Source organism: Lampris incognitus, chromosome 4 (assembly GCF_029633865.1).
Source record: "Lampris incognitus isolate fLamInc1 chromosome 4, fLamInc1.hap2, whole genome shotgun sequence".
Taxonomy (NCBI): domain Eukaryota; kingdom Metazoa; phylum Chordata; class Actinopteri; order Lampriformes; family Lampridae; genus Lampris; species Lampris incognitus.
Window position 1 is genome coordinate 21,951,260 of NC_079214.1, and position 60,690 is coordinate 22,011,949.

The 60,690-nt window shown below is 42.8% G+C and overlaps 3 protein-coding genes across 4 annotated transcripts; 2 read left to right on the forward strand and 1 right to left on the reverse strand.

Moving 5' to 3' along the window:
* Positions 1-490: 490 nt before the first annotated feature.
* arl14ep (ADP-ribosylation factor-like 14 effector protein) lies at positions 491-25,085 on the forward strand. Of its 2 annotated transcripts, none has more exons than XM_056278915.1 (6): positions 491-655; positions 2,104-2,299; positions 2,424-2,561; positions 22,572-22,618; positions 23,239-23,462; positions 23,957-25,085. In XM_056278915.1, the coding sequence occupies exons 1-6, from the start codon at positions 585-587 to the stop codon at positions 23,992-23,994; spliced, it is 714 nt and encodes a 237-aa protein (XP_056134890.1). In that variant the 5' UTR covers positions 491-584; the 3' UTR covers positions 23,995-25,085. The 2 variants fall into 2 exon arrangements, with proteins under 2 accessions (XP_056134890.1, XP_056134891.1); XM_056278916.1 differs by having other exon boundaries at positions 23,960-25,085.
* A 7,573-nt stretch (positions 25,086-32,658) lies between these two features.
* On the reverse strand, positions 32,659-33,402 carry LOC130111642 (gonadotropin subunit beta-1-like). Its single transcript, XM_056278886.1, has 2 exons — positions 33,217-33,402; positions 32,659-32,862 (listed from the first exon to the last, which is right to left on the reverse strand). Exons 1-2 carry the CDS (start codon positions 33,373-33,375, stop codon positions 32,659-32,661), a joined length of 363 nt encoding a protein of 120 aa, XP_056134861.1. The 5' UTR covers positions 33,376-33,402.
* Positions 33,403-41,598: 8,196 nt separating this feature from the next.
* kcna4 (potassium voltage-gated channel, shaker-related subfamily, member 4) lies at positions 41,599-43,644 on the forward strand. The gene has a single exon (XM_056278520.1). The coding sequence runs from the start codon at positions 41,599-41,601 to the stop codon at positions 43,642-43,644; it is 2,046 nt and encodes a 681-aa protein (XP_056134495.1).
* The last annotated feature ends 17,046 nt before the right edge of the window (positions 43,645-60,690 follow it).

Here is a 60,690-nt window from a genome sequence, read left to right on the forward strand (position 1 = left end):
TATAACTGTTAAATTGAGAGATGATATATAATCTTTACAGTAAAAATGTCATTTCTCTCTCACAAATAACACCAACTAATTGAAATATGTAAATTTTCTAAATGAATTCTATTATTCTATCAAGACATAAATATAATACACATACTAATACAAATATTAATATTAGATCTGAATGAGTCTGGAATATATATCAAGATGAAGTTCTGTAGCTGTTTTCTTGGTGCAAAAGGCAATCGAGTCTCTTAAACGTGTGTTTTTCGTTTAAAACATTTTTATAAGTTAGATTTATATGCACATGACATACAGCTCCTCCTCACTCGGTGGAATTTTATATGTTTGAGTTTGTGGAAATTTTTGATTTAAGAAAATACAACAAAAATTAAGCAATAAGCAAATAGAAATAAAATGCGATCTTGCCTGCCGCTAGAGGTCACTCGTGTTAGTGGTAAAACCGGAAACGGTGGTGTTGAATAAATTCGCCGAGAAAGAAGCCAGACGAACAACAAGAAGGAAAACGTTGTCTCTGCATGTTTTTCCAAAAAAGATTATCCGAAAAGTTGTTTAAAGGCTAAATCAAAGACATCATGCCGGTCATATGTGCCGCAACGGGGTGCACCAACAAATTTATCAAAGGGTCGGACATAAGATTTTACCGGTATGTTAAGACGATCCTTAATCTGCGTTTTAATCACATGCATCCTATTTCTCCTTAATGCTCACGGTACAGCACACGTATCTTTATTAGTGTTAAGTTAATTGAAAGACATTTGATTTGGAATGACTTTTGTATTGCAGTTGCCCCTGCACTTTTACGTGCAGCACAGTGATGATGATGATGATGACGATGATGATTTATTTCGAACATGTAAATAATACAGATAAGCCATTGCCAGTAATCTGAAGTGATCAACAAATCCACACATCAAACTCAGCGAACAAATGTCCGTATGCATCAGATTATTTGTTACATGTTCGAAAAGGAGTAGGAGGAAGTATATATATTTTTTCCTGCCCCTTCTCACCTACTCTTAAATTAATTCAGCTACAATGCATTTCAAACTCAATTCACACTGTACGGTATAAATTCAAATTTTATGCAAGTTGTGCTGCACAATCCAAACTCAACCACTGTGAACAATAAGAGGGGGGGGGGCACACCAAAAACGCATGAGAGAAAGAAGAAAAAAGAAAGAAAAACGCATCCTAATGTCATGTACCAAGAATAAACGGATCTCATTGCTACAATGCTGATCTAGCAAGGAAAACATACTTGAGGAATTGCAAAACGAAGTCATTTTTACTTGATAGAAAGGACAGTACAATCAGACAAGTCTTAATATGTTCTACTGAAAAAATGGTCACAAACCAATACTTGTCTGAGTTTACTGTCTAAAATGAACCAATGTACTACTTTATGTTTCTTTTTATTTGCTTATTTTAAACAATTGATTTATTACCATTCCCTTTTTTAAGTCTAATTTACCATTGTTAATTGTTGACAGTTTATTTGCCTCCATGGTTGATTGGGGGTAGAGAATAATGTTTTAAGTCCTTATTCTGTCATTTCAAAAGACTGCTACTTGTATGTGCACTTATTCCATATGGAAGGCTGATAGTGAAAAATACAGTAATGCTCAGTCAGATAGAGAACAGTGATGAGCCTGACTTGTGTATGCATGGTTGAAATCATACAGCTGGTCTTGCTTTAAAATCAGTGGGCACCTCATTTCATCTGAAATTTAATTTCACCTCATATCTGAAGGTTGTTGTGTTGTAGTCTTGTTATTCTCAGGGGTGGCTAACCATGTGCCATGGAGAGCCCTGTGTATGCAGGTTTTCATTCCAGTCGGACTCCACACCAGGTGATTTCACTGATACATTCTTCCTCTTTGGTTGAAGTGTTGCTAATCAGTGAAATCACCCGGTGTGGAGTCGGGTTTGAACGAAAACCTGCATACACATGGCTCTCCATGGCAAATGGTTAGCCACCGCTGTTCTGTGTTAAGTACACTGAGAGCCACGAAACTGGAGTCAAATTCCATATATGTGCAAACCTACATGGCCAGTAAAATTGATTCTGATTCTGATTTCCCTTTATGGCAGGTTCCCTATCAGCAAACCGCAACTTGCCAACCAGTGGGTGCATAGTCTAGGCCTGAAAAATTTCATCCCAACCACCAACACCTGCCTCTGCTCAGAGCATTTCAGGCCGGACTGCTTCAGGGACTACAATGGCAAACAGTTTCTTAGAGAGGATGCGGTGCCTACTATTTTTGCCAGTGCGCAGGACTCATCAAAGGTTTGGGCTCCTACATCATGTAAAGACATGGATCATTATAATGTGTTTTTCTACCTCTCAACATAAGCAAGCGGGCCTGTTTTACATTTATGTTAAACTTATTGAAGAGTTGTCTATGAAACAGTTGCAGATTGAGCTCCGGAAAAGGGGAGTGATACCCAAGGATATGAATCCTGCAAACCGGTTTGGAACACAAGCAGAAAAAGATAGGGCAAAGGAGGCCGCTGCCAGTCAACGCAAGGACAAAAAAGGGATGATCAGGGTGAGTTGTAATGCCATCGCTGTTGCTTTTACATTATAGGAGACATTGGCACTACCCCAGACACTGTAAAAGGTGAATGAGGAAGAGCTTGTCCTTTAGCCGCTAACCTCTATTGTCATATAGTTTAGAAATTGCTTCACTTTTACTGCAGTGAGAGCTTGGAAAGAAATATTCACTGTCATAGCCTTTGTCCAAACAAAAAGAGTGTAAATATTAATGCAATGTGTATTTATGCATGCTCAATAATCCAGGTAAGAAAATCAGGGGACGCCCCGGTGGCTCACCTGGTAGAGCGTGTACCACATAAGGCTGAGTCCTTACTGCAGTGGCCTAGGTTCGAATCTGTCCTGGGCCCTTCGCAGCATGTCATCCTCTCTCTCTCTGTTGCCTTTTCTGTCTCTCTCTAATATCACTATCAAAGAAAGGTAGAAAATGCCAAAAAATAATCTTTAAAGAAAATCAGAATAAGCGGTTGGTATGAGTACATCTGACCATCCCATGACCTTAGAGTACATCTGTCACCATCTTACAATGCTGTGATTGCAAATATTCCCAAATCCTCTTTGAATAGTACACACAGGCATTGAAACTTTGGTCACCCATCCAAAGGAGTTGAATCAAGTGCAACTGGACTTGGTATATATCAGTGAAGACGTTTCGCCTCTCATCCAAGAGGCTTCCTCAGTTCGTGCCTTTCTGACTAGACCAAGCTAGTCTGACTCGCTGGTGAGCCATAGATATGAGTGGCTCTTTTGTGTACCTATATTTGACCGCGCCCGTCGCCATCGGAGCTATTGATTTGCATTTGTCCTTTCATCTCTACCCAGGAGACTCAAGAAGCCTAGCCTCCAAGAACAACAGTCGGTCACTAACTGCTCCAACGACTCTCATGACCACTGAATAATGAAGTCGAAACTAACACCCCAACGACCGTCGCTGCTAAACAAATGCAAATCAGTAGCTCCGATGGCGACGGGCGCGGCTGGACATCGGAGCACAGGAGAGCCACGCATATCAATAGCTCCGATAACGACGGGCGCGGCCAAATATAGGTACACAAAAGAGCCACTCATATCTATGGCTCTGTTAGCGACGGGCGTTGGTAAACATCGGGACACAAAGAGCCATGGACATCTATAGCTCTGACAACGACTCCCAAGAGGATAAATTCTGAGTCTCATCACCAGCCAGTCAGACTAGCTTGGTCTAGTCAGAAAAGCACGAACTGAGGAAGCCTCTTGGATGAGAGGCGAAACGTCTTCACGGATATATACCAAGTCCAGTTGCACTTGATTCAACTCCTTTGGATAACCATGACCTGGATGAATGAGACATTCACAGACATTTTGGTCACCCATATTTCCATATGAAATTGATCGTTGGTTTCGGTCATTATACCACTGTATTGTTTATAAGGGTGGGGATACCTGCAGTCAGTTGAGACTGAAGAGGTCACTTAGATGAGTGATGAAATATTTCTCTCAATAAATATTGTGTCCAGATGAACTAATTCAACATTCTTTGATTAATGCAATGTATTGTTATAAATCTCAAAAACTTATATACTCTGGAGTAGTACTTCACATATGTTATTCGTCCGTCGCAGCGACGAGGACCATCTAGTCATCCTGTGATGGATGACTGATGACTTGCGCAGTGATTAAAGTGAGGAAGAGTTGCGCATCATCAACCCCACTCTCTCGTCTGAGACCACCTACTACCAGTGGCAAGACTAGCGAGACGACTGGCAGTGGAGATGGATGCAGATTTTTCCTCAGGGTTTCTTCCCGAAGGCTTTCCCATAGACGAGTATACCCGCAAGGCAGCGGAGGTTTTAAATCAGAGTTTGCCTTCTCCTAGATGAGCTGCCCGACAGGCTAACGAGCTTCATCTACCTGGGTTTGAGATCAGAGTTGTCCTTCTCCTAGATTGCCTGCCAACCAAGGCTGATGAGTCCAATCAGCCCACCTGGTTATACCGCCAGGAACCCAGTCGCCCCCGCAGCAGACCTTGTGAAAACAGGAGGTACCACGAGAAGGTGCTGCTGCGGACACATTTGCGTAGGAGCGGCCATATGCTAAGGTCCTGATGGACCCGCGGCGATCACTACACCAGCAAGCGAGAGGCCACTGCATCGCTTCACATTCCTTTTGGCAAGTAGGACATCTAGCCCAATACTCGCCACCTCCCAATATATACCACTTTACATATAGGGGGCAGTACTATAGGCAGAGGCATGGTTGTGCTACGGGTTCCCCAGTTTCACCTAAAATGGCCAAATTGTATGTGGAGGAAGTGGAAAAGAGGGCTGTGATGTCTTATCTAGGGACACCACCTAGCCATTGGTTCAGATTTGTGGACGACACCTCGGTTAAAATTAAATCTCAGGATGTACCACATTTCACCGACCACATGAACTCTGTGGACAACCACATCAAGTTCACCAGAGAGGATGTGAAAAATGACAGGTTAGCCTTCTTAGACTGTGAAATTGCAATTGGTGATGGGGGACATTTGATTGTTGATGTTTACCATAAACCAACACACACTGATCAGTACTTAAGGTTTGACTCTCATCATCCATCGTTGCCGGCAGCCATACCAACATTTACCCTGGCTCTACCTAATGTAGGAAGCTAAGCAGGTATGGGTTTGGCTAGTACTTGAATGGGAGACCTGGGAAAACGTGAGTTGCTGCCCGAAGTGGTGTTGGTGGGCCAGTAGGGGGCAGTCTTCCCTTCGGTCCTAATAACAACAACAAATATCAAATCCCAATACCCCAGGGCAGTGACGGGGACACTGCTGTAGGAGATGCCATCCTTCGGAGGAGACGTTAAACCCAGGTCCTGACTCACTGTGGTCATTAAAGGTCCTATGGGACTTATCGCAAAGAGTAGGGGGTTCCATGGAGTCCTGGCAAAATTCTCAACCTGGATCTCTCCATCTGGCCACCTAATCATCCCCCCATGTAATTGGCTCAGTGATTCCTCCCTCTCAACCTCAAGCTGATGTGTGGTGAGCGGAATGGCTGCTGTGCATCACCCAGGTGGGTGCTACACATTGGTGGTGGTTGATGTGAGTTACTGCTTCAATGTAAAGCACTTTGGGTGTCTAGAAAAGCGGTATATAAATGGAATGATTATTATTATCATTATCCATTGGAGCACAAACAAGGAGTCGTCAGGACGCTGTACCACCGAGCTGACAACATCCCCACCGACACAGTGACCAGGGAAGGGGAGAAATTCCACATTAAACAGGCTCTGGGTGGTTATCCTAACTGGGCGTTTGTCAAAGCCAGGAAGACGCCCAAACAGTGCACCAGCTGATCAAAGGGAGAAGAAGGACAACCGCTGTCTACACATAAACCAGTGGTGATTACAGTGCTGTGATTGCAACTATTCCCCAATCCTCTGAATAGTACACATTGCCTTTGAAATCTAGTTAATGGTCACGCCTATATGCATATGAAACTGATCGTTGGTTTCGGTCATTAAGCCACTGTATTGTTTACAAGGGTGGGGATACTTGCACTCACTTAGATATGAAGCATTTCTGTCAATAAACGTTGTATCCAGATGAACTGATTCAACTTTCTATGATTTTCTTACTGGATTATTGAGCATGCATAAATACATCTACTCTGGAGTTTTGGTATGATTTTGTAGTTGCAAGATGTTGCTTGCTGGTATCAAAATAACAATGTAACCTCAGGTCAGTTGCAGTCTCATGTGAGAAGAGGTGTTTCCAGATTTGAGAGTCTGTATACAACACTAACAGAGGTACCTGGCATTGCCCGGGGAAAATGTTGTCACCAAAACAACCAACACGATCTGATCTTTACAATATAATGGATGATGGGATATAGGATAATTAATTATGTGATACATGTGATGAAGGAATGTCAAATTAATGAATCTTATTAATGAAAATTATCAAATGTCATAATTTTCAATCCATTCATCAAGCTTCCACTCATCTTTCTTTTAGAAACATTTTCTGCACTACCAGTTCTGGAGGCAACTATATACAACTGGCCATGTGAGAAACATGGAGCAGATAGATTTACTCCAATCCTTTTAAAAGTCTGTCCTTGGGTTTTGTTGATGGTCATTGCAACACATGGCTTGCAGGGGAACTAAAGTCTGCGAAACCGGAAGGGCAGCTTGGAGTTGGAGGGAATAAGGGGTATCCTTGGTAAGAGGATGACTTCTCCTTAGTACAGCCTACATGAGATGTTGGCTTCAATAACATTGACATGTAAGCAAATTACAATGCAGCAAGTGCCATTACTGCTCTTCGGAGGCTCCCATGTTTTGCAAAATCATGATCGGCACACCATCCTTCAGTTTGAGGATATGAGGGAGTATGCCTGATAGCTCAGTAGAGTTGAGTAGTTCAACAAGGTATGTAACTGCTTCATCAACACAAATGGTACTATCTACAGACTTGTAAAGTCTTTCACTTCCAGGGAACTCTCCCATGGACCAGTTTTTAGCTGATTGACAGTGGTGTTCAGCGGGGAGAGAATGGCACGCTCATTCCATTTGTGACTATGGAAGGGTAGACCTCAGCTGTAAGCTCCTCTAGAGTTGAAACAGCCTTGCCAAGTTCAGGAGGAATTATGATGGTATCTGGTTCATCTGCATGTGGAATCCTTCCATCACCAATATCCAGGAGAAGGTTAGAAAAGTGGCGAGCCCCTTCATCGCCAGACAGGTGAGCTCGCATGTTGGTAGTGAGATGCATGACCGTAACATGGCGCCAAAGATGGGATGTCTCTGAATGTTCTCATTCATCCAGGTCATAGTTATCCAAAGGATTGAATCAAGTGCAACTGGATGGACTTGGTTATATATCCGTGAAGACGTTTCGCCTCTCATCCAAGAAGCCATTGGAATGCTTCCCATTGGTTCTGAGGTCCCTTTGATGTCCTGCGGTGTGTGATCAAGAGCTTCATAAGCTGACTTATGAGTCATCGGGGCCTCATCCACAATGGTGATTGCAGCATCCTTTATGACCTTGGCTAGCGCTGTTCCTCGCTTTATGCCACAGGTTGACTGCTCTTTGAGATGCATATCCAATGGGATTTTGAAGGTGCTGTGCGTTATTCTTCCACCCTCGAGCAGTGTTGCACCTATTCCACTCAATGCAGTTGCAAGAGCGATCTTGCCTCGAGAGCGAATCTTTTTAAGAATTTTGTTGACGACGAAGCTTTTGCCCGTGCCCCCTGGTGCGTCTAGAAATATGATTTTCTTGCTCCTGCAGCGATTTTCGATGCTTGGACAGGGCTCCAAGATTGTCTTGCTGTTACAGCAGCACACACTCTTCGTCTCTCCTGTGAACTTGTGAGCTGAGCAGTGCTGACAGAGTTCATTCATTCAAACGATGCTGGCATAGGTTGTTGGCTCAGATGGATCATACATGAACGCCAATGTATGGATACTTCCTCTCTCGCGTCGACGGACCAGCGTTCGTTGCTGCTGACGCTGCCGAGACATTGCAAGGATTCTTGCCGACCGCTCCTCTTCACATTCCACTGCAGGTGTCTGAGTCACCTGACGTCGTACCGCCTGAAGTCTGGTATTTCGTTCTTCTTCGGGCTCAATTGAACGACCCTGACTGGCATGAAGACGCATTGCCTCAAGTCTTGCATCTCGCACATCATCCGTCTCCTGCTGTCTTCTTACTCGTGCTCGCTTCGCAGCAGGAATTTTCCAACTCATGGATGGATTTCTTCTCTTTCTTGGCATCTAAAAGAAAAGATTAGTTCTGATCAGAATTTTAATAGCATTTGTTGCTTTTCATAAGCAATATCATGTTACCATGCATAACTTAAGAAAGGGGCTCAGAAGAAACTGCAGCCTAACATTTGTCATTACTGATGTCGGAAACTTGAATATTAAACATTAGAATCAAATTAAACTTACAGTTTTTATTATTCGTATTACTTTTCTACTCTTTTGCTGATTTCTTTTTCTTTCCCTTCTTGGTTGAGTCAGTCGTGATTGAAGATATGATGATGTTTAGAACGCTAACATGTACCGAAGGCTATGAGGAAAATAATTTCAGTTTGATTAATATGACCTAATAAAAGGTGGCAACAAAAGATTGTCACGTGCTTTGTGATAAGTAAGTTAAGAGTGCTCACCACTGTCACTCTTGCAACCACGAATCCAGGGTGACAATGTGCAGTAATAACGCTGGCATCGAGGCTGAACATTTTTGATTGATATGACGTAACAACGTATGGCATCAAATATCCAAAAGATACCACATGTTGCCACAAAATAAACTCAATTTCGCAAATAAATCAAATTTTTTACTTGGTTTTTGAAATATTTTTCGAAATTTGCAATCCTTTGAAAGTGCTGATTCTAAAGATACCTTTGTTTGAGTTCTACAATGAGTATTTCTGGAGTTTAAGCGAACATACAAACATACACTCTTGCTTTATATATATATATAGATAGAGATAAAAGAAAGTCGAGTAAACCAATCTTATTAACAAAAATGATCAAATGTAATAATTTTCAATCTATTCATCAAGCTTCTTTGCCAATGTGTGTATTAGTCGCCGCAAATCCGCCGCCGTCGCCGCAAATCCGCCGCCGTCGCCGCAAATCAACACAAAATAAAAATTTTGCAAATGAAATTTCTTACTTGGTGTTTGAAAAAAATTTTTTTGAACTGTGCAATCCTTGGAAAGTGCTGATTCTAAAGATACCTTTCTTTTTGTTCTACAATTAGTATTTCTGGAGTTTTAAGCGAACATACAAACATACACTCTTGCTTTAGATTTATAAAAAGACTAGCAGAGGTACCCGGCGTTGCCCGGGGAAAATGCTGTCACCAAAACAACCAACACGATCTGACCTTTATGATATAATTGATGATAAAATATATGTAACCCGGTAATAAAGGAGTATTAGTGTAGAATGTAAAGATATTAATTTAAATCCTTATAAACTCGAACACCACGACTCAAGTCCCTGTTTCTGTTATATTGACATTTATGCTACTGTCGCTTTAAGAATGGGATATGTATCGCTGATGGTATCACGCTGTCAGGAGGTGAACAATGTTCGTTGTGGCTACGTTTTTTTGGACCATGCAGAGCAGAGAAGACTAACCATTGCAGACCAGATGATGGCGAAGGTTTTGTGTCCGCCATAAGCTCTTTCAACCTTTGAGGTTAGTTAAAACCGTTTACAAATGTGAATCAAACGATAAGAGTTTTGTTTTGTTCATTTATATAACTGAGTTGCATATGTATGTTTGTGAATAAGAACAAGAGTTAGCTAATTGATTTCGCTGTCGTAGACTTCAAGACAATATGCTAATGCTAATGCTAATGAAACACTAATAGAGATTGTTTTATTTTTATATTTTCTCATTGTATTTTCATTTGTGAATATGAAGAATGGTGTATAATACTGTTTGTTTTCCTCCATAGAAGCTGCCACTGCAGTATTTATTGTATTTGTATTTATACAAGTATTTTTTGTATTTCGAGCTGCATTTAACTGAAGAGATTGTTCCCTCCAAAAAAACCCTCTCACAGCCATAGAGCTAAAGTGGGATGTTGTGAACCCCTTACCTTTTATCTATCCATATTTTTACTATCGGAATAAAGACCCTAAAATTATATTTGAATGTCCTGTGTGTAATTCCCCCGGCTTCAAATTTTGGTACCAGGAGTGGGGTCCCTATTCTGATAGTTTTGAAAAATTTTGTGAATGCAGCTTAAAATAAAAAAAATACGGTAGTGGTGAAGAGTGGCCCAGCTGTCCCCTTGAAATAGATGATGCAGTGCCTGGTGTGGCATAGAAGACCGGGAATCCAGAATTTGGAGATGATGTCACCACAGTCCCTCCTTCAGGTCTACCCTGCTGCCCTGTCTCTATCCTTTGTCAAAGTGTATAAGACTAGACTGGACTTTGAAGAAAAAAAAAAGGAAAATGTCAACAGTGAATAAGGAACACTCCTCAGGGAGTGAAAGTGAGGCAGAAGAACTTGATGTACAGGCACAGATTAGAGAACTGATTCAAAAACAGGAAACTAACGAATGCAGTTGCCTCAATGAATGATGCACCCACTAGAACCTATGTTGATGTTCCCAGAGAACATCACATTTTGCCATTTAGTGATGATTTTGATGAGAATGGGAGATCTGTTAATGAGTTTATCGAAGAGGTTGAATGTGTTTTACATGCAAGAACTCAATCTGCCCCTGAACAGTTTGATTTTGTCATGTCCCTCCTGAAAGGGTGATCCTTAAAAGGAGGTGTGTTTGAGAAATGATGCTAGAACTGATCATATAAGTGACCTCTTTAACTATCTCAAGGAAGCTTTTGGGGACAAACGTTGTGCTTCTCAGTTACTGCAGAGCTTTTATAGCTGTAAACAGAGGGAAGGTGAGAACATACGTGACTTTTCACATGCTTTGTCACAAGGCCTAACCTTAGTGCAGAAACCAAGTCCCGGTTCTGTGGCTAATGGAAAAGTGATACTCGGGGATCAGTTTGTTGAGGGAGTCAGAGCATTCATTGAAACGAGAACTCCTCAAATATGTCAGAACTCACCCAAATGCTAATATGATAGAAGTGCGTGAGGAAGCTTACTTGTGGACTATGGAGGAGTCAGGAGAAAATGTAAAGGTGACTGAAAGTAAAATCATGGGCTGTAGTCATTTGACTACTGATGTGCAATGTACAACAGTTACAACTAGTGAGAAGACAGTCTCTCTAGAGGATGTGATGGAAATCATTGCAGAGCAAGGGAAAGCCATCCGTAAATTAACCCAGACAGTACAGGATTTGGCTATGCAGACCAAGGGCACTGGTGTGTTTTCCGATAGCAAATCTAGAGCTCAGCCTAAATTCACAGATGATGGTAAGCCGATATGTTTCAAGTGCCAGACTGCAGGACATATTGCTAAGAATTGCAGACAGAAGCGTCACAATGCTTCTACAGACCTTGCCTTCACAGATGCTCAGGGTAACGAGACCCCCCCCCCCCCGGTTATAAAGAGTCGGGCAATTTGGGGGCAGATAGACAACTCACAGAAAAGACAACCAACCTGAGAACAGGTGATAGAGCGTGCAATAGGAAAATGCCCAGTAAAATCGCTTAATATCGGTGGTACTACAGCACATTGTTTAGTGGATACTGGTAGCAATGTAAGCACCATTACTGAAAAGTTCTTTCAGAATCACTAGAGGGAAGGATATGCATTCCACCTCCAGTTGGCTTCGAATAACTGCTGCAAATGGACTAGAGATACCTTATCTAGGTTACCTTGAATTGGAAGTTGAAGCAATGGGTATGAAAATCCCAGATTGTGACTTTTTGGTTGTGAAGGACTCTTAAGAGCTTCCAGGTGACAGAACCCTGTATCATTGTTATGAATGTCATTCGCAGGTGTTGGCAATTAGTGCAATCTGAATTTGATACTACACTGGGTGGTACATTTGATTCATAATGGAGAACTGTGTTTCGGCAAATGCCGATATGCGATGTTGATAAGAAAGCCATTGCTAGAAGAGATAAGGTACACATACCTGCATCATCCGTAGCCACTGTTGTGGTAAAGGGACCCTTAAGAGGGCTGAGAAAGATGCTCAACTGCTGGTAGAACCTGAGAACACACCGCTCCCTCAAGGTCTGGTGGTCATTCCAACGCTGGTGAGTGGTCAGCATCAAACCGTCCCGGTCCAAGTTGTCAATTTCTCACAAGAGGATGTGTGGCTCTGCCCGAGAACCCGGCTGGGTATTGTATCGCGAGTTGAGAGTGTTGACAGTGAACAGACCTGTGAAGTAAATTTTCAGCGCATCTCTGCTGATGTTGGGCAGGTCACAGTGGAGAGAAATGATTCTGATGCTCAGAGTAGAGTGCAGTCAGTTATTGACAAGCTTGAAATTGGTGGCACAGTTGAAGAGAGAAATAAACTATGTGAGTTACTAGCTAAGTACATAGATGTTTTCATTGATGATGATAATGATCTTGGCTATACCGATCAAGTTAAGCATGAAATTAAGCTGGTTGATGAGGAACCAGTTGCACAACCGTACCGTCGCATTCCAGCGACACAGTACAGAGAGGCCCAACAGCACATTTCAAAGCTATTCAGGAAAGGTGTCATTCAGGATAGTAACAGTTCTTATGCTTCTCCTGTGGTGATTGTGCGAAAGGCTGATGGCACTATACGTCTATGTGAGACTATAGAACGCTAAATCAGAAGACAAAGATGCGTCCGCACTACCCCGCATCGATGAGAGCTTCGATGCTTTACAAGGTGCGAAGTGTTTCTCAACCATTGATCTTGCCAGTGGGTACCACCAGGTGGCAGTAGATTAACGTGACAGGCATAAGACAGCATTTGCAACGCCTTTTGGTCTCTGAGTATCTTCGCATGCCCATGGGTGTTTGCAATGGATCTGCAATGTTTCAACGGTTAATGCAGGCAACAATGAGTGACCTGGTCTTTCAGATTATGCTAGCGTATTTGGACGACATACTAGTGTAGTCGCAGAGCTTCCAGGAACACTTAGAGAGGCTAGAAACTGAGAAAATGCCTTAAAGAGACAGGCCTGACGGTGAAGTTGGGAAATGTCATCTCCTTCAAAAAGAAGTCAAGTTCCTGGGGCATAAAATCTCCGCAGACGGTATAGCTACAGATCCTGGAAAAGTAGCAGCTGTAAAACAATGGCCAGCCCCTGCTACATTGAAGGAACTTAGATCATTCCTTGGGTTTTGTAGTTATTATAGGAGATATGTTGAGGTTTTTTTTCAAAGATTGCTGGTCCACTTCATGACGTCGTGAATTTGTGTCTAAAAGCTGGCAGCTCAACTCAAGTCAACCAAATGCTTTGGGCATTATGGAACGCAGAATGTCAAATGCTTTTGACAGCTTGAAAGAAAAACTTACCAGTGCATCCATACTTGGTTATGCTGATTTTACCCGTCGATTCATATTAGAGACCAATGTGAGTAGTCATAGCTTAGGAGCAGTCCTATATCAGCAACAGGCTGACAGAAAAAGGGTAACTGCATATGCTAGTCGGAGGCTGAGAAATACAGAAAAGAATGACAAGAACTGTAGTAGCATGAAGCTCGAACTACTGTCACTCAAATGGGCAATAGTAGAGAAATTCCATGGATATCTGCTTGGTTCAAAATTCATGGTAGTGACTGACAACAACCCCCTATGTCATCTCAAAAGTGCAAAACTAGGGGCCATAGAGCAAAGGTGGGTAGTGCAGTTGGCTGCATTTGATTTTGAAGTTCAGTATCGTCCAGGGCGGCGCAACGTAGCAGCTAATGCCCTCTCACGGCAGTCGTTAGCAGGGGAGCCTAACACTAAGGGGAAGATGCCGAGTTTGATGACTGTTACTATTTGTAAGATGACATGCAGAGGAACTACATACACAGTTCGACTTGTTGAGGGAGCGCCTGTTACGAGAGTGAACAGGGTAGACATTAGGCCATGTGTAAATCCAACACTCCCTAGCACTTTGCCTACAAAGAAGGTTACCAGACCAATCTGTGAGCCTATTCGGTCTGAAGGTTCAGAATCAGAGAGGTCAGATGGAGAATATGATGATGGAATTGTGATTGAAGAGGTTTCTTTTAGGGTAAAGAGTTATCCAGAAAGTGATCCCCTACCTGTTCTTGACCCTCAGTCTATTGAGTCAGTAATGCCTGATGTAGAGCCCAGTGTTATGGAGACTGACTTTGGACCTTGAACTGGGACAATCAGTAACTGTTGATTTAGAGCCTGTACCAGACCGTTCTCTTCGCAGGAGTAAAAGAATCAATGCTGGTGTGCATACAAATCAGCATCATGAGCCAAAATCAGCTTTAGAGTCTCTGTCCCTAAGATCAGCTGTTGTATCTCAGATCCTAGCGAATTTTGGTTCAGTGTTCTTTAGAGAAGCTTTGAAAGAGGTGAAGAGTACTTATGCAGTCACCGAGGATGTTGATAGTTAAGCAGGGGAGAGTGTAACCCGGTGGTAACGGAGTATTAGTGTAGAATGTAAAGAAATTCATTTAAATCCTTATGAACTCGGAAACCATGATTCAAGTCCCCATTTCTGTATTGACGTTTATGCTACTGTCGCTTTAAGAGTGGGACACGTATCGCTGACGATATCACGCTGTCAGGAAGTGAACAATGTTCGTTGTGGCCATTTTGTTTTGGGCCACGCAGAACCACAGAATAGAGATCAGAGAAGACGAACAATGACCAGATGATGGCGAGGGTTTGGTGTAAGATCTTTCAACCGGCGAGGTTTGTTAAAACCGTTTACAAATGTCAGTCAAACGATAACAGTTTTGTTTTGCTAATTTGTATAACTTTGAGTTGCATATGTATGTTTGTGCACAAGAATAAGAATTAGCTAATTGATTTTGCTGTTGCTGACTTCAAGACAATATGCGAATGCTAATACAACAGTGGAATAGAGATTGTTTTGTTTATATTTTCTCATTGTATTTTCATTTGTGAATACGAAGAGTGGTGTATAATACTGTTTGTGTTCATCCATAGAAGCTGCCACTGTTTATTGTATTTGTGTTTATACAAGTTTCTTTTTTTGTATTTCGAGCTGCATTTAACTGAAGCGATTGTTCCCTCCAAAAAAAAAAACAAAAAAAACCCTCACACCCACAGAGCTAAAGTGGGATATTGTGAAGCCTCTTACCTTTTCTCTCTCTGTATTTTTACTATCGGAATAAAGACCCTAAAATTACATTTGAATGTCCCGTGTGTAATTCCCCCGGCTTCTTATAGGATCATTTATGATATGATCCATGTGATAAACTAATGTCGAATAAATGAATCTTATCAACAAAAACTATCAAATGTCATAATTTTCAATCCATTCATCAAGCTTCTTTGCCAATGTGTATGTATATTAATCGCTCAGTGCTCAAGCGCGTCAGGGTAGACCACGTTGCGTGTCTTACTATTTGGCGCTAGGATAGAAAGCTTTTCTGCACTACCAGTCTAGAGGCAGCTACAAACAACTGGCTGTGTGAGAAACATGGAGCGGAAAGATTTAGTCCAATCGTTATAAAAGTCTGTGTTGGTTTATGGTAAACATCAACAATCAAATGTCCCCCATCATCAATTGCAATTTCACAGTGTAAGAAGCATAACTTGTCATTTTACAAACCCACCAAATTGTGCTCCAGTATTTCAATTTCTTTTCTTTTTTAAGTTGCATGTGGTCCATCTGAAGGTCACGGGTTTTTTTGTGTTTTTTTTGCTTGCGCCGCCAGATGGAACATTTTTAAAGCCGCTTAGGCTAGGTTCAGTCATAATGACATAGTAGTATGTATGAGAAATAGGGGAGATGTTTTGTTTGTGGACACAATACTCCATCGCCACTCGGCACTATGAGACGGAGAGGGACTGCTGTAAGGGGACAGAAGAAGAACAAGCAGCGCGAGCAAAATAAACTCAATTTCGCAAATAAATCACATTTTTCGCTTGGTTTTTGAAATATTTTTCGAACTGTGCAATCCTTGGAAAGTGCTGATTCTAAAGATACGTTTATTTTTGTTCTACAATGAGTATTTCTGGAGTTTTAACCCACCATACAAACATACACGCTTGCTTTATATATATGATAGAAGATGGTGGAAGATTTGCAATTCATATTAAGGGAAGGCCAATGTCCCCCTCTAGTGTCAAAAGGCAGTAACACAAATTATCAATGGTATTGTAACAACTGTAGCAGCCTTTGTGGGGTAGTATTGCAAGTTTTTGTACCGTTGTAGCAGGGATGCTGAAGAGGAGCGTTCTATTTCCTTGTTTATTTATTCAGCACAATACAGTTGCACATCATCCATACCTGGTGCTTGGCTCAAAGGTTCCTTTTATGGGATGAAATAAGAATCTTTTATATATAAAGCAGGCGTGTATGTTTGTACGTTTACTTAAAACTCCAGAAATACTCACTGTAGAACACAAAGAAAGGTATCTTTAGAATCAGCACTTTCCAAGGATTGGACAGTTAGAAAAATATTTCAAAAACCAAGTAAAAAATTTGATGTATTTGCGAAATCGAATTTATTTTGCTCGCGCTGCTTGTTCTTCTTCTGTCCCCTTACAGCACTCCCTGTCCGCCATCCATCGTCTCACAGTGCCACCGAGTGGCGATGGAGTGTAGTGTCCACAAACAAAACATCTCTCCCATTACTCATGGAAATACTACTGTCTCATTGTTACTGAACTTAGCCTAAGCGGCTTTAAACATTTTCCATCTGGAGAAGCAAGGAAAAAAAAGTGGCCTCCAAATGGACCACATACAACTTAAAAAAAAAAGAAAGAAATTGAAATACTGGAGCACAATTTCGTAGGTTTGTAAAATGACAGGTTAGGCTTCTTCCAATGAAATTGCAATTGGTGATGGGGGACATTTGACTGTTGATGTTTACCATAGACCGACACAGACTTTTATAACGATTTGGAGTAAATCTTTCGGCTCCATGTTTCTCACACGGCCAGTTGTATGTAGCTGCCTCCAGAGCTGGTAGTGCAGAAAAGCTTTCTGTCCTAGCGCCAAATAGTAAGACACGCAACGTGGTTTACCCTGAGGCGCTTGAGCATTGAGCGATTAATACACACTTGATAATTTTCGTTAATAAGAGTCGTTTATTTGACATACGTTTACCACATGTATCATATCATAAATTATCCTATATTTCAATCATTGCTTATATCGTAAAGATCCGATCGTGTTGGTTGTTTTGATGACAACATTTTCCCTGGGCAATGCCGTGTAAGGTATCTTTAGAATCAGCACTTTCCAAGGATTGCACAGTTCAAAAATATTTAAAAACCAAGTATTTGATTTGCGAAATTGAGTTTATTTTGTGGCAACATGTGGTGTCTTGGATATTAGATGCCATACGTGGTTAACATCATATCAAACAAAGCAATTTTTCAGCCTCGGTGCCAGGGTTATTACTGCACATCATCACCCTGGATTCGAGGTTGCAAGAGGGAGAGTGGTGAGCACTCTTAACTTACTTATCCACAAAGCACGTGACAATTTTTTATTGCCACCTTTTATCACGTCATATTCATCAAACTGAAATTTTTTTCCTCATAACCTTCGCATTCTAAACGTCATATCTTCGATCACGATTGACTCAACCAAGAAGGGATAGAAAAAGAAATCAGCGAAAGAGTAGAAAAGTAATAAGAATAATAAAAACAGTTAGTTTGATGAGATTTTCAATATGTTTAATATTCAAGTTTCCGACATCAGTAATGACAAATGTTAGGCTGCAGTTTCTTCTGAGCCCCTTTCTTAAGTTATGCATGGTAACATGATATTCCTTACGAAAAGCAACAAATGCTATTAAAATTCTGCTCAAAACTAATCTTTTCTTTTAGATGCCAAGAAAGAGAAGAAATCCATCCATAAGTCGGAAAACTCCTGCTGCGATGCGAGCACGAGTAAGAAGACAGCAGGAGACGGATGATGTGCGAGATGCAAGACTTGAGGCAATGCGTCTTCATGCCAGTCAGGGTCGTTCAATTGAGCCCGAAGAAGAACGAAATACCAGACTTCAGGCGGTACGACGTCAGGTGACTCAGACACCTGCAGTGGAATGTGAAGAGGCGCGGTCGGCAAGACTCCTTGCAATGTCTCGGCAGCGTCAGCAGCAACGAACGCTGGTCCGTCGATGCGAGAGAGGAAATGTCCGGGTGATTCTCTGAGACGGGTGCCTTTTGGCTCTCACCATTTTTGAAAAAAATTACCTCAGATAATTACATCATTGATCACTACATCTGATAGTAGACTAGTTAAATCTCTGAGAAAATATATTTTCCCACCTCAGGCAAAAAAATGCTAATCGTTATTAGGCATTTCTTTCTCACTAATAGTCATTTTGAGTTCAACCCCATCACAGACAACTTGGACCCTGTGTGAATATGATTTTAAAAGATATTCAAGTAAATTCTTGCAGAACCTTAATAATGAGATGTCCCTTGTTTAAAACCACTTATTCTGAGTATAATGTTATTTGTAAATACGCCGATTTTTGACTGCTAAAGCAGGTAATTAGGGCTTTATCTAAGATTGGCCTTCATATTTTATCAAAAATATGCATTAATGTTAGAATTTGATTAGATTTTCATATTATTTCTTATTATCCAGTAAATTGTATACATAGTTCAACAACCATTATCCTCATATTTGTTATTATCATCAAAATATGAATAAAAACTCATCAAATAACAGGGTTGAACTCAGTGTGACAGGGTTGAAAATGATAACGGTGGAAGGGACGATCAATATTTCACTACGGTATGGATTTATTTACCTGTGAAATTAATAATAGTAAATAAAATTCGGTAACACTTTAGTATGGGGAACATGGTCACCATTAATTAGGTGCTTATTAGCATGCAAATTAGCAACATATTGGCTCTTAATTGGTCATTATTACGTACTCATTAATGCCTTATTCTGCATGGCCTTATTATACAACCAGTAAGCCATTAACTATGAGTTGTCCCTCTATAACCTCGGAATTATTGCTTATTAGTAGTACCATCTCAATATGCTTCGCTTAGTATGGACTTTATAAGCTGGTAGTACCACAAGAAGAGTTATTCTCCCTTACTAACACTTAATGAATATGGTCTGTTCTTACATAACAAAACACAAAACTACAAGTGTTAATAGTGTTAAATTACTCTAAATTAAGTTTTTGTTACTTAGAATATGTTCCCAATACTAAAGTGTTACATAAAGTTCAAATGGAATTTTATTAAATTTGACAGAAGACAACAGTCAGATTTTTCCACTGTCATGAAAACACATGAAACAAACAAAATATTTTATTAAGTATTTAACATTCAACATTAAATCAAAAACATCGAGCATACATTAATCAAAGACGTCAGTGAAATGAATCTGTATATGGTCAACAGTAAAAAAAATGTACAGCATAGGTAGTGTGAAAAAAACTTCTTTGCTGGAATCTCATTTTGATTAAAACTAGCATTCAGTACACTCTAAAAACTGAACTGAACTCTAAAAGTGTGACTGCAAAATGTTAATTCATACATCCTATCAACAAGCAAACATACATTACAGACATCAATGAAATGGATCTGTCTATATGGTCAGCAGTAAAAATAAAATCCCTTGTGAAATGTACAGCCCAGGCTAGTGTGGAAAAAACGACCTTGCTGGAATCTCATTTTTTATTATAGCTGGTATTCAGTCCACTCTAAAAAGTGAACTGAACTCTAAACACGTGACTGTAAAATGTTGATTTATACATCCTTTATTCAGAAAGTCTGGCCCACTCTTCTTTCTGAATTTCCATATGACGTGATGTCACAGGCTTGGGGGTGGGATGAGCTCAAGCACATCATCAACTAGATCCCATTGCACATCCTCACGACTTGGCCAAAAGAACCTGTGGAGTCCGACACGGTGCATGCATTTAACTTGAACATGTGTTTCATCCACAGCAAGGAATATTCCTGGATACAAGTCTTTATCATATGTGAGCTCACACCACTGCCCTAGCACCTCTGGGTCTTCCCAATGGATTTGTGTCTGCTTTCGTGACACAGCAACTGGCGCCTTCTTGATGAAGCTGAAATGCTGTGTGTTCCAACACTCACAGGTTAACTGCTTCTGGGTTGAGCACATACAGCTGACATTCTGAGATCTGTATGTGCTCCTTTCATCTCTCCTAGAGCAAGAGTTACCACTTGATGGATTCTCATGGTTGATGGGACTGCTGGTAGGTTTGATGGCATCCTCTCAAGTGCCTGCCCAACAGTTTCACCATCAACAAAGAACAACTTGATTGATGTGTTGGTCTCCAATAGGGCCTTGAAGAGCTCATGTGCATCTTGGATGTCCTGGCCATGGCTTATTAGCATGTCGGCAGTCCTCTTCAAGGCTGCTCCAACACCATCTGGTACTCCCTTACCATGGCTGGCCTCAAAAAAATTCCAAGTTGCTGCCTTGATGCCTCTTTTCTCCAGCTCAGTGCTAAAAAGGAAAAAAATGGCCCTTCTGCTTCTATTAGGTACAAGGACCATCACTAAAAAAGTGTATCACCGAAACCTCCGGGTATGTCACCTGCACATAATCCAGTACAGGGTTCAGATGCTCCCCTACAGCTGCTGGGCTTTTGTGCTTTGATGGGGATATTGTGCTGAAGCAGGTTGGTTCTTGGCTACCACCTACATAAAAAAAACTTCTATATGTAGTGTCGCCTGCTGATGAGATGATCCAAAGTGCACTGCTTGGATTTCAGAACTCTACTTGCAGGTGAAGTTCTCCGAAAAATCATTGTGAATTAAGCGTTCATCAATGCCCAAGCTCTCCCTCAGCTCAGTAAGCAAACTGTTGTCTAATATTGAAGAGATGCTTCTTGAACTTGGTCATGTGTGTGTGGAACTGCTCAGCAAGTTTTTTTTCTTTTTCCCTGCTTCAGTGTCCCTTTTCCACCTCTCACACTCACTCTTGAGATATTTTTCCCTTCTCTCTGTCTGCATCCCTTCTTGCCCTGTACATTCTTTGCCTCTGCTGCTGTTTTTGCCATTGTAATGTCTGAAAATATTGGAACATAAGAGCGCATTAACAATTATTTCACATCAAAGTCTACAATTGAGTCATCTACTAAGAAGTGTCACATCAAACATTCAGCCCTGTCACAACGAGTCAACCCTGTTACAATAAAAAAAAAATTTGACGGGGTTGAAGTTTTTAGCTAATAGTAGCCATAATTCCATATTTAGCTAAAAAAATTAGCACCACGTGGCATTAAGGACATCAAAAAACTGTAATATTTTACAACACTACTGTTAATTTTTTTATAAAAAATTGTTTACTATCGTTAATTCATACAACAGAGTTGAACTGTTGAGCCGGACAATCTCAGTTTGACCATAAATCAATGAAATATTGGTAAGAAAAGACACTGAGACTTTCCTTTGCAGCACCTTCTCCAAAAGACTTGTATGATGTCACTTCCGGAATGTTGATGTCACAGGGACTGAGCCATTATTTTTATAGGAGGTAAATGGTATAGCGTGACGGGGTTGAAAACAAACTGGGGATGTGTATAAATATTTGAATTTCATAGGTAATTCATATATTTTTTCAGAAAAATTATATTTTTAGTTAAAATAGACAAATGATTGTATTAGCAGCAAAATGTTGGTTTTAATTGCATTTTTTATTGGTTTTTAATTGTAATGATGGTCAGTGAGGACATGCAAACATATTTGTCATCTACTATTAGACAGCCCATTATTCAAAAATAAAATAAAAAAATATATATGTTTTTTTACATTATAACACCTAGTTCTATTAATTGACGTCTTAAAATATCTTTTGTGGTTTCCTTTAATTGAAAATCTTTGAAGTAAGTCTGGGGGACTTAAAGGGCACCCGATTAAGAGAATCACCCATCCATACATAGGCGTTCGTGTATGATCCATCTGATCCAACAACCTATGCTATCGACAAGCCCTCAAAACCTGCCCTGCTTGCCACAAGGATCTAAAATCAGGATTTTATGACCCGTCAAAACCCTAGCTTATCGTTCCATTTAAAGCACAGAGTGGAAAGAGCTTTAGTTTAGGCAAGTCAGCAGAGTAAAAACATACCATTATGAGATTGGATTGAATTAAAATGCTCATAATTTTGACAAATCATTCAAGTTGCATCTTGTAAAACCAACTATAACAGCATCAGTAGTTGTGTTTTGATATTTAGACACTGACCAAGATTGTTCAACGTTGTGCTGTGAATATATAGAGCATTACCCGGTATCCATTGCAAAAAACATGTGTAACTTTGTACAGTGGCCTCTGTGTTTGGTTTGGAATGCAACCACATTCGAATCTCTAAAGTAAATGATTTCTTCACACTTAGTCAGGAGGAGGTACTTCTGCAGCCTTCTACTTAGCTAATCTATTTTGCCACAAAATACATCATTTTCTTTTTCCTTAGGGTGGGCGAGGAGGGGCGCGTGGTGGCAAAAGTATGACCAGTGACAGGTGAGACACTAACATAACTCTTGAAGCACTGGATTTGCATTGATGATATGCTGATGCAGATCCAAATTTGGATAGATGTTTCATTGTAAAATGACAATCCAAACCCCATCTTGGACTGGGAGCCCTATCTTAGACTTTTAATCGTAAAATTAAATGTAAAACCTCACATTAATCTTTGAGGTCCTTTTTGATCGGGACCAAGGCCCACTGTTTATCCCAAGAGCTATACAGATGTCATTTCCTGGTTTTCCTGTGCGTTCACAGTCATCAATCATAAAAGTTGCAAAGTCAGACATCATTGGTTCATATTCATTAAGTTATTACTGTTTTAAGTCAAGTCAAGTCAATTTTATTTGTATAGCCCAATATTACAAATTTGCCTCAGGGGGCTTTACAGCAACACAACATCCTGTCCTTAGACCCTTGTATTGGACATTTTACAATATCAAATTCTTATGAATGTCTTACAGTAACTGATTGCATTATTGAAAAAGTAGTACATTGATTAAAATAAAAGAAAGCGCTCAATGTAATTTCTTTTACAAAAGAAAGTTACATTTTTGAAATAGTGAACATGAGATCCTTTTTAGCAATGTCAATTTCTGATTTCAATAATGCAGACAGTCTTTTGGGGCCAAGAGCAAAGTTTACGACAGCAAGGGCCAGCTGCTCTCCAATGGCAAGGACATGTGCGACTGCCTGGATATAGATTGTATGGGCTGCTTCTACCCATGCCCAGAATGCGGCTCGCGCAAGTGTGGAGTTGAGTGCCGCTGTGACCGGAAGTGGCTTTACGAGCAAGTGGAAGTGGAGGGCGGCGAGATCATCCGCAATAAATATGCTGGTTAGTTAAATTAGTTATATCAGTGAACAATTTGTAGACTTTTATTAATATCAGGAAGCATCTGGGAACCACAGCTTGCTCCCTCCCTGACCCCAAGTATTTTCTGCAAGGCTGTAGGACCCTTACTTGTTCAACTGTGTTGTTTCTCCAAGGATATTTGATTTTGGAAATTTATTGGCCACGTAAAAGGTTTGAAAGTTCATGTTGCATCCTTTTTGTTTTTATTTTCTCCAAAGTGCCTACAGTTCTGTTGCATTTTTTTTATTACATGCCCACTGAATAGACTGTCGTTACTATCAAGTTTAGAATTTGAAAATAATTTTGATTAACGCTCTGTGGTTCTGATAGTGATGCATAAATCACATTTTGCTGTGCTGGTTCTCTTAACATTTTGTTCATATTGAGCTATTTCCAGATTAAGTTCAAACAATGTTCTGATGTGTTCTTCACAAATGTTTCTTTTATTCTGTTTTTTTTTTATTGTTTTTTCTCAGCAGAAGTAGGGACAAGTCACTCTTGGATTCACCAATAAACCTCATGTCTTGAAGTCCAAGTTTCAATTCAGTTGCAGTGTCCTGTAGTCTGGTCAAATGCAGTTCTTGAGCAAGGTCTGGTAAGAAAGTGTAATTTTCTCTTGAGTCAAATTGAAATAATTACAGTCCGAACAAGAAACTCGGGGAGAGTTGTAAGATCACATACTCTACTAAAGGCCTTCAGTACATCCATCCTTGTTTTAGTACCATATTGACTGTGTCAGTAATAACCACGAAGGATCAGGCTTTACAATCCAGACACGAGTGTTGAGTTCAGGATGGTGTGTGTTTTAATCCATTAGGAATTCATTTCACGTTGTTTGTTCTCATAAATGTTTTTTTTTTAATGATCCACATTGTTTATACCGAATACAACTTATTGAATATGATCAAAACAATCTAAAGTCAACCCTCCCACTTTCTACTTTAGCTGTTGGAAAACTGTGCAGCTTTATTTTCATCCAGCAGGGTAGCTAGCTGTTACCTTGCGAGGCAGCTGGATTCACAAGAGGTGTATGGTTACGTGTAACAAACCATCTGGTGCATCAGGTTAAGCTAGCTGTGCACTGCAAGGCCTTTTTTCTAATAAAAGCAAAGTTGCAGGTAATTGCTGAGGCTGAAATGTGTTTAAAACATGGGAAATACAAACAGATATAAAACAGGAACTGCTAAAATATTAATTTGGCTCCTATACTGTTTAAGTATTGCATTGTGCTTGCTATGGCAAGTATATATTGCCAGAGGTTACAAACTTATATGATCCTGTAAGTACACCATTGTCAGAGTTATTAATTTTGAGAGGAAATAATGACTTTGGAAAGAGCATGGCACAAATGAAATAAACGGAACATTCAGCTATGATAAAACTGAATTTTTCTCCCACTTGTAAACTGATAAATATATATGTTTTTCTTAAAAAGTTACTGGAGAATTCACTTTTCATCCAAAGTCTATGTGTAGCTGGGGTTCACAAAACACATACCATACATAAACATCCATGGATATGACCAGAGAGCGAATCCATTACTTGATTATTGTGGCGACTGGCGATGAATTATTCACTGGTTGGGTTACTTGTTTTAACACCCGAATGTGGCATCAGCTTAAACTGATAGGGAGGATCAGGATAGTTGAATATTCCACTGGCGTTTCCTGACCAAATGTCTTTAAAAACATAAAAAACAATGGACTGTAAGGTAAAATCTATTGTCATATCCTGTGTTCTGGGAATAGATAACTCAAGGTGGAGTACATCATACCATGACACAAAGCCATCAACAACATGGCCATGTCAGTTTTGCCCCCCACAACCATGAGAACAGTGAATGACAATCATTTGTACACTTGGTTAATTCAATTCAATTCAATTCAATTTATTATCATTAAAAAAATGTGTAGGCACATGTTAAAAATGAAATAAGGGCAGTGGCTTCACCAAACAGTGCAAGACAGACAGACAAACACAGTACAAGATATACACAGATGAAGACCAAAGCTAAAAATAAGTTAAAAAAAAGAACATGAGTACAAAATATTTAAAAATATCCACAGACATTCAGTGGGTAGCCAGGTTCAGGTGGGCAACAGATTGGGGATATCTGTTTAAAAATCAGCACTGTCAGTCATCAGTGCTAAAACAACATAGCTCTCAGGAGTGGTGGTGGGTAAAGGCAGCCACTGACTTGAACACACTGAGATCCATCAGTAAAATTAGCTTAAAATGTGACTGGAGCTTCTTCACAAGCACATGGGACTACAAAGTGTGAAAAGTTGATACTAAGTCTATGAACAGGATCCTTGAAGAGTCTTCTGTCACTCTCAATGTTGATATATCTCAATGTCGTCCTTGCCCAATAGTACAGTATGCACACTGTTATGCATCCAAAGCTTCATCAGCATAGTCCAGAATACATGTCTTTATTGGCATCAAATGTTTTCATTGTAAGGGAAATGAATTATATTGTTTACAGAAACATACTTTTGTTTTTGTTTTTGTTTTGCTGACAAAGTTAGCAAGAATATGAAGCCTCTTGAATGGCCTCAACTTCCAAAAAATTTCCTGCATAACTCAACTGCCTCATTTAGTCTACTCTGGTAATGCCTTACAAAGCAAATGAGGAGGATCCAAGCCCATACCTCCAGGAGCTTCATTAGATGGTAAAACCTGGTATGGCAGTGTAACCCTTGCCCCCTCAAAACACAATTAGAGTACTTTGATTATTACTCCAGTCCAAGTCACATTTATTTGGATGGCTCTAAATCACAAATAAGTATAAGAGGGCTTTATTAATCACAATTACATTCTGTGCAATGTCCGACTCCCCCCATCCTTAGAACCTCGTCTGGAAAAAAATGGTAGAACATTCAGGAAGATCATCAAAGGAGGTATCCCTCTTCCAGGATGGACAGATGTAACAGTTTTAAAATTGCCAGTCATCAAGACACTTGAAGATTACACAAATTTTTTATTTTGATTCGATAAAATATTTTGTTGAGTCATTTAACTGCTGTATTTAGAGAATCACACCACATTTTTTTTCTTTTTTGCCACAAAAATGGGTACTCGGAATAGTTTATTATTGGCTTCTTTTCCTCCCATATCACTCTTGAGTTAAATAGCTCATCTTCTGTAAATTACAGGCGCTGTAATAAAATGTATTTGTTGTTTTGCGGCTCTCCCTTTCTTTCCCTCAGCCATAAAGATGTGGCATTTCGTGGGGAAACAACCAGAAATGTCATCATTAATGTCTTTAAAAGAAGAAATCAACTAGTTACCAGAGGGTTTTTGCAGTATTTAAGATCCTTTCCTACAGAGTCTTTACTATTGTGGCCAAGAGCAGCTGTAGCATAATATGATGTTTATTGCCTTTCATATCTAAATATTGGTCGGTTGGGTGTGGTTTAGATGGTAAATGGATTACATTTGTATTGCACCTTTTTTACCCAAAGTACTCTACAATTAATGCCTCACATATTTACCCACGCATACACTGATGGCGGTGTGAACAACGCAAGGTAACAGCCAGCTCATTTGGAGTAGTTGCGGGTTAGATATCTTCCCGAGGGACATCTTGACACTTTTGCTGGGAAGAGTCGAGAATCAAATGAGCAACCCTCCAGTTACCAAAAGACCTGCTCTACCTCCTGAGCTATTGCCACCCCAGACCTGCTGATTTAAAAGCAGCAATCATCATCAAGAGACACATATTTACAATTAGCTGGCGTGTGTGTGTGTATACCGATCAGCTAAAACATTAAAACCACTGACAGGTAGGTGAATAACATTGATTATCTCGTTACAATGGCACCTGTCAAGGGGTGGGATATATTAGGCAGCAAATGAACAGTAAAGTCTTGGTTGATGTGTTGGAAGCAGGAAAAATGGGCAAGCGTAAGGATCTGGATTGATGACTTTGACAAGCGCCAAATTGAGATGGCTAGACGACTGGGTCAGAGCATCTCCAAAACGGCAGGTCTTGTGGGGTGTTCCCGGTATGCAGTGGTCAGTACCTATCAAAAGGGGACCAAGGAAGGACAACCGATTAACTGGCAACAGGGTCATGGGTGCCCAAGGCTCATTGCTGCATGTGTGAAGGGAAGACTAGCCTGTCTGGTCTGATCCCACAAAAGAACTACTGTAGCTTAAATTGCTGAAAAAGTTAGTGCTGGCTATGATAAGACAGGTGTCAGAACACAGTGCATCACAACTTGCTGTGTATGGGGCTGCGTAGCCACAGATAGGTCAGAGTGCCCATGATGACCCCTGTCCACTGTTGAAAGTGCCTACAATGGGCACATGAGTGTCAGAATTAGACCATGAAGCAGAGGAAGAAGGTGGCCTGGTCTGATGAATCCCGTTTTCTTGTACGTCATGTGGATAACCGGGCATATGTGCATCATTTACTTGAAGAGATGGCACCAGGATGTACTGTGGGAAGATGACAAGCCGGCGGAGGCAGTGTGATGTTCTGGGCAATGTTCTGCTGGGAAACCTTGGGTCCTGGCATTCATGTGGATGTTACCTTGACACATATGACCTACCTAAACATCGTTGTAGAGCAGGTACACCCCTTCATGGCAATGGTATTCCCTGATGGCAGTGGTCTCCTTCAGCAGGATAATGTGCCCTGCCACCCTGCAAAAATTGGTCAGGAATGGTTTGAGGAACATGAAAAAGAGTTCAAGGTGTTGCCTTAGCCTCCAAACTACCCAGATCTCATTCTGATCGAGCATCTGTGTGATGTGCTAGAAAAACAAGTCCAATCCATGGCGACTCCACCTTGCAACTTACAGGACTTTAAGTATTTGCTGCTAACGTCTTGGTGCCAGAAACCAGAGGACACCTTCAGAGGTCTTGTGGAGTCCATGCTTTGATGGGTCAGAGCTGTTTTGGTGGCCCGAGAGTGACCTACACAATATTAGGCAGGTGGTTTTAATCTTTTGGCTGATCAGTGTATATGGGTGACAAAGGAAAAACCAACCACTGTCTTAGTAAGTTGTTGGACCATCACAAGCCCAAAGAACAGCTTCAGTGTTCCTTGTCATAGATTCTACAAGTCTCTGAACTCTACTGAAAGATGGAGCACCATTTTTCCAAAAGATATTTCCTCATTTAGTGTTTTGATGATGATGGTGGAGAGCACTGTCTAAAACGTTGGTCCAAAATCTCCCATAGGTGTTCAGTGGGGTGAGATCTGGTGACTGCGAAAGCCATTGCATATGATTTACATCATTTTCATCCTCATCAAACCATTCAGTGACCCCTCATGCCCTGTGGATGGGGGCATTGTCATCCTGGAAGAGACCACTCCCATCAGGATAGAAATGTTTCATCATAGGATAAAGGTGATCACTCAGTATAACTTTGTATTGATTTGCAGTGACCCTTCTCTCTAAGGGGACAAGGGGACGCAAACATAACTGAGCCCCCAGACCCCCTCACTGTAGCATTCAGCATTCAGGTTTTTCCTTTGACACCTGTCTGTATATGTAAGGAGATCCTTTGAACTACTGGACACTTGGTATTTCAGGATTTTAAGAGGCTATTTAAGAGGCCTTTGAAAAGAAGAATATGTATAGACTGTGTTAGTACCCTAATGTGGAGCAGGAGCCATGTGTTTGAGGGTAAGGCATACATGTGGTTTACTCGTTGTTTTCCCATGTGGGAATTTTAGGTGCTTGTTATCGACGTGATATTAATGTATCTCCCTGGCCATTAGCAGGTGCCTCAGGCAAGTCTGTACATCTGCAGAATACTAACATGTTAATCTGATAATCTGACTGGCATCAGCAGAAAGACTACCTACTTGTATGCTCATTTCGAACTGGTTTCAAATAGCATTTTCACTGGGTGTTAGTCTAGCGGACCACTCTATTCCTCATGTTTCTCTGCAAAAATACCCATTACCTCTGTCACAACAGCAGTCAAAGGCCTCAGGATAACAACAATGATGTTTTGCTGACCAAAAGAGTGCATTGATACATATTTCACATTCTTGAGGTTTACTACATATTTGACGTTTGTATCAGAGCAGTAAACACTCCATTTTGGTTTAAAGTTCATAGAAATTAAATCCGTAAGTCAAGTAAGTCAAGCAGAAGCAATGTATGTGGTCTGTCTCCAGTTTCTGCAACTAGAGGCTACATGATGTACAAGGCACTTCTCAACATGTTTTATCACCATTTACATCGCACACATTTGTTGAGCAGGAAAAACAGACAATTTCAGATTGTGTCTGCTTAGAGGTACTATACGATTTTAGAAAACAGAGTTACGGCAGGATTACAATGGGAATTAAATTTACATTCATACTTGTACTTTTTTTGCAGGATTTTTTTCCTGTACTTCTTCCTACAATATTTCAGTACGTTAATTAAACCCAGAGAACAGTGTAACAATATGACATTGGGTGTAATGATTTATGTTTGAAAATTGACCACTGAATCATTTTAATTCACAATATATATATATATATATATATATATATATATATATATATATATATATATATATATATATATAAAAACATACACACACACACACACACTGAACAAAAATATAAACGCAACACTTGTTTTCCTCCAATTTTTCACGAGTTGAAATCAAAGATCTAAGACTTTTTCTATGTACACAAAAGGCCTATTTCTCTCAAATTTTGTTCACAAATTTGTTTAAATCTGTGTTAGTGAGCATTTCTTGTTTGCTGAGATGATCCATCCACCTGACAGGTGTGGCATATCAAGATGCTGCTTAGACAGTATGATTATTGCACAGGTGTGCCTTAGGCTGGTCACAATAAAAGGCCACTCTAAAATGTGCAGTTTTATCACACAGCACAGTGCCACAGATGTCGCAAGTTTTGAGGGAGCATGCAGTTGGAATGCTGACTGCAGGAATGTCCACCAGAGCTGTTGCCCGTGAATTTAATGTTCATTTCTCTACCATAAGCCGTCTCCAAAGTCGTTTCCGAGAACTTGGCAGTACACCCAGCTGGCCTCATAACCGCAGACCATGTGTAATTACGCCAGCCCAGGACCTCCACATCCAGCAGCTTCACCTGCAAGATCGTCTGAGACCAGCCACCCAGACCGCTGATGCAACAATTGGTTTGCATAACCAAAGAATTTCTGCACAAACTGTCCTGACTGCAGTTCTTCGTCGTAACCGACTTGAGTGGGCAAATGCTCGCCTTCGATGGCGTCTGGCACTTTGGAGAAGGGTTCTCTTCATAGATGAAACCCGGTTTTCACTATACCGGGCAGATGGCAGGCAGCGTGTATGGCGTCATGTGGGTGAGCGGTTTGCTGATGTCACGTTGTGAATAGAGTGGCCCATGCTGGCAGTGGGGTTATGGTATGGGCAGGTATATGCTACGGACAACGAACACATGTGCATTTTATTGATGGCATTTTGAATGCACAGAGATACCGTGACGAGAACCTGAGGCCCATTGTTGTGCCATTCATCCACCACCTCATATTGCAGTATGATCATGCATGGCCCCATGTTGCAAGGATCTGTACACAATTCCTGGAAGCTGAAAACATCCCAGTTCTTGCATGGCCTGCATACTCACCGGACAGGTGACCCATTGAGCATGTTTGGGATGCTCTGGATCGGTGTATACGACAGCATGTTCCAGTTCCTGTCAATAGCCAGCAACTTCAGACAGCCATTGAAGAGGAGTGGAACAACATTCCACAGGCCACAATCAACAACCTGATCAACTCTATGCGAAGGAGATGTGTTGCACTGCATGAGTATATCTGTGAAATCCATAGTTCAGTGCCTAATAAATGTCTCTTTTCAAGATAAAACTACACATTTTAGAGTGGCCTTTTATTGTGACCAGCCTAAGGCACACCTGTACAATAATCATGCTGTCTAAGCAGCATCTTGATATGCCACCTGTCAGGTGGATGAATTATCTCGACAAAGGAGAAATGCTCGTTAACACAGATTTGAACAAAATATGAGAGAAATGGGCCTTTTGTGTACATAGAAAAAGTCTTAGATCTTTGATTTCAGCTCATGAAAAATTGGAGTGAAAACAAAAGTGTTGCGTTTATATGTTTGTTCAGTGTGTGTGTGTATATATATATATGTATGTATGTGAAAAAGCTACTGCAAATTTAGGATCATATATTGCAGAGGGATATTTGGATAAAGACCCTGTCTTTTTAGTGCTAGCTCCCACGCAGTGAGGAGATTGGCTTTATTTTTTATGGCCTGGCTGGGGAACCTCACATTCTCAAGATGGAGATTTTTAATCACATGGTTATTGAATTGTGGGGATCAGTTGACTTGCTCAGGAAAGCTGACCAAAAGGTCAACTGTTGGTGGAACATTTAATCCTTCGGCCTTCAGTCAGAGATCCTACCGTTGTTCACCTACCTGTGTACAGTATGCAGACATTTCCTTGTGCAATGGCTTTTCCACTGTGCTTACAAATTAGTTCAAGCATTTCGAAATGTACAACTATTACTAATAAGACAACAGTTTGTGAAGTGAGGCAATGCCCCCCCCAATTGTTTGTGGCCAATTACCTCACTCTTCCGCTCCACCCCCTCTGCTAATCCGCGCAGGGCTGGCTGCAGACTACCACATGCCTCCTCCGATACATGTGGACTCGCCAGCCGCTTCTTCTCACCTAACAGTGAGGAGTTTTGCCAGAGGGACGTAGCGCGTGGAAAGATCACGCTATCCCCCCCCCCCCCCCCGAACAGGCGCCCCGACCGACCAGAGGAGACACTAGTGCAGCAACCAGGACATATACCCACATCCAGCTTCCCACCTATAGGCACGGCCAATTGTGTCTGTAGGGACACCTGACCAAGCTGGAGGTAACACAGGGATTCGACCGAAGATCCCCGTGTTGGTAGGCAACGGATTAGACCGCTACGCTACCCGGACGCCCCGAGTCAGTGCTTCTTGATTTCAAGATGGTAATGCTGTTGTGCAAAACTTAAGCTGTTTTCACACAACTTGATTGACTTTATCAAGTAATAAAGGAACAAGTGTCACAAGAAGGGTTACTCAAATTATTCATGTCAAGAAAAAATAAAACAAAACTGATTTCCAATAACCATTTATTTCAATACAAAATATGTTACTGACAAGAAGGTGCTAGCTTTAGGTTAGATGAAGAGGTTAATGGGGTTTTTTAGTAGGGCAGGCAACTTGGGTCGTCGCTGTGAAAATGCTCACAGTAAGTGTTCGTTGTTTCACATGTGGTGCACATGCAGTTTCTGGCTACAGGGTAGGTGACACCTACTGGGCAGTCTTCGATTTGTGTCACCTCATACGACCATTCCCCATTGCAGATGGCTTGTCTGGGCCAGTCATCTTGGCGTAGGTAGACAGGGTCCTGCCATTAACACAAGCAGATAAGATTATGTGTTTAGAAGTCTGGTTTACATTACTCTGGCATTGTTTGCAACACACCCTAAGCCAAAGGAAAATTCACCAAACCAAAATACAGTCAATAATACCATTTCTGAATACCAACATTATTAATGTTACCCATAAGCACTTAACATTTATGTCACGGTTAACGAATAGAGTTGTGCAACACTAATTCAAGCATATTGGCTTACACAGAACAAATGTGAAGGCCTGCCCACGTCTCACTAATTTCTCAAGCAAAAATACAGTGGGTAGTGGATTTAAAGGATCCAGAGAATACGCCCACAGCCACATGGCTACCTCCACTGTCCATTACCTCTTGGAAGCACTGGCCTGCACATGCGGTGGTGGTGATGGTCTTGTTTTTGCCACAGCTCTCCACAACGATGCTGATGTCAGTTGGATGACAGCCGAAGCTGCAGCCCTGCCTCGCCCCCACCAGTGCCAGCATTGCTGCCACGACAACCAGCTGCATCTTCAGCTGAGTGCAATACACAAGCCTACCACAAGAGTAGATCAACCCACACATCAGATTGTACCTGAGTGACGGAGCCACAGCAAATTAAGGCGGTTACCAATTTAATATGAAGAAAAAAAAAACACTTATCAACAGGCATTCTCTGGTACTGTTTATGATTAAACATATTGATAACAGCCTGTGGGTTGATGGTGGGATCTATAAGGAGGCACCCTCAGTTTGATTATAATGCTCCCTTGATTTCCAAAATACCCGAGATACTTCTATTCCAAGAAATACTGACTGTGATTCTCATTAACGTGGGACCTCATTTTGATTGGTAGTCAATAAATCCCATCATCTGAGGGTGTCATAATGAATACAGAAAATGTATTTGACTACAGATTTTCAATAGAATAGGGTTACTGACTCGAGCAAATCCAAAAACACACACTTTGAAATCCCAGCACAGCGAAGTCTAACATACCTCAACCTTAATCTCCTTTCAGTAATATGAACCTCATTGGTTCTTTGGATTCCATCCACAAACCGAATGTGTTCAGTGTCACTGATGGGACTATGCACACACAGATTTTGCATGTAGCATAGATTATCCGCAGGGACTAAAACAACTCGCTACTTGTTAGTCTAGTGAAATGCAGGTGAAAATGATAAAATTCAATCTCTGACAATCGCTCGGATTAAATCGTTACGCAATCTGAACATCTCTTAGGTAAACTGTTTTGTATCCTAACTCAACGCGAGTGTTAAATTTCGTATCGTGTTAGCCACACGTTAGAAGATATCTGAAGACTGTGGAGGCAAAACCCATTGACAGTAAGATTTAATGTGATGACAGATAAAGTGAAGGAGGAAGGAAAAAAATAATTCACACAATTCCAGTGCCTCTTTCCATCAAAGCCGGTCTTTGAAAGATCAAAATCACCCCAGTTTTTCTGAAGTCTACCTCATTAAAAAAAAGTGCAGCAATTAAAAATTCCAGTTTCTCCATCTCATGTCTGTAAAGTTGCCAGAATAGGTAATATAGGAATCTCACACACATTTAAGAATGGCTGCATCTAGTTTAACAAGTTCTGAAGTATGTGTTATACAATTTGAGGCTTTGCACTTTTATGCCCAGGGTTCCTACACAAATATACACGGCTGATTAGCCACAGCAAAATACCACAATACAAGAAATACTTCCATATCACTACAATTCACTATCTTCTTTGTCTGACTGACAATTTCAATATGCCATCTATCATCTGTTGCCCTTGAGGGGTAACTAGACAGTCTGTTAAACTCAGTTCAAATCAATTTCATAACTTTAGATATCACTCATAAAATGTCTGTATGTTATCAAGACCATCAAAATTGCAGAGCAGAAAATGTTTTCCCCGTAATTTAAAGATAAGCGTATTCGTAGACAGTAACATCAGACAACACACCTGTAGAGCTCTGTAGCTTTGGATTTCACCTGCAAGTGCTCTTCTGTTACTCTCAAAGTATCTAAGATGGTTGACACACTGAAACGACCAGCCTCACGGTAACTTAAATAGGTCGGCTCACAAATCTCTTAATCTCTCTGGCCTCGATGCGGTGCTGTTGTTTTTCTACCTGTTTGGATGCACCGTGCACACAGTACTCTCCTCTTTCCCAAACAGATAGGGGAAAGCCCGTGACTCAAGGTCTCTCCTCCCACACGCAAAGATGAGCAGATCCATATCTTTCAAACACCTGGATTAGAAAATATGAGCGAGAGTCTTAGGGACACCAGACAAAATCTATCTACTCCCACGGGAAGATGGAAAACTCATATTTCACCTCCGTGCACGAAGCTGACGATGGTGCAGCTGCAGGCCTCAAAGCCTTTATATCATTAGTAGCTTCAAACAAGTACCTCCATCACACACTATGGATATATATAAGCTCGTGTGTGGGTTTTGACCTGCGTGTCACGACCAGGTTCCTTGGTTCATTTTTCTATGTATCTATTTGTTGAGTGCACAGGTTTGCTAACCCACATCCTTACGTGTAGCATCTGTGAAACGACCAAACTAAACAGCATAACCAATTACTGCTCACTTAAAACGTTCTTCATCTTTCTCTCTATTGGCGTTGTCTTGAAACGTGGTTGGTCTCTTTGACTCGAGTGTGACTCGAGAGATTTTTGTTGTTGTTGTATTTTCACCACTTTCTGCCGAGCCAACACTGCTCTCTCTACCTGTTAGATATACATCCAATGGAGAACGGGTAGAAGTATGTTTACAGAATGGGCTTTTGCAAGCTTTGGTTCAAAACGTTAGATGAGATTGGGTGGAATTTTTCCTCGCATCATTATCAACAGAGTAACAACTCTTTTCTCTCCCACATTACTGGAACACAACCAAAGAAGGTTGAACCAGGTCATCTGGATACAACGTTTATTGACAGATACGTTTCATCACTCATCTAAGTGATGAAACGTGGTCTGTCATAAACATTGTATCCAGATGAACTGATTGAACCTTCTTTGATTCTCTTACCTGGATTGTTGAGCATGCATCAAGACATTACTGAAACATGCAATTTCAGTATCATAAAAGTAACATCTGCTTTGTTAATAGCATGGCACCTCTAATGAACCTGTCTCCATACGATCTAAAAATCCAACCTACATCATATAACTCCTCTGCGGATGTGTTTTTACAGACAGGAACAATTAAAACAAACAAGCAAAGGGAGAAAGAATACTTAAATGTGTAACGTCTTTGAATTGCAAATGAGCTTCACCTTGCTGCATACACTAAAGTTAGCACTGCACCATAAGCTGCACGTTCTGCAGTGACATTACAATGCAAGCACTTGGGGGGGGGGGGGGATAAAAAGCCATGGTTCACTCGACTGCTGCCTCTGTCTGCCCTTGCAGCTGCCAGGGACACCTATCTCCTGGCATCCTGCTTGACTGACACACCTGCCGTGCAAACCTGCACAGATTTTTATGGTGTCTCATCCTCGGCCTGTTAACGATTTACTTTCTTAATGGAGCTTGCCGCTGAAATACATCATCCTTGGCTCTTATTTTGCCCTTAATGAACGGCATGTTTCACTGATTAATCTTCTACTTAAAGAAGAATACGTCATTAGTCATTTTCTAAGAAACGTGCCTAACGGCCGGCAGTTCCTCCTCAGGTGAAACCATCCGCAATGAGAATTGACCCATGAAGTGTTTCATTGAAAAGCGAAATAAGCGGTTGCACCTGTTTGAGTAATAAAAAACATCTAATTTATTCTACACCTGAAGGGCGAGCTGGACTTTAGAAGCGATGGTGAGTGAAGATTTAGGATTGCTATCTTGAGATTCTGAGCAAAAATATATGTTTCCATGCATTGTTTGGTGATTCAGACCATACCAGTGAGCCAAAACAAAAGGGAATGCTTTGTACTGGCTGCTTATCTGTGGTATCTACTGAGAACCAATTGGATGTGAAGGATGGGGGGGGGGGGGTTTCTGGTTCATAAATCTTCCTCCTACTACGAAACAGAGCTCCTCTAGGTGTAAGAGCTCCAAAACGCTTTATGTGAACCCACAAATAAAACAGCTCGGGCTAGTGCATCTCGGAGACAGCACAAATTAGAGCCTCGGGTCACTAACTTTTAGCTTTGGTGGACAGTTGTGTTGAAGTATTTCCTATCTTTTATCAGCACACCATTAATACTGCCCCTAGAGAATCTACTATACGCCATTAAGAAAGTCAGGCCCACTCAGTCACACTTCAGTCACTCCCTTCTGCATTGGCTCGTCATAGATCCTGAGCTCCTGTTGGTGGCTTAGTCCTCACACCAAACACTCACCACTGTACACTTACATTACATGTACTCATTACTTTAATCCAAAACAACTCAGAGGAGGATCAAAAATCAGCAAATAACTCTCAGTGCTACCAACAAGTCTCATAAATAGCAGAAATGATATAGGAGAAATAATTGTAGTAATAGATGAAATATTAATTACTTCATAATATAGTAATAGTAATAGTGGTGACAGTTGAAATATTGATTATATCATAGCTAAGAATGCATGTTATGTTAAGTGCATTTGGTGTAGGTGTGCCGTCACACGAGACCCTGAGCAATCCTCACCTCCAACCAATCCCACCCCTCCAAAAAAAAATCAATTAAAAAAAATTAATTTCTCATCTAAACACATCTCATAGCAACCAAGTGCTCCTTAAAATGACTATGGGTCTTAATAAAACAGCACTATCTATCTATCTATCTATCTATCTATCTATCTATCTATCTATCTATCTATCTATCTATCTATCTATCTATCTATCTATCTATCTATCTATCTATCTATCTATCTATCTATCTATCTATCTATCTATCTGGCTCTGTCTATCTAGCCACCCATCTATTTATCTCTGTCTGTCTATATTTCTGTCTGTCTGTCTGTCTGTCTGTCTGTCTGTCTGTCTATCTATCTATCTATCTATCTATCTATCTATCTATCTATCTATCTATCTATCTATCTATCTATCTATCTATCTATCTATCTATCTATCTATCTACATTTCTGTCAGTCTGTCTGTCTGTCTGAAAAAGCATGGGAACTTTTAAAATGAGAAGTGAGATCAGCCCAGATCCCCTAGCTGTACCTAATACGTCATTTGGAGGGCTTAGAATCACATTGCCAGGCCATGAGAAGAATCAATACAGCGAGTTATAAAAAAACAAACTTTATTTTTAATTCTTGTCTCAGCTTGTCATAGATGATGATTGGAACATATTATGACCTACATGCAAACCTGCAAGCATAAGCACCACAAAAATGTGCAGCAACTCAACTGAGACATTGCAACGAGACATTCGTCAGTGTTACAGACACTTGCGTAAAGACGCAGCAGTGTATATTCACCGCCCTGCACCTAAACTTCGGTGACTACTGCCAGCACAGCCTCGCTCCCTTGTCCACTCTATCACCCCTTATTATTACTGACCTCGCAACTCCCCCTGCTGCTGACAGTCGCTCGCTCGCTATGTACATAAAATGCTCGGAGGGGTGGGAGGAGATGGCGGTAGTGTGTGTGTGTGTGTGTGTGTGTGTGTGTGTGTGTGTGTGTGTGTGTGTGTGTGTGTGTGTGTGTGTGTGTGTGTGTGTGTGTGTGTGTGTGAGAGAGAGAGAGAGAGAAGTCTGATTTGGAGCTATAAAATCACTAATGTTTGCTTTGCGTGATTACTTCACAAGTATATTTGACCTCACAACCTTTCAGATCCCCAGAATGCTCGACTTCCCATTTTCTTATCAGATCACTTCAATCAAGTGGGACATAGATAATGACAAGCAGGACCGGTCCGTGGCGTACAGTCCACCCAAGCAGCCACTTAGGGCCAGTCACATGCAGTCACATGGCACTGGGACACAGGGGGGAGGAGGGGGCAAATCAAATTCTACTTGGAGCCCCCCAAAAAGGCCTGGGCTGGCCCTGATGTCTTCTGATTTCTGTGTCCCAAGCAGCCAGGCCAGTGGTCTTGATAATATTAAACAAGGACTGCTGGAATAGGCTCCGACATCCCCGCGACCCTGAGAGCAGGATAGGCGGTTAAGAGAATGGATGGATGAAAATGATGATTATTGTGGTTCAAGAAGTTTCACATTTCAGACTTAGTGCCCCATATGCACGCGCGCGCGCGTAACCAACAAATCAAATGCTCCATAAAATGTCCAAGCCTTAAAATCAGCAGTACAAACAGGTCGAACCACTGAACGTCAGATGTTGCTGGGTAAAGGCTGGCCGTGTTTATGTTTTGGCTCGTGGTGATTCCTGTATACATGATTAGAACGAACCAACAAATACACGCGCGCGCATGCACCCACATAGACACACAACAGGAAGGGTAGAGTTATCTATGGAACTTGTTAACGACTCGTAAGCTCTTCCTTTCACGACAAAAAGGAGGAGGGAACGAAACGGTGACTGAAAAGCCTCGGGGTTGTACCCCTCCCAGACCAGCGGCAGATGCACGTTTGTACAAGTCCCTACAGTCTCCCGAGCTCAGGTGAACAGTTGTCCAGAGGGCACTACGGACGGATGCGCCCATATACCCTTCCTCCTCCAGTAAGGAGGTGGGTGGGGTGGGGGTGGTATATAGCGACATGGGGGACGATCGAATCGAAGTTGTACATCGTGAAGGGCAGAGGCGACAACACTTGCACGCTTTGCTCGGGAGGAGTGTGCGAGGCTGCAGCGCGGCGCGCGTCCACTGGGGGATGATCGAGCACCGCCTTGCGCTGCGGTAACGTGCTCGGCTTGGTCTCGCCAGGGCTCCTCATCACGCACGACGGGAGCGATACAGCGGTAGGTAGCGGGTGGCGGCGGCCAGATGTGCGATGCTCACCCTCAACCGGGAGGCTATTTCACATCGGGAGGATAAACTTTTAGCGATCCTCGCATGTTTTTTGGGCGGCTGGGCGGAGCTGTTTGATACCTACAGGCTGCACACTGCACACCTGCTTTGCTGTTGCCGCCAGTGCCGGACTCGGTGCAGCGGTGCATCTATTTTGTCTTTTTCTTTTTCTCTTTTCTTTGCAGTTAAAACAGGGTTCAAGTGGTGACGGATCCTGTTGAATTGAAGGGGGAGACAAATGTCGAGACGCAGCCAAAGTGTCACCCCCCCACCCACACCCCCCGGGTGCGTCAGAGGACGGATGTATTAGTTGATATGCTCGCTCGCTGGTTGCCCACGACGAGGGATTTTAATATCCCCCAAAACAACAACGGGAATTTGGGTGAAGCCAAGAATTGCATCCTCACCCCACCTCCAGCAGCACAGTTCTGCTGGGGGGGTTGATTAATGTTCGTTCGGCCCTGCTCGGATGTAAGTAAAATGCCAACATGAAGGGTGGTTATTGTAGGGGAAGAGCATTCAAAAAATGTTGTGCGTAATGTCTGTCCTGTCTGTGTCTGTCATCTTGCATGCCTTTCATCAGTTGTTGCCTATTAGTTACCATGATGTTCATTTGAAATGATTGATATTGGTTTATTATTGTTGTTGTTGTTATTGTTTAATTTCATCGTGTGCGCTTATAATAGAAGAGATGCGCAGTAGCCTAAGTGGACTATGCCGTCGCCAAAACAACGGGCATCAATATGATCACACACCATTTTATTCTAACCGAAGTGCCGTTTTCTCCTCTCTGTCTCCTCTCTTCTTCTTTTTTGCCCCCCCCCCCTCCAGTTTCTTGAAAACATCGGAGGGATAAAGTCATTAAGATTCACTGAAGGTGCCGTTTCCTCGTCACCTAAAATGGCAACCAGGAGTGACCACCTAGAATCAGAACACGCATTTGAGCGCGGGCTTTGGCGGTGGAGAAATTAACCCCACCTGATGGAGGAAGCCGGGGTGGTGTTCCAGTGAAGCTTCATCCACCTGGCGCTTTACAAGACCGGGCCAAATACAGGACGCTTGTAAATTCGATACGCCGAGGGCGTCTGCGTAATAATCCGCCTGCTCATCCAGCGGGAGTCACGGTGATAATGTCATAGAGCACCGGAGGGCCCGGTTCATAAATGCGGAGAAATTCCGCGTCTCCTATCATGTAACCACCAACATGGACTACACTCACCCAGGACCTGATTGAGATGTAGTTACTGGGACATTCCCCCCCCCCCTTTTTTTGGGGGGCCTCTCCCCAATAACGGCTGACTGCCCAAATCTGTTAATGCTCCACACCTTCCCGGTGCGCTCCGAGCCGCAAGTCTCCCCACCACCACTCCTCCTCCTCCTCCCCCCTCCCCCCTTGCTTGGCATCCACCACCACCACCAGCAACACCAACACCACCGCTCCCCCCCACCACCACCCCTCCTCCTCCCCCGCCCCCTTGCTTGGCATCCACCACCAGCAACACCAACACCACCGCTTCCCCACCACCACCACCGCCACCACCCCTCCTCCTCCTCCCCCGCCCCCCTTGCTTGGCATCCACCACCAGCAACACCAACACCGCCGCTCCCCGACTACCACCCCTCCTCCTCCCCCGCCCCCCTTGCTTGGCATTGGCATCCACCAACACCACCACCACCACCACTTCCTCACCACCCCACCTCCTCCTCCCCCACTCCCCTTGCTTTGCATCCACCAACACCACCACCACCACCCCTCCTCCTCCTCGTCCCCTGCCCCCCCCTGCTTTGCATCCACTACCACCACAAGCACCACAACCCCTAACAGGATTTTAACGCCCGTTGATCAAAATGGAGTTCGCCATGGTGGGCGCGGACGGCGGCTGCAACAGTCACCCACCTTACGGATATGCCCAGGCTCGCGCACGCGAGAGGGAGCGCGGGAGGGAGCGACAAGCCGCGCAGACGCGAGCAGCCGCGGCCGCCGAGGCGGTGGAGGGCGGGGCGTCGGCCGCGACGAGCGCCCATCTCCTTAGCAACCACCAGCAGCATCAGTGTCGCGCCGCCTCCGCGTCCAACGCCAGCAGCAGTAGTGGCGGCGGTAGCGGCGGCGGCGTTGCGTCGCGTCCCTCCTGCTCCTCCTCCTCCGCCGCCGCCTCCTCCTCCTCCTCCTCGCAACCGCCACAGCAGAACCAGCACGACACCGAGCAGCGAGTTCTCAGAGGGCGGAAAAAGCAACGCGGCGTCGGACGCTGGAGACGGAGCCGGCCGACTCTCGGCGGGGACCTGCGCCACTCGGAGTTGGCGCTGCTTGGATCCGAGGAAGATATCATGATAGAGGAAGAGGAGGCTGAGGGCGCCGAGGAGGAGGAGGAGGAGGGCGACGACGACGACGGGGGAAGCAAGAGATCGACTTTTCTGTGTAACATGGATGATGAGGAAGAGAGTGTCTCACTCACAGACAGACGTCCCCAGTCGGGGTATGACAATGTTTACAGTGAGTATGGGTGCTGCGAAAGAGTTGTCATCAACGTGTCCGGTCTGAAGTTTGAGACTCAGCTGAAGACTTTAACCCAGTTCCCGGACACTCTCTTGGGAGACCCCGACAAACGAATCAGGTACTTCGACCCGCTAAGGAACGAATATTTTTTTGACAGGAACCGACCAAGCTTCGACGCCATTCTTTATTATTATCAGTCCGGGGGGCGCTTGAAAAGACCCGTCAACGTACCCTTTGACATATTCTCCGAAGAGGTAAAGTTCTATGAACTTGGGGAGGAGGCGATACTGAAGTTTCGGGAAGATGAGGGCTTTGTCAAAGAGGAGGAAAAACCCCTACCGGAGGACGAGTTCAAACGCCAAATTTGGCTGCTTTTTGAATACCCGGAGAGCTCCAGTCCTGCGAGGGGAATAGCGGTGGTGTCCGTGTTGGTTATAGTCATATCCATCGTCATTTTCTGCTTGGAAACGCTGCCAGAGTTCAGGGATGAAAAAGAATACTTACAGCCACGACACAACTCGACCCAACCTGACCATGGATTTACCCCTTTCAACGACCCCTTTTTCATTGTGGAAACGGTATGCATCATTTGGTTCTCTTTCGAGATTATAGTGCGCTTCTTCGCAAGTCCGAGCAAAGCTGCTTTCTTTAAAAACATTATGAACTCAATAGACATTGTATCCATTTTGCCTTATTTCATAACTCTTGGCACAGACCTCGCCCAGCACCAGGGCAACGGGCAGCAGGCAATGAGCTTTGCGATCCTGAGAATCATCCGCCTCGTCAGGGTCTTTCGCATATTCAAACTGTCGAGGCACTCCAAAGGACTGCAAATCCTCGGCCATACCCTCCGCGCCAGCATGAGGGAACTGGCGCTCCTCATATTCTTCCTGGTCATCGGCGTCATTCTGTTCTCAAGCGCGGTGTACTTCGCGGAGGCAGACGAGCCCACCTCTCAATTCACGAGCATTCCTGACGCTTTCTGGTGGGCTGTGGTCACCATGACTACGGTGGGATATGGAGACATGAAACCGATAACTGTCGGCGGGAAGATAGTGGGGTCGCTCTGTGCCATTGCAGGTGTGCTAACCATTGCCCTCCCAGTGCCGGTGATCGTGTCCAACTTCAATTACTTTTACCACCGAGAGACCGATAATGAAGACCAAGCGCCGGTTGTTGAAAGCATGCCCCCGGGCTGCCCCTATTTCCCGGACTTTCTCAAGAAATTCAAAGGCTCTCCGTCCGGCTCCTCGCTCGGCGACAAGGCGGAGTATATGGAGATGGAAGAGGGGGTGACGGAGTCGCTCTGTGGGTTAGACAAGAGCCCCAGTAAGGGGAATGGCACAGACATTAGCAGGAAAAACAGTAACTCGAAATCGGTTCAGACTGATGTGTGATCATAGAGATGAGTTTTTATCGACAACAGTACGCCCTAACAATATGCCCAACAGCAGGTGGCCAGTCTAACACAAACATTACGCACACGTCAGATCGCGCGCGCTGCGCCCGCCCGTCCACGCGCGCGCGCGCGCCCGCCCACACAACACGGAATATAGTAATTGGTGGCGAGTTAAATTGTAAAACTCCTATTCCTGGTTGAATTTAAGGAGAGAAATCCCCCATATCAGCCAAACGACACTTACTCCCAATGTTTGCCTGATGGGTTGATCAATTTGATTGGCCCATGCAGGCCTCAAAATCCAACATGAAATCGAAAATACAGAGAGGACAGGCTAATGCATTCGCACTTTATGAGTTTCATTTGTCAATAATAGAAAGAAAGGATGATCGTTTTGCTGTTATGCAATAAAGTCAAATTTGTTTGCACTAATGTAAAATTTGCTCGGGTCTGGCAGACTTGGACGATTTATCGTGAGAGACAGATACTGTAGGCCATGGAAATGGCAATGATTTAGTCATGGCAACATGACTCCTACCACTTAGCTTAAAATGTTAATTTATGGTCGTTTTCAAAGGCAGTCAGTGAGAGCCTAGTATTAACGTGCTGTCAATTAAAAATGGGCTCGAGGAAATGTATAAAAGATTAGATTATTTTCCAACATCCACACACTACACGATTAAACTAGTGTTCACTAGGTCAGCAAGTAAACCAAGTCTACAAGTAATTCTATTACTGACACGACATTATCTACCACAACAGGCCAAATGATGCCTTGTGTTGACCAACCATGAAAGCTAAACACAGGAATCATGCCAGTTACATTGGTTTGAGAAATGACTTGCCATGCCAGTTTCCATGGACAGACGTCGGGCGAAAACGGTTTCCCCCAAAATAATTTAACCATCACCTCAAAATGACAATATCCCTTTATTATATGGACGCCGATGGAAAGCAAAATGACTGTCATGGACGCTCCTTGGGGGTTTGCAAACAACTTTTACTTTTCATGTCCACTGTTCTTGGTGCACAAAATTCCTCTAACGAGAGGACTTTGATGATCTCCGAGGTCTCCGAGGATCTTCAGGATGCGAATGTCTTCCAAGGTATGTGCTACATACGTGCCACTTAGAATAAACTCCTCTGAGATTGTGCTGAGGGGGCTAGGAGGTGTTTTACGCTGTCGAAAACGGTAGCTGAAATATTAAATGTGTCTGCAAGACATTAAAAATGACTTGCAGGCTATGATATATTTCTATAAGGTTCATATGCATACTCTTCAATCTGTATTCCCATTCCTGTTGTAGGCCTTGTGAAGCAGAGGATAGTGCTTGAATACACTTGCGTAAAATGGATTTACGTTGGTGCATTGCATGGCACATATTCCCATGTGATCATTATGAGAGTATTTCCAGGATGCGTTCAAAAGGACTATCTAAATCATACATGCTGGTAAGAAAATATAAAAGCCATAACAATATTGCAAATTCACTCTTGATTACAAGTCATTATCATTCGTTGAGCTCACCATGTGCAGAATAAGTTTCAAAGCTTTTGGGAAGTTTTTCCATTGAGGATGTTGTGGCTCATCAATATTCTACCTCAGCATCTCGCAAATGTGTGCTATTCACAAAGCCAGGTTCATCGGCAGCAGCTCTTAGGTATGAGCTTTGAAAAATAACGTTGCTATACTGTCATTTCCCATTGTTCTTGAAGCTGTTATGAATGGCATTTGGCATTGTTTTCTAGGCCAGACTAGGCTGTATTCACATCATAAAATATTCTGTTTTGATTTAGGGTTGCCATGTTGTTTCAGTTTTTTTTTTCTGTTCAGTCATATTATTGCCAGTTTGCTAACCCTGCACAGCACATGCATCATTTCTATTTCCTGTTAATGGAAGCCTGCAGTAACTTACTAACATTTCAGTGCATTCATCAGCCTAAACAATTGTCATATATAGCTTTGAATATGGAGAATGAAACAAGATCACATCTTAAAGCTACTGTAGAGATGTTGTCTCCATAGGATGCTTTCACTGTTTTAGAGTATGAAAAAGCCGTGGCTGACCAAAGTAAGAAACTTCAAACCTAAGCACAATAGAAACGTAAGTTATCATCTCATCTTGTTAAGTTCAAATGTCATTAATTTCTATTTGCATCATTAAAATGGATCATGGGGTATTGTGTGCACATAAACTTATACATGACACATTTTGACCACATTATAACTGTCTCTGCACAGGATGTTGCAAGACTTGTCACAAGGTAACTGTGGGTATCTGCAGCTATACTGTAGTGATTCTATCTATGGGCATCTGTATCCATACTGTAGTTATTCAACACCCTCCTCCCATCTCCCAATACATTTCACTGTGTTACCTCTACATCAGCACACAATCATTTGTTGCACTGTGTTTACGCACTTGCAGGAACTATTCATAAGGATGGCAGCACAACACCTGCACACACACGCACACACACCTACCCCGCAGCAAATGTCTAGCTCACAGCCAGCTTCTCATGACACCTGGATGCCAGCTTCTCTTGATACACCTAGCACTTACATAATGTGGCTTATGGCAAGAGCCATGACTCATAATGTTACTTGAGCAAGTGTGTTGGTCAGGTATCTAGGACCATGAAAACAGCCCGTGTCATGCCTGTCCCGTGTCTTTGCTATTGAATGGTGTTGAATAGTTTTCACCGTTAACAGGATCCCATTGTAATGTGCATGACGAGTCTTTGTAGTACAGATTTAGACCATATGGTCAGGCCATGTGACAAAGTGATGGTTATTTTTAGGTATTTCTCAGAAGGTATTTCATGCTCGTCAAAGGACATAGAGGGGAGATGGAGAGAAAACGCTTTAACATCCATATAGTGTAGTGCACATAGTATCAAAATAGCACAGAGGAAATAAAGAGCTGAGCTCAAAGGTGATTGTTTGAGATGGTAATAATGAGACAATCAGAGTCAGAATCAAGACAGTGATAGACACCAAGGCATGGAACAATTGTGTTAACACAGTTTTACCTTTCAACAAATGCATATTTCAATGGACATTGGCCATTGCAAAGTAAAGAATTTAAAAGCTGATGAAACCACATGGCTATTTTCAGCACAATGTAAAATCTCTACGAAGCTATTTGCAGTTTATAGTCCACTAAATTGCCAAATCCATTACAATTCAAGTCTACAGCTCTGCTCAGAGTCCCATCCTCTTCATTTCTGACACCTCATCCTGCAGCTATCAAATGCATCAGAGAGGGACAATGTGCTGCACCAGTTGAGAGCTCTCTGCACCATGTGAGCCTAACCTATAACAGTATGTGGCTGCATTTTTATCAGTATTGCTGATACCACTTCATGTGCTAAAGGATTGTTTTAGTGGTTTGAAAGAGAGTAGGTCTTCTGGTGTAAAACATGAGCATCCCCTCCTGGCCTCATTGACGAACCCATTCAAAAGAAGAATGTATGGATTCTGCAAATCAGATCCTCAGCTTGTGGTGTCAATTAAAAGGAACCTTTGCATTGTTTCTACACCCTCACTTTTGGCTTGATTTTTCCACTTTGGCATTTTCAAACAATTTTTTGACATTGAGAAAACAACATATGTATTTATTTTTGGCCTTTTTGTCTTTATTGGATAGAGGATAGTGAAGTGGCGGACAGGAAATGGGAGAGAGATGGGTACGACATGCAACAAAGGTCACTGGCTGGAATTGAACCAGGGATTTTGCTGTTATGTGGCATGCACCGTAACCATTTGACTACCAAGGCACCAACATGTTTATTTTTACCTACTGGGCTTCTCAACCTGCAAACCTTCATAAACCACTACATATTCTTGTTGTATCACATATGAATAGGTGCATTTTAGAGACGCTTACATGTCATTGACATGGTTGTAAAATTGACACTGTTGGAAAAATTTATACTGTGACATGTCTGGTGCAGCTGAGTATAACAGTCAGAAGAGAAAAGATTAAAAACGTGGTCATTAAAAGTATAAGATTTTGAAAATGTACATTATTTTTAGTTCAAAGTTATGTTGCTGCCATTTCATGAGAGCAGTGAGAAGTTGGGCTTTTACAGTGATCTTATAGCTAGCTAAATTGTTAGCATTGTGCTTAATGCCTGCTAGCTGAATCGCTAGCAGGCATCATTAGGCATGATGCAAAACGCTAAGGGCACATTCACGCTACTCTGCAGCATGCCTTACTGTAAAGATAATGGAGGGCAGCTGCAAGGCTGATGGACAGAGGCATCTTGGGGAAGATCTATACGTGCCTTCTTGTTTGGCAGTGCTGAAGATGCTTCAAAGTTGAAACAGGTTCAACTTTTTTAGCAGCCCACCCAATGTGGCCTTTTTGGACTAGTTGGGATTTCATTCTGTGTAGCCCGTCGAACATTTACAAGAGGAAAGGCGGACAAATAGGGATAAAAAAAAAAGCTGGTGGTAATTGTTTGTAAATTCCTAGAAACTGATGATAAAATGCCAGTATGGGAGCAGTTTGGCTGTGCTGTGAGAGTTTTGGGTTAAGTGTTTGAGCGTTGCATCGTTAAGTATTCTTGGCTTTTAGCAGCAGTAGATTTTCCAGTAAAATTGGCAGTTGCCTCAATTTCCATCTTGAAACCTCCACTTTATCAAGTGACACACTGTTCCACGGCTGTGTTACAAATGGCATAATATTTTATGGCAACTTTACATCGCCCCAAATCAGGGGTCATAAATACTTAGTACATTACTTTAATTCAGGTGTTATGAATATGTCAGGGGTTATGTAAAGTGTAACCTCAATTGTATTATTTGTATTTGTTGACATCACCAATGATATTCAACAATGCAGCCGAAATTTTAAAGCACTTTACAAAATGCTTGTTTGCCTTTCACATGTCATTTCCAGTGGAAAATATTAGATTTGTTCAGTGGTTTAAAAGCTGACCACAGAAAGACAGCTTCTATGAATGGCTGTTCTGTGGTTTTTGATGAAATATGCTTAGCACTTGTCCCATCCCGATTTACACAAAAACGCTGTGTTCTCAAACCCCTCTGACAAGAGGAGAGTTATTAATGTTGGGATTGTTGCTCGATGTAAGTTTAAACCACCTTGTGGTTTCCATTTAGTGGTTATATAATGTACCTTGAAAAATAGCAACCTGATACTATGGGCCTCCGTGCTGTATCGTCTCAGCTGATCTTTCCAATGGATGGAATCAATCTGACAGTGTCGTGGGCTTTATTATGTTACTTCATTCTAGACGTGTAGTGTTGCTGATCACACATATGGCTTCGTGTTGGGTTTCCTCTATCGCATGCAGCAGAGTGAGCTGCTGCTGTTGCATGACTTTACATTAAAGTGAGCCGCTGTTGTACCCGATGACATTGGAGATCACTACAGGTTGTTAAAATGAGAAAATATGAAATAAGAAATGATTTTTTTCTCTTAAAATAATAAGAATAGAATTAGTCCCCTCCCCCTCTTTTTTTTATTATTATCCCCAATTGTACAATTATATCTGGCCAATTTCCCAACTCTTCCAAGCCATCCCAGTCACCGCTCCACCCCCTCTGCCGACCCGGGGAGGGCTGCAGACTACCACATGCCTCCACTGATACATCTGGAGTCGCCAGCCACTTCTTTTCCCCTGACAGTGAGGAGTTTCACCCGGGGGACGTAGCGTGTGGGAGGATTGCGCTATTCCCCCCAGTTCCCCCTCCCCCCCAAACAAGCGCCCCGACTGACCAGAGGAGGCGCTAGTGCAGCGACCAGGACACATACCCGCATCTGCCCCCCCCAGACACGGTCAGTTGTGTCTGTAGGAACGCCCAACCAAGCCGGAGGTAACACGGGGATTCGAACCGGCGATCCCCATGTTGGTAGGCAACAGAATAGACCACCATGCCACCCGGACGCCCGAATCAGAGGTTTTTTTTTGTCAGATGTGTTGTAACATCAACAATCATATTGCATAGTACAAGGAATTACACCTTGGTAGTGGATGTAGGGCTCACATAATAACTAGAATATAGATTTTGAAATTAAACACATAAGATGGGTAAAGAAACAGAGCACTGTTTCACTGCACACCTGCAGAGTACACAGCACTATGTGTGGACGGTCAAGTTGCTGATTAAGTTTGCCGTCACGCACAGACAATCTGGGGCAAGAAAGGATTACAGTTTTGGAACGGTACTAGGAAAGGTGAGCATTTGAAAGATTTGTCATATCAAGTCAACTGTTTTTTTTCCCTTTTAGTGTTCCACAGAGTGCCATCTAAAGCCCCACAATGCTGCAGATCTTTATTAAAAAGCTCAAGGTTAAATGATTAAATGCAGCAGGTGCTCAGCTGTAAAAAAAAAACAAAAACAAACATTTCCTTTCTCTCTTGCGAGTATAAGCTGGTGACTGGCGGGTGGGGACCCTGACGGCCCTGTGAACTTCTGGGGGGCCAAAGAGACTACTGATCCGCTGTGGAAATCATCCAGTTAAACTGAGAGTTGAGGAAGGAGCAGACGCTCATCAGTTTGTGTTGAACCCTTGCATAGAGAAGCAGAGGGTGCATTCTTGTTAAAAATGACAAACAGTAGTGTTTTGTTTTCTTCACGTGATCAAGCATGGTATAAACATCCCATATTCACTGTGCCATTTATTGGTTAGCTCATTTAGCCATGGAAAAGACAGAAAGAGCGCATAGCAGTAGCAGCAAGTCTAAACAACTCAGCTAGCGCTAACGTTGATTGACGCGGCTGAGATGAACAGCGTTACATAATGGGTATGAAACGCTAGCATTATGAAGACCCCATACAGTTGTTTAAATATTTTGGAAATTGTAGCTTGTAGAGATTTATCTTGGTTATAAATTTTGCATTTACATATACATGCTTAGGGGGATGAAATGTCCTAACCAGTGTATTGCACTGCATGAAGGGACATCGATTTGACTGCAAGGGGCAACATGCCGTCAAGACAACAGATCACACAACATGATGAAACATGCTCATGAATGTAATCGCTTTGTGGTTCATTTCTGTTTAGGCTTTAGAAACAGAAATACAGCCGTATTAAATGTGATGTAAACATGCTGCGATGAATTATTCTAATGATCAAATAGTCACATGCGAAGTCCTACAGTGGGGTGAGAAATTAGGTCTATTGGGCGGCATAATTTATTTTGTATTCCTTTGCCGTTTGCTATTTCATGCACTCAAAAAAAAGAAGAAGAAAGAAATCATAATAGTCGTTCACATATACTTTCACATACCAAACGTTGCATGACAAGCTGTGTTCATATCCGCCCTCTGCTAATGCACTGTTTACACGAGGCCCTCAGAGGTATTTGTGCTAATCATGGCAATGCTGCCAGTCAAATTGCTTCTATGGGCAAAATTACTTGGCTAATAAAAACAAATTCCGATTTGTTTGCAGAGTGAAGTTTAATGGCGGCATGTCACTTTATGTTTATAAACTGCTTAGATCTGCAGATTGTTTTGATTCTACAAAGAAGCCAATCAGTCGTTTTGCGCTGGCACGCTGTGGCTGCCCATCGAAAAGATGGAGCCTTTTGTTGTTTCAGTCTGATTTACTGATTGTCTTCATAATTCTCAAGTGGATCCGGGGGGGGGGGGGGGGGTCATGATTTGATACCACATAGAGAATGTCAAATAACTTAAGCCTTGCATGTTGCCATCAGATGTAATCAGGCAACCTCATGTTTCACCCCTGGCCACTCTAGGCCAGTGTGGCCATGGAAAGCCCAAATCCTAGTTGAGCCTGCAAGAACCTCCTCCTGTATTGATTAATGTTATGTAAACTTGATTTTAGCTTTCCAACATAAAAGCAGTAGCCGGCTTTGTCCTGCTAGATCAGTATATATGAATGTTGGCAAATGGCTGCCATGATCAGACCTCCACAGACCTCATCTCCCACTCGTTCTCGTTCTCGTTCTCATTCTCTCTCTCTCTCTCTCTCTCTCTCTCTCTCTCTCTCTCTCTCTCTCTCTCTCTCTCTCTCTCTCTCTCTCTCTCTCTCTCTCTCTCTCTCTCTCTCTCTCTCTCTCTCTCTCTCTCTCTGTGCTACTGCTTTGGAGTGACTGAATGTGTTTATGTGGAGTGACTAATGCTTGCTCTAAAGGGCCTGGAGTGTATACACACACACACACACACACACACAGATACACATGTATATACATATTATGTATATATGTATGTGTGTGTGTGTGTGTGTGTGTGTGAGAACAGGCTATATACACAACAAATTAGCTTGCCGGGGCTTTGCTCGCTGGCATGACGATGAGTCAAACTCATGAAATACAAAGACCGAGATCCCCCGCACACTTCATCCAGCTCCATAGAAACGGCTTGATTCGTAATTGTGCATAGAGTAGCAGCATCCAGCAATGTAATGGTGTTATTTATTGGACATGTAAGGATATTCTCGCTGTTCTGATTTGTTCATGTGATAAAATGTATTTTCAGGTCAATGGCTCTGCACAATCTTGAGCATCATTGGTTCTGGGGTGTGCTATGGCGTTGTTTTAGGTTGGAGATGAGACTGATGGCGTGAAGTAGAAAAGCTTTAAGGAGCTGTTATAGCCTCTGCTGTTGCAATATTCTGAGCTGCTTTTGGGAGCATTCAATATCTATTGTTTCACTATTTCATATTGAACCGTACTACAGTGCAGCGGTGCTCAGTCATGTGCCATGGACAGCCATGCGTATGTGGGTTTTCAACCCAAGCCAACGCAACCCTACACCAGCTGGTGAGTACTCCCCTGTCTGAAGGAAGTTTAGCTAAATAGTGAACTCCGATGGTGTTAGGTTGGCATGAAAGCCTGCATACAATCATGTACTCAAAGGTACATGATTGAGTACCAGTTCTGTGGAGGCTATGACATCTTTTGGGACATCTTTTTTGCTAGTTGTGAGACACCAAAATAGCAAATGGATGGTTGTAAATGGATGATCGCCGAGCATGGAGTGTCCTTTGGGGATCTGCTCATTAGACGTTATTATTCCTGGTTCAAGGGACAGTATGCCTGCCCATCATCAGTACTCCCTGCTCTTTCCGCTTTAGGACACCAGAGTTGTTTCATAGCAAAGTTCCTTCATTCCCAGTTGCAACAAACACTGATTTAGAAAATAAAATCCAAAGGATGCCATCTAACCAAATTCCCCAGAGGAGAAGAATGAGAATGACATGAGAATGATTTTGCTGTAGTAAATGATGAAACTTTGCAGTTTCCAACAATGGCAAGAGGTCTCCTGTCATTCTTTACTTGTATTCAGTATCAGAAATGTGGTTTATTGACATGCTGTTCACACTGACTGTATTATAGTTTTATTTATATATGTCTAACATGTTCCTAAAACCTCCTTAAGATCCATATTTTTACAAAAGGGTTCGATTGAGTAATTACAGGACTGATCATTAAGCACCATTCTTTCATCCTCTAAATTTTTTGTCCATTCATAGAACTATATGTAGCAAATTCAGGGGCAGCTGGGAAGCGAACCCGGGTCACCCGTGGTGCAGGAAACCCAGGTTCGCTTCCCGGCTGCCCCTGAATTCGCTACATTGGGTTCGCTTCCCGGCTGCCCCTGAATTCACTACATAATATGTAAACAAATATGTATTATTTGGAAATGTAGGCATCACTTAGCATCCCTTCTCTTGAGCTGCAAATATTTGGCCCAGGTGTTCCCTGCCAAATCCTCACTAGAGTTAGAGGATCTTAACTAAAATGGTTACATCCCCAATCCTAAAGGACTTCACATCTCTAATGAATTGCAAATGTAGATTCGGGACCCATGTATCCTCACGAGCCAGACCAGTCTCGCCAGTTGATTACATGAATCTTTTATTATACTGGGCCTCTTCATTGAAGCCAATTGAGAGAAGACGGGCCTGTCCAGAAAGTGGATGGTGCAATCAAAACTTTGCAGACTGTTCCAAGAGAGGCAATGTAGTTGAGACGTGATGCAGCAGAATGGTGAACGGCGTGGCTGCAGAAGCAAAGTCCTAGATTTTACAACGTGGCTTGATTTCTAAGACAGCAGCTGATGCACACTTGCATGGTATGAACTGTTGGCACAATATGGCATATGACTTGCTGGAAGATAACACTTCCTTGACACAACTAACTCTACCATTCACCACAGCTAGCCATTATTTACAATTCTGCTGTGTCACATCATCAACCACGTAGCCTGCTTCAGCCTCCAAAGCTGTGATTGGACTTCTGCAATTGCTTTTAATCAGAGGGAGGTAAGATCAAATCTCGCAAAGTTCAATGGGATCGACCTGCAAGATTAGTCTGGCTTGCAAGGCTAGTTTGAATTTCTCCTCATAATTGTGCAACCATACAGCTTCACTCAATTACTCTCTCTCTCTCTCTCTCTCTCTCTCTCTCTCTCTCTCTCTCTCTCTCTCTCTCTCTCTCTCTCTCTCTCTCTCTCTCTCTCTCTCTCTCTCTCTTTCACATGCATGCACTCAAACACAATCTCCACCTTGCTTCCACAATTTCACCTACTTTGTTTTCATTTCCTGCGACAGGTTAAATTCCTTTTATTAAACCGACTTTTTGTGCATGAATATTGTCATTGTATCGTCCTCCCCTTTGTTAAGTTTTTCTGACAGTCGGTGGTATTTTTTGCATTTTTTGTTAACTTTTCTTTTTAGATGGGATTTTTTTCACAAGAGCCTTTCATCGCATCGATTTTTCCCCTTTGTTTTGTGTATGTCATTTATATTTGCAAATGAATTATAACATATTATTTGGTGGCCACGGTTTCATAGGTGCTAGGGTTAGTCAGGCTGCTGATAACACTCCCAGTGTTTGTAACTGAATGAGTTTTGACTGAGGATCTTGTCGTGAGGTTGTTGACGGCTTTCAAGTTCATTGTATCTCTCCCATTGAAGTGGATAAATATCACCCAAACAGATAAATACTAGGTTAGCTGTTTGCTTTTCATGTGACTACTACAGATCACGATGAGCACGGTAAAACATTATGGCGCGGTCATGAAAGCAGGAAGCTGCAGAAAGTTCTGCTGATCGAGGGTGTAAAATCATCCATTTTCATTTGCTTAAATGATAAATAATTGTAATTAAACTGTTAATATACTTGCTGATTCTCTCCGATATCAGTCTGGTATCAGTTGATTGAGATAGCAGCAGCCTGATGCTAAAAAAAAAGGTTTTGGAGCCAAATGTTAAACTCATCAGGACTCATCAGTGTTGGGGTGTGGATGTTATGGATATTATTACATATTAGAAAACATGTCACATGTAAATAGATTTCCCAGTGGCTGGATGTTGCTAGTAGGGCCTTCTCCCATGTGCCAGATGGCCTGGCTTCAGGCCCCGGGTGGAGAACATGCTACTTCTTTTTCAGTCACAGCCCCCGTGTTCAAAGGACTTTGCTTTTCTCGTTTTATTTGGGCCAGGTCCACCTAACTGCTTTTAGAAGGCTTCACATACATTTGGTGGATTACACAGAAGAAGAAAAAAAACACAACGTTCTCTTTCAGGATTTTTGCTTTACTTTTCAGGCCGCTAACAGTACGTCCTTTCTCCTTCCAGCCAAGTCTTTCGTTTTATACAGACATGGTTTTCTCCTTTTTCATTGGAGGGACTTTGCTGCTGGCACACACATACACACACACACACACACACACACACACACACACACACACACACACACACACACACACACACACAGGCACGCACGCACACACACACACAGGCACGCACGCACACACACACACACACACACACACACACACACACACACACACACACACACACTGCTGCCCTGACCCGGCTGGAAAATTCCATTTCATTTTTACAATTAACCAGCGGCTTATTGGGGTTTTTTTTCTTTCATTGAGTATGCCATAAATCTGCTGTAGTGTATATAGCTGAGAGACAAAGGAAATGCCTCAAATTTAAACTTTGAACTTTGGCTCAAATTTAAAATGCAGACCCGGAGCAGCTGAATACAGCCTGCTGAGTTGTAGTTTTACTGTACAGGAGAAGAAACTCTGTAAATGCTGATTCCACAACATGTATTTGTTATCATTCAGCGTGTCTGTAAAGGTTGTACTTCAGTTGGACAACTTCATAATTCCATGATAACAATATTCCCCAGTTTAATGTCGAGCTCCAGTTTCACATCTTTTTGATTGATTATTTGGTTAGTTAGTCGAGGTTGGAGGATCTTACTGTGATGTTCAGTATTAGGGGAATACACCTTTAAGGACACAGGGAGTTATGGGATAGTAAACAGAGCAGCTACGGGAGCGGGAAGGTAGACGAGGGTCAGTCGGATTATGTGCACGTTATGCATGGAGCGAAATAAACATGCCGAAGTTCCACGGCTAATTCAGAAACGGTGTTATCATCTGTGAGAGTGAAAAGTAGGTCATTACAGTGGCGTAGAGGACTTTGTGGATTGACGGAACCTGCACTGCGGAATTGAATTATGAACTCTAATCAGCAGTAACAAAAGGGTAGTAACGTTCAGCTAACTGCATTAGCTGAGCTAGCTAGCACGAATCAACAAGTTCATCCAAGTCATCCGCCATCTCATCATGGCAAAGTTTTTCTCGTCGAGCGACGCGTTCCCGGCGTTTCATATCCAAGGAGGTGCCCCAGGGACGTTGGGATCTAATGGGAGAAATGGACGGCTCGATTCGAAAATTTCTTGTTGGCCGTGGACATCAAAGACAACACTGGTGAAACCGGTTATTTTTTTGCCCGGTGCGGGATTCGATACGGGGTGTATTGCGCCACAATGCGACATCACTAACCGCTCGACTAAAGGGTCAGACTCGTTAGCTAGCGACTAATGTGTGTTATTAGTAGTTTACACTAGGAAACGTGCCATGCTACTTCATTATGCGGGCGAACAGGTATATGACATTTTTGTGACGCTGCCTGATAAGGGAGACGCTAAAGACTTTGATAAAGCCGTTAAGGTACTTGAGACTTATTTTTCACCAAAGAGGAATGTGGATTTTGAGGTGTACAAGTTTAGGCAATCTATACAGTCTGGAAATGAAACCGTTGGGGAATACTATGTCCGCTTATGCACACTTGCAGTATCCTGTGAGTTCTCTGATGTTGACGCAGAAATAAGACGCCACATTGTGCAAACCTGCGTATCGCACAAGCTTAGGAGAAAAGCTCTCACTGATCCCACGGTGAATCTGACAAAACTCCTGGAACTAGCCAGGCTGGAAGAAGCGTCTGAACAGCAAGCGCGTGAAATGGAGAAACGATCAGACACCGTTTCGGATGGTATTTTGGCTCTGCGCCACCGAGAGCGCAGGAATCAGCGGGCTAGGCAACCTGCTCATTCTGCCCGGCAGCCTGCGCATACGGCCCCAGGCGCGCACGGACGTGAGTACTTCAACTGCGGTGGCTCATTCCCTCATCAAGGTGACTGCCCAGCACGTGGGCTTGCATGTCGCAATTGGCAAACAAAATCATTTCTCAAAAATGTGCCGGTCGCGCCCAAAACAAAGTATGAACTATGTACAATGTCAACAGTCAGATGACACCTCAAAATCAAATGCCCACTCACCACGTCCCAATGAAGACAGCACAGACCACTCCCCCAGATATCTTTTTACACTGAAAGACCCAGCTATCACAGCGCCAAAACAGACCATTCAGATAAATGGGTCGCCTCTCGAAGTGCTGGTAGATACAGGAGCCTCAGTCAATGTAATGGACTATTGCACATTTCAATCACTCCCAGCCCGCCCAGTACTGCAGAACACATCAGTCCAGATTTTTGCTTAGGGCCCCCGCACGCCTCTGCCAATGCGCAGGCAATTCTGCTCACAACTCGGCTTCCGAGACAGAATTGTCAGAGAAACATTCCTCGTGGTCGACAAGCCAGCGATTCCTGTAGTAAGCTGCCAGACAGCAGTTGCCCTCGACCTAGTCCGCCTGGTCAACAATGTACGTGTGCCGCTCATGCTCCAAAAAAAATTCCCCACCGTTTTTCAAGGCATTGGAAAGCTCAAGGATCACCAAGTGAAAATCCACATTGACACTACAGTGCAACCAGTGGCTCAACAACACAGACGCATCCCCTTCCACATGAGACAGCTAGTGGAACAGGAGCTGGAGAAACTAGAGGCGCTAGACATCATCGAACGTGTTGAAGGCCCCACGCCATGGGTCTCTCCGATGGTAGTAGCTCCAAAGCCCAAACAACCAGGAAAAATCAGACTGTGTTGACATGAGACACCCAAACGAAGCCATCAAGCGTGAGAGGCACCTCACTCCCACAGTAGACGACATTCTAGCAGACCTCAATGGGACAAAAGTGTTTTCCACACTTGATCTGACAGCTGGCTACCACCAGATTGAACTCCATCCTGCCCCCCGCCACATAACAACCTTCACAACACATGTGGGCCTGAGGCACTACAAACGACTCAACTTTGGGATATCGTCAGCGGCAGAGATTTTCCAAAACACCATTAGAGAGACACTGTCTGACATCCCGGGTGTTCTGAACATCAGTGATGACATGCTGGTGTATGGCACTAGCCAAGAAGAACATGACAAGAGCCTAGAGGCGGTCCTTATGCGTCTCAGTGAATGTAAACTCACACTCAATGCTGACAAATGTGACTTCAACAAGACCAAGGTGGAGTTTTTCGGATATGTATTCTCAGATCAAGGCATCTCAGTGGACCCCAAGAAGGTGGCTGCAGTCAAGGAGACCCCAGCCCCACAGAACCCAGCAGAGGTCAGAAGTTTCCTTGGTCTTGTCACATACTGTGGTCGTTTCATTCCAGGTCTTGCCACCCTGACACAACCTCTCAGAGAGCTCACAAAGAAAGACCAGCTGTGGGACTGGTCCCCAACCCACCAGACAGCTTTTGACAAACTCAAAAATGCACTGAGCAGCGACACAGTCATGGCCTATTTTGACCAATCGAAACACACAGAAGTTGTTGTGGACGCAAACCCTGTAGGCCTAGGGGCTGTTCTTACCCAAACTGACTCTGATGGTACACTGCACACACTTGCCTATGCCAGCAAAACACTGTCACCTGTAGAACAGCGATACTCACAGACTGAGAGGGAGGCTTTAGCTATAATCTGGGGCTGCCTTCATATCCAGTTATATCTACTCGGATGCCCATTCACAGTGGTTACTGACCACAAGCCGCTGGTGCCTATGTTTAACAAGCCATCTTTCTCTCCCCCTCCCAGAATTGAACGCTGGCTACTAAAGCTACAGAACTTCAACTTCTCTGTGACCTACAAGACAGGTGTTGGTAACCCAGCAGACTACTTCTCCAGACACCCAGTCCACACATACGAGTCGAATAGCACACATGCCACCGAGCTGGCTGAAGCACACGTGCGTTTCATCATTGACCATGATGTTCCCCGCGCTATGACACTGCAGGAGATCCACACTGCCACACAGTCTGACCCATGCCTCCAGCGGGTCATAGCTGCGGCCAGAACAGGACAGTGGCACACTCTTCTGGAACAGACAGCAGACATGTCTCCAGCCCAAAAATCACTCCTCCGATGTTTTCATGCACAGAGGTCAGAGCTCATGGTGTCCACATCTGATTTCCTTCTCAGAGGTAACAAGCTGGTAATACCCTCATCTCTGCATAACCGAGTGATTGACATTGCTCACGAAGGCCACCAGGGGTTGGTAAAGACAAAGAAACTTTTGAGGGAAAAAGTGTGGTTCCCTGGTATAGACCAAAAGACAGAAGACTGCGTCAAAACCTGTCTTGCTTGCCAAGCAGTGACAAACACAACACAATCTCACGCACCACTCCAGATGACTCCCCTTCCAGCTGCACCCTGGACTGAGGTGAGTGTGGATTTCTGCTCATTGCCAAATGGAGAGTACTTACTTGAAGCGATGGACGATTATTCAAGATTCCCGGTGGTGGAGAAGGTGTCCCCCACATCTGCAAAAGCTGTTATACCAAAGCTAGACAGCATGTTCTCCTTATTTGGCATCCCAGAAGTTGTCAAGAGTGACAATGATCCTCCTTTCAGTTCTGAGGACTTCTCCAGGTTTGCTTCATACCTAGGCTTCTGCCACAGAAAGATAACCCCTTATTGGCCCCCAAGCAAATGGGGAGGTTGAGCGCTTTATGAAAAAGTTGAAAAAAACCGATCCAGATTGCCACACTTGAATGCAAAAACACTCAACAAGCACTGAATCGCTTCCTGAGAGCATACAGAACAACCCCACACAGCACCACTGGGAAACCACCTGCCACAGCCATCTTTAGCAGGCAGGTGCGCACAACACTACCCAATGTCCAAAACACAGTTCCAGACAAGCTCATGAGAGCCAGAGACACACAAGCAAAAGAGAAGATGAAAGGGCATCACGACAAACACTTCTGTCGCCCATCCCCTGCTCTGAAAGTGGGTGACCATGTGCTGGTGAAAAGACTGCGACTAGAGAACAAATTCCAGTCCTTTTTCCATCCGGAGCCATTTCAAGTCACTGCAGCAAAAGGAACAATGATCACTGCTCAACGGGGGCAGCGGGTGGTGACAAGAAATGCGTCACACTTCAAGCGAGTGTCCCCCACACTTGGTCCAACTGGTACACTGGGAGAGGACAACAGCACGCGGAGTGAGACTGACCCAAATGACTTTGTTTACAATGATGAACCCAACCCAACGTCAGGCCCAGTGACCTCAGGTGCCCCTCGCTACCCAAGAACGGTTGCCGTGACGCGGCCAGAGTACCTTAATGATTTTGTGCCATAACATAACACCTTGGACTGTGTTGTAGTGGAGCATTAGTTTGGTTTTTGTATGCCGTTAATTAAAAAAACAAAAAAAACAAAAACAAAAATGTTTATGTTGTGATACCTCTAGTGGGATTTGTTACAAAGAAACTTCAACCCCTATCCTATAGCAGGAATGTAATGTTTACTTTCTTGGGAATGCTGGAGGGATGTGATGTTCAGTATTAGGGGAATACACCTTTAAGGACACAGGGAATTATGGGATAGTAAACAGAG

What these genes read in the sequence shown, in the direction of transcription:
- arl14ep (XM_056278915.1), top strand. Translation starts at nt 585, where the DNA reads ATGCCGGTCATATGTGCCGCAACGGGGTGCACCAACAAATTTATCAAA. An exon ending in GTGCGCAGGACTCATCAAAG is followed by an intron (nt 2,300 to 2,423) that starts GTTTGGGCTCCT and finishes TCTATGAAACAG; the next exon opens with TTGCAGATTGAGCTCCGGAA. An exon ending in AAAAGTATGACCAGTGACAG is followed by an intron (nt 22,619 to 23,238) that starts GTGAGACACTAA and finishes TCAATAATGCAG; the next exon opens with ACAGTCTTTTGGGGCCAAGA.
- LOC130111642 (XM_056278886.1), bottom strand. Translation starts at nt 33,375, where the DNA reads ATGCAGCTGGTTGTCGTGGCAGCAATGCTGGCACTGGTGGGGGCGAGG. An exon ending in CAGGCCAGTGCTTCCAAGAG is followed by an intron (nt 32,863 to 33,216) that starts GTAATGGACAGT and finishes TGTTAATGGCAG; the next exon opens with GACCCTGTCTACCTACGCCA.
- kcna4 (XM_056278520.1), top strand. Translation starts at nt 41,599, where the DNA reads ATGGAGTTCGCCATGGTGGGCGCGGACGGCGGCTGCAACAGTCACCCA.